Below are 72,089 nucleotides of genomic sequence, written 5' to 3' on the forward strand. Positions count from 1 at the left end.
CCTCAAGCTTTTTTTGTCCCATGCAGTTCTCATTCATTGAACTTGGTGGTCAGTGATGCAGCATCAGCTTCTAGTGAGGCTGCTGAATTTTTAAATGTAATTCAAAGCATCTATGTATTTTTCTCTGCATCAACTCATTGACGGCAAATTTTGAAGCAACATCTGGGAACAACCACTCTGACAGTGAAACCACTGAGTACCACATGATAGGAAAGTCGAGAGGAGGTGATAAAGCCTATCAAACACCAAATTGGGAAGATAGATAATGCCATAGTTGCCATTATGGAGAATAATGCTATGACAGGAACTGTTCATGGGAGAACAGTGGCAGAGGGAAATGGAATCACAAGAAACATACATAACTTCAAATTTCTATGTGGCTTAGTGTTGTGGCATGACATACTGTTTGAAATAAATGATGTAAGCAAGAGACTCCAAGAGACTTGATATATCTGGAACAATGGAACAAATGGACAAAGCAAAGTCATACTTACAGTGTTACTGGTCAGATGAGGGATTTCAAAACGTTCTGAAGAGTGCACAGAAGTTGGCAGAGGAACTTCACACTAAAGCTATTTTCCCACCCATTCAAAAATACAAGAGTCACTGAAGAAGAAGACATTTTGATTACGAGGCATGGGATAATCCCATAAGAGACCCCAAACAACAATTCAAAGTTGAATTCTTTAACCAGGTGCTAGATGGTGCAATACAGTCAGTTGAAGAACGTTTCATGCAGCGTAGGGAACACAGCAGTATATTTGGGATGTTGTATGATATTCCAAAACTCCTCTCTATACCTGAAGAAGACCTACACCAGCAATGCAGGGCCCTAGAGGCAGTGTTGACACATGATGACATGCGTGATATTGATGCGAGTGATTTAGGTGATGAACTGAAAGCCCTTTCAAGATACATTTCAGCAGGATCAACTCCAAAGGCTGTTCTGGAATATATGTACACAAATAAGATGGCCACCCTCTTTCCAAATGCTTTTGTTGCTCTGCGCATACTTCTAACACTTCCTGTAACAGTTGCCAGTGGAGAACGCAGCTTCTCCAAGCTGAAATTAATAAAAACACATCTACTCTCCACAATGACGCAGGAGAGGCTGGTCGGCCTTGCAACCATCTCAACAGAGCATGAGCTGGCCCAGACTGTGGACCTTCAGGAAGCAGTTCAAATCTTTGCAACCAAGGAGGCATGGAAAGCACCACTTTGATTATTCAAACAGATAAAAATGCCAGTGTTTACTATGCAGACAAGAAAAGTTTCAAAAATTTCCTTTTTTGGCCATGTGTGTTTTTTTTAAAACTAATTTTCTCTTTTATTTAACTCTTTCTAAATGCTCTTTTCTTAACCTACCCTTATATTTAATACACCTTTTATATTTATTTCAAATTTTTCTATTCTTTAATAACATACCATACTAGGCCTTTAAAATCATCTCTCCTTACTAAACCTCACCGAATAACCTTTCTTTCCCTTTTTTCCTCTAAACCTTACCCAAACTTTCTTTTTTATCTTTAGACTCTCTCACTCTATTCTTTCAACCTTTTGCGCTAAATGTATCAAAGCACAAGCACACAACACTCCCCCTATTCAAACATAACATTTTTTCAAAATGGCCGATGGCACCAAACTTTGGCGCCAATGGAAATGGGGATGGAGGGCAGGACATAAGCCCTAAATGGGGTGTGGAAACCTCTCAAAAATACATGGTGATGAATACTATCGATGTATATAGTACTACCACTATCAGTTCCTTCATTAGCTGAAGTGTCAGAGAACTGCAAGATGGAAGCTGGAAAGTGTGTAGTGAATAAGGCCGGGTATTGCAGGAAGAGAAAGAAGCAGGTCATGGTTAAGGTAATTAAATGCTGCCCTGAGGAACAGGATTCTATGCCTCCTTAGCCATAGAGCTACTGAGTGATTCTAGGAAAGTCATTTAAACCAAACTTTTCATCGTGGTCCCCAATTGTGTGTTCCTCATTTTCTGAGTGCCTAACTTGATAACCCAAGGTCCCATTTGCAGAAGCGCTGACACTCACCGCTGTAACTGAAGTCAATGGCAGCTGTGCTTTGAACATAGAACATATTATGTAATGCTAAGGACTTTGAAAAATCAAGTCCTAGGTGTCTCAAATTGGGCACCCAAAATTAGTGGATTCTTTTGACCTTAATCTCTCTGTTCCTCAGTTCCTCATCAAAGGGGTATTAGTTAAGTACTCCAAAACAATTGTGATAAGTGCCATAGAAAAGCCCAGGAGATAATTAATCATTCTGCCTTCAGAGCAGGGTTTGAAAGTGTGCAGTAAATAAGGCATGGGGCCCACACATTGAACAGTAAGGTTAAAATAAAGTTTTCAGTGAGCACCATCCATCCTGTACACTGAATAAGGCAGGGGTTCCTACAGAAAAATAGTATGTACTCAGGTAGTTAAAGACTGTATCATAACAAATATGGTCAAGTAGGCCAAATTCAGATGCACAATCTTAATTCAGGCAGCTCCTAACATTGGAGCATTTGACTTTTCAACCTCAAAAATGTTCTTTTGTTTGTGTGTGTGGTTTATATATATATATAAACTTTATATATATATATATATATATATAAAGATGGCCATTGAGAAAAGAATGGAAAACATGAAAGAGAAGAAGGCAGAAAAAATAGCAAGTTATAAAGAGACTCAAAGGAAGCTAGTTTTAGAGTAGCAGCCGTGTTAGTCTGTATTCACAAAAAGAAAAGGAGTACTTGTGGAACCTTAGAGACTAACAAATTTATTTGAGCATAAGCTTTCGTGAGCTACAGCTCACTTCATCGGGCGCATTCGGTGGAAAATACAGTGGGGAGATTTATATACATAGAGAACATGAAACAATGGGTGTTATCATACACACTGTAACGAGAGTGATCACTTAAGGTGAGCTATTACTAGCAGGAGAGCGGGGGAGGGAGGAACCTTTTGTAGTGATAATCAAGGTGGGCCATTTCCAGCAGTTGACAGGAACGTCTGAGGAACAGTGGGGGTGGGGGAGGGAAGAATAAACATGGGGAAATAGTTTTACTTTGTGTAATGACCCATCCACTCCCAGTCTCTATTCAAGCCTAAATTAATTGTATCCAGTTTGCAAATTAATTCCAATTTAGCAGTCTCTCATTGGAGTCTGTTTTTGAAGTTTTTTTGTTAAAGAATTGCAACTTTTAGGTCTGTAATCGAGTGACCAAACAGATTGAAATGTTCTCCAACTGGTTTTTGAATGTTATAATTCTTGATGTCTGATTTGTGTCCATTTATTCTTTTACGTAAAGACTGTCCAGTTTGACCAATGTACATGGCAGAGGAGCATTGCTGGCACATGGTGGCATATATCACATTGGTAGATGTGCAGGTGAACGAGCCTCTGATAGTGTGGCTGATGTGATTAGGAACCACTAACCCAGGAACCTATCCTTGCAACAAAGCCCGTTGCCAACTGTGTCCACATATCTATTCAGGGGACACCATCATAGGGCCTAATCACATCAGCCACACTATCACTGAATGCATCCGATGAAGTGAGCTGTAGCTCACAAAAGCTTATGCTCAAATAAATTTGTTAGTCTCTAAGGTGCCACAAGTACTCCTTCAAAGGAAGCAGTCACTTTAAAAAAAATCAATGAACGGTAAGCAAAGTAGATAGACTCAAGGTAAATATGAAATGGAAAAGAAAAGAATATTAGAATCTTCTTATTAACTCCATCCTTTGTTAGGATCTCTCCTCTCTGTAGAACAGTCACACAACACCTTCGACCACCAGTAAAATGTAACTTGTATTTTTTGTGAAAGAAGGAAGGAAAGAGAGGAGCAGCAACAGCTGCTCTATATCCCAGATGATATAATAAGTGAAGAAAAGGAAGTGTTGCTGACTTGGCTTCTGATCCTGGCAGAGTAGGTCTGTCTCACTGAGTTCAGCATAAGAGAGAAGTAGCTGCAGTCCTGTGGAGAATGGAAAAGTTAATGTGGTCAATGGCACTTGTGAATTCCTTCATCTTTTGCAATGGTGAGTAAATGCAAATATTTTCATATTCAGAGAAAGTTACTCTACAGGTGCAGAATATGCCTGTGTGTGTTAGTTGATTGTTTGTATAGGTATGTTGTTGATGGAAGAAAAAATATTAAAAATGCTGTGAAAACCAGAACCTTGGTTCTGCAGCTAATATACATTTACAGTCATTTTGCATCACATACAACTGGGAGATGTTTTTGAGAATGTAACAAACAGCCCGGTATTAAACAATTTGTCAGATGTAGTGTGCCCAGAGTTAGAACAAAATAAGATTGTTCAGGATACTGGGAGAATTTTTTCTCTGGCATTTTAGTTTCTGAAAAGTTCATTGTATGGTTGGAGTATGTTCATTCTTTTGGAACATAACAACTTTTCAGAATTCTACTGGTGGGTATAGTAATTACAGTGCTGGCTGTAGCTGTACCCATGGCTCACCTCCAGACAGACTCTGATCTACATAACTCTCTTATTCTAGGCTACACTCATGTAATTGAGATCAGAATCTGCTGCAGTTTCAAATGAAATGTGCTTGCATTTTACTAAAAGAAAAGGAGTACTTGTGGCACCTTAGAGACTAACAAATTTATTAGAGCATAAGCTTTCGTGAGCTACAGCTCACGAAAGCTTATGCTCTAATAAATTTGTTAGTCTCTAAGGTGCCACAAGTGCTCCTTTTCTTTTTGCGAATACAGACTAACACGGATGCTACTCTGAAACTTGCATTTTACTAGTAAATCTGCACTGCATTAGGAAGAACTTGGAAAACAGGATAAGGGGAAAATGTTGATACTGATTTGAAGGGTGTGTGTGGAAGCCCAGAATTACTCCCATGTTTTAGAAAAGAACGTCGGTTTGTTATACAAAAGTAGAAGAAGTTTAGATGTATGTTAACTCCTATTTCAGTTGCTTACTTGGAGTTCTGTTTTAAACTGAGTTAAAAGTAACAAGAGGCTTTCAGAAAAGGGGACCAGGGGGCGAAAAGTAAAAGCTGGACTTTGAGGAAAATTCTGAAGCCATTTGCTAATGAGATGCTGCAGTTCTCAGACTATTTATGAGGCTGAAATTTGGACGGCTATCTGATAAACTGGAAGAGTGAGCCTAGACTCACAGAACTTGGAGATGAGATAAGGATTGTGGCTCCAAATGCAAACCTGCCCATAGTTCTGATCCAGTGCTCTGGTTGGATTTCATCTTATAAAGATGGCCATGAACCAAGAAGAACAGATGCAGATCTGGACCATCCCAAAAAATTCTTGTCCCAGTTCACAGATTTACTGTATGAGACCAGAGATTCAGGGAGCAATTTTATGCCACTAGGAATGTGGGGGATTGAGAGAGAAGGAGGGGAGACGGTCTAAAAGAGATTGTCCCACTCTTATGGAATGGTCCAGAAAATGAAAAGGTTTGAAAATTTGTACTATTCTAGAAGGTTAGCTAACCCATTCCTCTGACCAATGGAGGAATGTTCTCTAAAATACATTCTCTGTGGTTTTGGCCAGTTTACTTTTAAATCCCTTTAATGATGGGAAAACCATAATTTCCCTTGGGAAGCTACAACCCAGTTAAACAGCTTTCACTGGTAGGAAATATTTCCTATTCGGAAATATTTCAGCATCAGTTTTCTTTGCTCTGTGTATCCCATTACACCTAGTTGTCTCTTCTTTGGGGTATAGTAATCGTATCGCTTTGCAAAATGCAGCAAGCTCTGGGCTGAAACACGGCAGCTGTTTAATGGCACGAAGCAATAATGCACACTCCAGGAAATATGGAATAAAGGTTTATAAGTTTCCAGTTAACTTTACCAGGAAGGGGATGGGGTGGGGCAAAGCATATAGGTTCCTTAAAATACAGCTAGGTAGGTAGGACAATGCAAGTTTTTTCATAAAAACATGTCCTTCTTTACCAAGAGCAAAAGACCAGGTTACTGTTCTGTAAATCCCCAATATAGACTCTACATTTCTTGGAGCTCTCCCAAATCTGACCCTATTCAACTCATACAAGCTGAGAAGATTACACGACCAGCTACTACTGAGCATACTGCAGGGCTGTTCCATTCAGCATATATGTTAGACTTCAGCTCTTCCGTTCCAACATGGTCATTTTCCTTCTGTCTTCCTTAAATCATATTTGTTTTTTTGCTAGCCTACTCCCCTAAAAGGCTCAGCCCCCTTTGAGCCCAGCTGTGTCATTTTTCATTTCTAAGATAACTTGCAAAAAGAAAAGGAGTACTTGTGGCACCTTAGAGACTAACAAATTTATTAGAGCATAAGCTTTCGTGAGCTACAGCTCACTTCATCGGATGCATTTGGTGGAAAAAACAGAGGAGAGATTTATATACACACACACAGAGAACATGAAACAATGGGTTTATCATACACACTGTAAGGAGAGTGATCACTTAAGATAAGCCATCACCAACAGCAGGGGGGGAAGGAGGAAAACCTTTCATGGTGACAAGCAGGTAGGCTAATTCTAGCAGTTAACAAGAATATCAGAGGAACAGTGGGGGGTGGGGTGGGAGGGAGAAATACCATGGGGAAATAGTTTTACTTTGTGTAATGACTCATCCATTCCCAGTCTCTATTCAAGCCTAAGTTAATTGTATCCAGTTTGCAAATTAATTCCAATTCAGCAGTCTCTCGTTGGAGTCTGTTTTTGAAGCTTTTTTGTTGAAGTATAAACACTCTTAGGTCTGTGATCGAGTGACCAGAGAGATTGAAGTGTTCTCCAACTGGTTTTTGAATGTTATAATTCTTGACGTCTGATTTGTGTCCATTCATTCTTTTATGTAGAGACTGTCCAGTTTGGCCAATGTACATGGCAGAGGGGCATTGCTGGCACATGATGGCATATATCACATTGGTAGATGCACAGGTGAACGAGCCTCTGATAGTGTGGCTGATGTGATTAGGCCCTATGATGGTATCTCCTGAATAGATATGTGGACAGAGTTGGCAACGGGCTTTGTTGCAAGGATAGGTTCCTGGGTTAGTGGTTCTGTTGTGTGGTGCCCATGGTATTTCTCCCTCCCACCCCACCCCCCACTGTTCCTCTGATATTCTTGTTAACTGCTGGAATTAGCCTACCTGCTTGTCACCATGAAAGGTTTTCCTCCTTCCCCCCCTGCTGTTGGTGATGGCTTATCTTAAGTGATCACTCTCCTTACAGTGTGTATGATAAACCCATTGTTTCATGTTCTCTGTGTGTGTGTATATAAATCTCTCCTCTGTTTTTTCCACCAAATGCATCCGATGAAGTGAGCTGTAGCTCACGAAAGCTTATGCTCTAATAAATTTGTTAGTCTCTAAGGTGCCACAAGTACTCCTTTTCTTTTTGCGAATACAGACTAACACGGCTGCTACTCTGAAACCTAAGATAACTTGGACTTTCAAAACATTTGGAATATATTATATATATTTCACTCTGCTCCAGTTCACAGTATAAATAAAAGAACAACCCCCAAAGCTGACTCTTAAGCTAAGCTCTTCCAGCTGGAAAAGGTTCCATTTAGAGCTACCGTGCTCACCACTTCCTGTTTTCAAGTTTTCTATTTGTATCCAGCTAGCTCCTGTGGTTCGTTTGCTTCTTGTCATTTTTTGGACAAAGTTTAGAGTATTTTCTTGTTGGTTTTTTCTTGTTGTTGCATTGTGTTCTGTTTAGGAGACTTTTCATAAAATTTCTGAAAATCAGTGTCAGTGATCTGGCCTTTGTATGACCAGATTTGTATTCCTCCTCCGCCCTCCCCCCCGACCCCATTCCAGGTCTCATTATTGCATTATTCAAAGTGAATCTTTTCTGAATCTGACACCAGGGCTTTCATTATGATTGAAGTAGACATAGTCCCCAAAGAATGCATCCCAGTCTTTACATCTGCCCAGGCACGTTATCTCAAATAATGTCGGCATGTCTGAGGTTTGTTATAAGTGGTAGAGGACCTATGTCCTGCAGCCCAAACTCCGTGAACACTCCCTCTCATGTCGGTTGATCTGGGACATCTGTGACTTGTAGGATGAGAGGGGAATTCACTATCTGTGAGTGTTCAACCTTGGCTTCTCTGGGGAGACTTCCAGCAAGCAGGCAAGAAGTACTAATTGGCATGGCAATGCTGGGGATGAGGTCACTTATGATAAGAAGTTGGCAGAGACCCCCCACCAACTTTCACATAATGCAGGCCAAAGAACTGTTTAGTACCAAGAGCTTGATAATGACTCTCAGTGACATTGCCCTGGTCTAAATTATAACCAAGACTCTCCCTTTTAATCTTGCTTCTGCTCATTGTTCTAGTTTTCCCAATAATTCTCCATAACTGATTCCTAGACATGGGTATTCACAGTCCTCTCCTGCATGTAATGTCTAGATGCCAGATCCTGAGCTATTGTTAATCAGTGTAGCTCCATTGAGCTCAGTAGAGTCATTTGTCTCAATAGGGCTACACAGATTTATACCAGCTGAGGATCTGCTGCATTGTATTTATTTAGTATTTTGTTTGCACAACACAGATGGCTTCTATGCCTTTAATGCCTTAGACACTGGACATTAGGATTTTAAAAGGCCAACACTGAGAGAATACAAAATACATTCATAGCTGTTGATAAGAATTTCACAATATTCAAGGAAAACTACTGCAAGACTCTGGACAATATTTGAGAAACAAATGCAAATGCTCCAATGGAAATTTTAAGAGCTGGGAAACTTTCCATCTCTGTTTTCCAAGTTCCAGATTGAATATTGAGACAAAAGGGCAGGTTCTCATCTCAGGTATACTGGTGTAAATGCAAAGTAAACCTATTACAGTCTGGATTTCCTTGGTGTAACTAAATGCAGAATTTGGCCCTAAATACATTAAAGGCATTAGAGCAGTGGGAATGACATTTTTTTCCTCCTTCCTCCCATATATGATGGACAGTTGTGCTTGAAGGGGTGGGAGGAGCAGTGGCTACTCATGTTGTGAAAGGAACCTGCATGGTAGAGTATTGGGGCACCATGTCCAAGCTAGGGTGACCAGATAGCAAGTGTGAAAAATCGGGATGGGGGTGGTGGGTAATAGGTGTCTATATAAGAAAAAGCCCCAAATATCAGGACTGTCCCTACAAAATTGGGACATCTGGTCACCCTAGTCCAAGCAGAAAACTAAGGAACTCCTTGGAGCTGAAAGATCCAAAACAACCAGTTGTACTTAGAGGTAATATGAATATGTAACCACAGTCCTAGGAAAAGGAGGTAATGGTGCTCCTTTCTGTGGACCTGTGGTCAGCACAGCCGGGATGTTTCATTCAGTTCTATTACATCTCAGCAGAAAGGTACTGAAAATGGGAGAGAGTTCAGAGAAGAGCAACAAAAATAAACAGGGAGCTGGAAGAAGCTGCAGCCAGTGGTCTGACTGACCGTCTTGGATTCAGATGGTAATAACAAACAGCACATATAAGATGGTTGTCGGGAGTGACTGTCTGTGTCTGTGGCTTGGTGAGCTCAGCCTGGTGGCGCATCCAGCATGGTTTGGTGTTGCTGATATTCTTTCCTCTTTTATTTCCATCCCTCCTTTCCTGCTTTCTGCAGCCATGTTGGAACTGACTGGCCACCACGACATTGAAGGGACATGGAAGAGTTCCATCACCTTATCATGTGTCTACGTGCCTTCCCAGGAATTTGTGCAGCAAACAGTCATTTGGACCCTGGACCGAGATCAAAGCCCTGCCACCATCTTTCGAAGGGATAGCTCTGGTGATCACATCATGTTGTCACGATACAGAAGTAGGCTCAGCATCCCAAAATACAGGCCAGGGGATGTCTCTCTTGAAATTGAGAAGCTTGAAATACCAGACAGTGGACACTACACTTGCAAAGTCACCTGGAAAGCCCAGAACAACAGCCTGCTAACAAGGGAGAGAACCACTACAGTTAAGGTTGTTAAAGGTAAATCCAGTAATAAACCCTTGCACCTATGTATCATTTGTCAGTCATAAAGCACTTGACTGAGCTGGCTACATATCTTTTGGGGATGGGGTTATGCAGATAGGCTTCCATACCACACTGACTCCCCACATCCACAGAGTTGGGGCCAGCATTTCCCATGGATTCTGGAGCTCCATACCTCTTCCTCACTGCACTGGCAGCTAGGGTGACCAGGTGTTCATCCCGAACAGCCGGTCGAAAAGGGATCCTGGCAGCTCTGGTCAGCACTGCTGACCAGGCCATTGACTGTTTGGTTGGCGGTACCGCAGAGCGGGGCTGGCAGGCTCCCTGCTAGCCTCTGCGCCGCCTGGCTCCCGGGAAGCAGCCAGCATGTCCCCGCTCTGGCTTCTATGTGTAGGGGCAGCCAGGGAACCACGGCTAATGGGAGCTGTGGGGGTGGCACCTGCGGACAGGGCAGTGTGCAGAGCTGCCTGGTTGTTCCTCCACATAGGAGCTGAAGGGGGGACATGCCACTGCTTCTGGGAGCTGCTTGAGGTAAGCACCACCCAGAATCTGCACCCCTGACTCTCTCTCAGGCCCCAAATCTCTGCCCCAGCCCCAGCCCTGATCCCCCCTCCCACCCTGCAAACCCCTCATCCCCACCCACACCCCAAAGACCGCATCCCCAGTTGGAGTCCTCACCCCCGCACCACACCCCAACCTCCTGCCCCAATCCTGATCCCCCTCCTGCCCGCTGAACCCCTCAGAGCACCCTCCTGCTCCCCAAACCCTCATCCCCTGCACCACCCCAGAGCCTGCACCCCCAGCTGGAGCCCTCACACACCCCCAACCCCCTCCCACACTCCAAACCCCCCCGCCCGGAGCCCCCTCCTGCACCCCAAATCCCTCATCCCTGACCCCATATCAGAGCCTTCACCCCCAGCCAGAGCCCACCCCCATGGACCCCAACCCCCTGCCCCAGCCTGGAGCTCCCTCCCATACCCTGAACCCCTCATTTCTGGCCACACCCCAGAATCTGACCCCCAGCCCAGAGCTCTTACCTTCTCCCACACCTCAACCCCCTGCTTCCCCAGGGAGCCTCTTCCCATACTCCAAACCCCTTGGCTCCAACCCCCTCCCAGCCTGGAGCCCCCTCTTGCACCCCAAAATCCCTCATCCCTGGCCCCCCACACTGGAGCCGGCAACCCCAGCTGGAGCCCTCACCCCCTCCCGCACCCCAGCCCCCTGAGGCAGCCCAGTGAAAATGAGCGAGTGAGTGAGAGCAGGGAGAGTGAGCAACAGAGTGAGTGGGGGCGGGGCCTCAGAGAAGGGGCGGGGCATGGGCAGGGCCTCAGAGGTGGGGCAGGGGCGGGGCAAGGGTGTTTGGTTTTGTGCGAGTAGAAAGTTGGCAACCCTAACTGGCACTAGCCCCATCCTAACGAGGGGGAAACAAGCCAGAGGATGGAATTCATGCCTGTGATGGGGCAGACCCCAGCTATACTCTCTGCCCACTCCAGATCATCCCCAGCAACAGCATCCCCAGGAAAACTCTAATTGGTGTAGCTATTCAGTACTATGGAACTCTAAGGTGTTAGTAGCCTGCCAGGTGGACTGCGATGCCAGGGCAAGTCCTGAAGGCACTTCAGCGGCTAGGCCTTTTAGGCACTTGCCCTGGTGGGTACACCGGTAACTGCTCAGACACATGGTATTTGATTAGGGCTGGCAAGGGTATTTGATTAGGGCTGGCAAGAAAGGGAAAGTTTGAAAATACTCTAGATACCAAGGCTTAAACAGTTCTAACTCAAAGTGAGGCAATAGCTGTTCTTATGGTTGTAGGAGGTTGGGGAGGGGAATCAAATCAAGGGTTAGGACTCTTCAGGTCTACTGCCTGAGTTGTTCTCTTCAGTCCAGCCTTCTGTTCAAAACAAATAGAAGTTTGCAGGTTTCCAGGCCATGATCAGTTGGTGGTGTGTGTGTCTCATTGAGGCCCCTCTGCACCAGCTTTCTGCCCAGCCTTTGTTGCTGTCCCACAAGTCCTGTCCTACACAGACCTGCTCAGCTGCAATGTCTAGCAGTTACACGCTGTTCCACATGTGGTCTTCCAGTTTCTGTGCAGCCTGCTCTGTACATAATTCCTGGGCATTTCCCTTGGCCTCAGGCTTCCCTGCTGCTACGGGCCTTGCCGCCACCCCTTCTGCAGAAGGGCCAGAGAACTTCCTTGGTCCGTTCTTTCAATAGAATTCCTGCCCCTTCCTCCTACCTGGCCTGTGGAAGATGACATGTGTTGGGGAGGTGGTTGATGGGAATGGGTAGTTTCCTGCTTAGCAGATTCATCACAACTCCTTCCATGGGTGGTGAGCAAATATGACAAGGCAGAGAGATAGCTCAGCATCTGCCAAAGAAAGCCGTCTGTGCTGGGGGTATTCCGGGCAGCCATATTGTACTAGCATAGCTGGTGCAAAGTAGTCACTGGGCAGCCATGAACTAAGCAGAACGTGAGCAGGCAATGAATTACTTCACTCTGGAGAAAGGCCTGAACCCTGCATCTGAACAGACATGAAATCCAGATCTGGCCCATATTGTCCCCTAAATGTATAATAAACTCCCAGATCAAATACTGCCCCAGTGTTGGGATAATTCAGACCAACATAGTTAAGAACTCTATAACATCTGTCACCATATAATTCTGACAGGTTTCCATGCCCCTCTTTTGGTTTACATTCTGCCCCAGTCTCCTGTTCGTACACTTTCACTTTTGGCACAGTTGGCAATTTTGAAAAAAAAACTTTTATGCGGAACCTTAGGGTTGTTTGTGTGTGAGTTTTTACATGTTAAGGTTAGAAGAAAATAGGTATTTTAGACACTTTTAAGGAAACATAATTTTATAAACTTTTTTAGATAATTTACAAAATATCATGGATATGGCAAAATGATAAAGAAAGGAAAAATTTCCAAAAAGAGAGAGTTTTAAAATGACAAAAAAAGAGAAAAGTCCCTTAAATATGTTGAAATCTTTTCAGAGAAAAAATATTTTTATGCATTTTTAGAAATAAAGGTATTAAATACTAGTTTTTAGGAAATATTTTGATGCATTTAGGTTACTTTGTAAAAAAAGTGTGAAAAATAATTGTATGTCTTTTGATATAAAGAATAGAGCATGTATATTAGAGAAGATAAACAAGACACAAAGTGAGAGAGAACAGCCAAAAAAAGCAAAAGCCTCTTAGCCTGTAAACATCTTCAGGTCTGTGAAATTAACTCAGAATGTCACAGCTAAACACAAGGTGGAATAGATTGTGTAGCATGAGTAGTTAACACATATTTCAAGGGACCAGATCTGTGTAGCTCAAAAGCTTGTCTCTCTCAGTAACAGAAGTCGATCCATTAAAAGATATTACCTCACCAGCTTGTCCCCCAGAATTGTTGGCATTTGTCTAGAGGTAGCTGCAGGGGTTAGGTGGTTTTCTCTTCTCTTTGCCATATGCTCAGGGACAGAGGCCTTCTTCATGCTTTACATCTTTCTCGCTCCCTTTATTTTTCCTTTTTCTGTAACAGGCTAAGATGCTTGTGCTTTTCTCAGCTGTTCTCTCTCACTTTGTGTCTTGTTTATTTTCTCTTAAAATGTATGCTCTATTCTTTATTTCAAAAGGCACACAATTCTTTTTCAGACTTTATGGCAAAATAATGTAAGTGCATAAACAAAATTTTCTTCTAAAATTGATATATTTAATACCTTTCATTCAAAAACTTCATAATTGTTTTCTCTAAAAAGACCTGTTAACAAATTTCTTTTTTGCAGTTTTAAAATTCTTGCTTTTCTAACATTTTTCCTTTCTTTATCACTTGGTGATAATCCGCTTAAAAATGCCTATAAAATTATTTTTCTCTAAGAATGTGTAAATAAACCCTATTTTCTTGTAACCTTCACATGTTAAAAAACACACACACACACAGCCCTAATGTTCCCCATAAATATATATATATATATTTTCAAAATGGCTGACTGCTCCAAAAACATACTGTGGTCCAAATGTAAGACTGGAGGTAGGACATAAATCAAAAAGGGGACATGGAACCCATTAAAATTGTGTGCTGATGAATGCTATGGAGTTCTTAACTACTGACCCAAATCCCTTTCCCTCTCTCTTTCAGTTGCAGTGACTAAACCTATCATCAGACCAGGCAATCTGGGATTCACTGTACCAAAAGGGGCTAGGACAAGCCTGACCTGCTCTGCCAATGGGTCCCCACCCATCATCTACCGATGGTTCAAGGGAGAGCCAGGAGGAAACGCAGTGCCTGTGAGCAATCATGCCGTACTCATGTTTGATTCTCTGCAAACGTCTGACACGGGGAAATATTACTGTGAAGCAGAAAATAGAGCAAGCTCACAAGTCATACAGCAGAGTGATGCAGTGCAGCTGACTGTGAGGGGTAAGTGCCCCAAACTAGTGCTTGGTGGTCTCTGAGACACTCCCAGCTGCAGGATGATAATGAGGCAAATGGCTTCAAGGCTTTTAAAAAGGATTAGACATTTATAGTGACACTCGTAGGTTAAAACAAGAATGGCTGTCAATCCACATGCTTTAGGATCACTCAGCTCACTGGCTGGGGTCATAGAAATGTCATGGACCCTCCAGTGGGATAGCATTGTACAGTAAAGTACATTATGGGAGGCTTCCAACTTCCCCCTAAAGATTTTGTATTTATCCAATTTGTAAATTGTAGTAGCAAAATCTGATGTGTGATCATTTCTCTCTCAGACCGCACAAAACCAGCAACCACAGTATCCCGCTCTGAGACCAAGGCGAACACCACGGCCACGCCTGTCCCAGGGAGAGGTGAGGCCTGCTCTGCACTGAATCGGAAGTAGCTTGGAGACTGGACGTGAAGTGATATTTTCATTGTGGTTGTATGTGAATGGTACAGAAGATGAGCTGATGATGTGACATGTCCTCTCATTTGCAGCCAGTTTTTAGCAGATGGTCTGTAGGCTGCTGAGGCACATGGCTTCCTGGAAATACCTCTGCTGCCCTAGGTGACTTCCAGCTCCTCTCTCCCTTGCTCCTTGGGAAACATATTCTCATGCTGCTGGACTACTTGGTTACAGCCTCCATGGGATGGCAGCTATTCTCACACTTCAGAGAACATGCCTAGGGGAGTTATGGATTTCCTTAGCTCCATTTGGTACAGCATAAGTTAATCAGAGGCATTAATGCTGCCCCTATCATTCCAGTGGTTTTGGGGGGCTCATTATGTTGCAGAAACATGCCAAACAATCACTCTGCAGAAGTTCAAAGGTATCACAGCAGGGCCTTTCATTTTCAATCCAGAAGGGACCATCACCCTGGCAGGTAAATCAGCACTGGCTCTAAAGGGTTTGTTTCACTGGCTTATTAGGCTAAACAGGGAAATGCCTCCAATCCTGCAGCTACTTCAGAGACCAGAATCAGATTTCTTTCTGATGCTGAATGACTTGTACACCATTATGATCACCTGAACCTTGCTTGATTTGCAGATCTGATCACAACAGCACTTGCAACTGGGAGTGACGTGCGAGTTCCAGTAAGGCAAGAAGTGACAATAGGTAAGGGGAGACCTTCCGAGCAGCAGGCAGGGAGGTCAAGCAGTCAAGCTGGAGGTTCTACACTGACACCTGCCAATAGATTTTGTTGCAGGGAAATGAACTGTTGGCATAAAAAAATCCAGAGTCTCACACTTTGCTTCTCTGTGTGTATAGATGGTCCATTCAATAGCACCTCCTTCCCAGCTTCCAGTCCATGTGGGTTTGTCCAAATCCTGATGTTTGCTTTGAGTTTCAGGATTCAAATGTACTGAAAATCTCAAAGTTAAAGTCATCTGGAACTGTCATGATTTACTTAGTTTTTTCAATGAAACAGTAGATATCGTGATTTTCTGAGAAAAAACCCAGCATGTCTCAAAATGTCTGTGAACCTTGGTGACTCTTTGGATGAGTTGGGCTGAAACTAGAGTTTTAATGAGGCCCCAAACTAGATGAGTTTCATATGGTTTGATGTTTGGTTGTGAACGTTTTGCACAGCTCTGCTCTGCACAGCTCCTACTTTCTCAGTCAGCAGGGGCTTCCTTTCATCTCTTAGTGGAGATTCTGACCTTGAACTACAATAAGCCCCAATGTCACAGCAAGAGGCAAGTGCAGGAACTCCAACTGTGAGACAACAGATTTGACTGAACCACTACCTCTGCTGTGAGCCCCTTTGGCCCAGCTGGCTGATTCAGCATGAGGACGGGACACAACCATAAACCACATAATAACCCAGGCCTCAGTCAGTACATTCAGCTCCCAAGGGAAAGCTTTATGGTTGTGGCTGTTGTTGTTAATTACAAAGCAGAACTGCTTCCTTGCTTGAAACCTCAGCTTCTGCTGTTTTGATCTAGGCCCCCGGAGGACCCGCTTGCCCCTCTATCTCATCAGCCTGATCGTTGTGCTCTGTGTGGCTGTGGTTATTGTTGTTGTCACTGTCGTTTTGTGCAGGAGAAAGACCAAGGAGGGTGAGTGGGGTGTTCTGGGTGATCAGGCTGATTCTACTGCTGAGGATTTCTGGGAGAGGGGGCCAATATTCTGCCAACAGTTAGCAGAGGTAGTTTTGAGATCTGCTTTAAAAACCTTAAGATGTTTGCTCAAGGTGTTTGAGAGAAATGTGGTCTGAGCTCATGGGAGTGATGTGTGTGTGCAAGTAGAGATGGGATGGGGAGTGGTCTCTTGAATGCGTGTGATTTTTCTCCTGAGGATTAGGTGTAACTCATTGCAGACAGATAGGATCTTCCCAGCAGGCCAGTAGTCACATTGCACTCCCACAGGCTACTCACTGGCCTAGCTTACATACATGGAAATTCAGTAAGAAGAAATAATATTCTAAGCAGCTTTCCTCCATCCAGCATATAGACTGGAAGGAATGAGCTATACCCAAATTAGAATACTGATGCAATACAAAGGAAAATGAATCACTTCTCATATTTGAACACAAGGGGGCAGGCATGGTCTATCAAGGAAGGGAATGGACAAGGTAATCAGAATCACAGTGCCTGCCTTCCTAGATTTCCTATGAGCACTGAACTGAGGGTACTCTGCCTATCCATTGCAGGACTGGGATTCAACATCTTGCAAGTGTGTGCTCCAGAGATGGTTGCTAGGAAATCAGAATGGTTCCAGGTTTCAGAGTAGCAGCCGTGTTAGTCTGTATTCGCAAAAAAGAAAAGGAGTACTTGTGGCACCTTAGAGACTAACAAATTTATTTGAGCATAAGCTTTCGTGAGCTACAGCTCCAATGAAGTGAGCTGTAGCTCATGAAAGCTTATGCTCAAATAAATTTGTTAGAATGGTTCCATTCTCTAAAAGCAGCTTCCAATTGACACCAATCCTCAGCACATATCCTACTGACTGTAGAACTTGAATAGTTGACTCCTAGCTGAGACTAGCTCAGCATGGATCCTACTCGTGAATCAGGGGGTAACTGCTTCCTCTTGCCTCACCTGTTGGAGCCATTGCCTGCATACAAGAGACGAAGAGAGATCATGTGCAGGACACAGAGAATCTGGGCCCCAGATAACCAGTCACCAGAGGCTAAATCCACTTTAGTGTCTGCTCCTTAGCTGGGCAGGCACAATACATCCAGTCCCAATAGTAAGAGCTTTCTAGTGTTCATTTCAGAAATGGGAATTTCAAAACTGGATAGTTATGAATATATAATTGTTGTACAGAAATATCAGCTGGGGAGGGGCAGCGAGATGTAATGGGCTGAACACAAGGCTGGGAGGTGAGAACTCCTGGTTTCTAATCCCAGGTCAGCTGTGACTTTCAGCTGGTCATTTAACCACTCTGTACCTCCATTTTCCTATCTGTAAAATGGGAACAAAAAACTTACTTAGCAGGGTGCTTGAGTGGATTTATTAATGTCTGTATAGTACTATGAAAACTTTATTCAGTGCTATGTAAGTTCCATTTATCATTATTAAATCTTTTTTCAAAGAGCACATTTTTTAAATAAAACTGATTTTCTCTGTGGGGTAATAAACATGCAAAATTTTCACATTTGTGTTTTATTCTTTTTTTCAGATAATCCGTACGAAGTAACATAGTGAGTAAGATTCATCACTTGTCATGCTGAGAGAACTTCTGGTGTTGTAATATTGATTTCTGTGGCAGGAAAACTATTTGCCAAGTGAAGAATGAATGTCCTCTTTGGTTATACAAGAGGAGAGGTTTGAATATCTTAATGGTGTATGTGATTGACAGCATGAAGGTTTAGTTATTCACATAGGGAACAGCAACAGAAATGTTCTTGAATGATATCTTAGAATCACACCAAAATTAGAGTTGGAAAAGACCTATTGGCTCCTCTGTTCGTTCACCAAAGAGACCAGTGCATGATTGTTCTCTGTAGTGAATTTCCAGTGTTTTGTCCAGAATCTAAAGAACAGGAATTTCTGGTTCTTCCCCTGGGATAGTATCCCAGTTGAATGGATCTCCCAGTTGAGAACCATTTCCTGATGTTCATCCAAAACTGTCCTTTGCTGAACCTCTTTCCATTACTCCCTGGCATTTCTTCCTGGACCATCCTAATCCTAAATTTGAGTCCCTGTGTCCTTCTCTTCCATTCACTAACAAACATATACAAGTCAAGCTGTCAATTTAAAGGCCCGACAATAATAACAACGCGTAACATGGGAGCTGCTTATCCAGATGCCAATGAAAGTGATCATAAGAGTGTATGTTGCAGTGTGGTATTCTGCCAGTGACATTTGTTCAGGTGCTATTCTGTCAGTGAAGTTTGTACAGCAGTATGTTAAAATAAGGTCTAACTCTGACTAATATTGTGCACTACATGCTGGGACTTCTCTTTGTTGGTTGTACCTTCACTGTAAAGATGTGACCAGTCATAGGTCATCTTGGGGAACTCTATCAGCTGCATTTGGTCCATGGGTTGCAATTTGTCCAGTATTTGTTCTATTGTTTATTCTCCAACAGCCAAATTCCCCACGGGTGTAGTCCCATTGAGGTCAGTGTGGTAATGTCAGCTAACTTGAGGGCCAAATTCTCTGCTGATTGTTCTTGGTTGCCTCTTTTTTTGTATGTGACTCTCTCATTATTTTTGTGTGTCTCTTTAAGACAACTTGCACAGCCTCCCATAATGTCCCTGGATTAGTATCAAGAGTCTTGTTATTCCACAGCTAATATTCCTCTGTCATTTAAAAGCAGAGGACCAGAGCCTGATCTCAAATACCCCATTGCAAATCCAGAGTCACTCCAGTGAAGTTAGTGGAATGACTCTGGATTTACTCTATTCTGGTGTAAGTGAGATCAGAATCTGAAGATGTTGAGTTTCCCTGGCTCCTTCCTCCCATTAATTAATGTTGGACTTTTGTTTCAGTCAAAACAAGAGGAATGATGAGAGAAGACAGACTTGTTCAGGAGTCAATGGCAAATGCAAGGAGGAAAAACCCACGGTCAAAAATTACTACATGCCAGAGCCTATGAAAGAGAATGACTATGAAACAATAAGCATAAAGGAAAACATTGAATACAAGATCCTTGTGAATGCAATGGAATCTGAATATGAAGTGGGCGATGTTCAGTAGGGAACCAGCATTTTTATGCAAGCAGGAGTCAGAAAATAGAGCTGGAGGGCTTGAACAGTGACCGTTCACTGAGGGAAACCCTCTTTCCCATCTGTCTTTTCCTCTGATAAATATTCTAAACTCATTCCTTTATTTGTTCTAGGGGAACTGTGTCACCTTCTGCTTCTTCAGCAAATTGAGCTCTGTCCTTTGTTAGCTAACTGATTTATACAGTGATTAATTTGTGAGCATCCTGGAGGCCGTGGGGGTCAGAGTTAAAGGGGCTCCACAAAAGTCTTGAAGCTGGAGATCAAGGTAACATACCTAACAAAAAGAAAAGGAGTACTTGTGGCACCTTAGAGACTAACAAATTTATTAGAGCATAAGCTTTCGTGAGCTACAGCTCACTTCATCGGATGCATCCGATGAAGTGAGCTGTAGCTCACGAAAGCTTATGCTCTAATAAATTTGTTAGTCTCTAAGGTGCCACAAGTACTCCTTTTCTTTTTGCGAATACAGACTAACACGCTGCTACTCTGATACCTAACAAATGATAATGAAAACAATAAAAAGATCTATAATGGTAAGTGTACATTCCCTGGCTAGAAAGTTGCTGAATGCTTAGGCCTGGGAACTTTGTTAAAAGGAGGAAAGTTCTCTGGTTTCTTCCATTACAATTAAATCACTGGTTTCAGAGTAGCAGCCGTGTTAGTCTTTATTCACAAAAAGAAATGGAGTACTTGTGGCACCTTAGAGACTAACAAATTTATTTGAGCATAAGCTTTCATGAGCTACAGCTCACTTCTTCGGATGAAGTGAGCTGTAGCTCATGAAAGCTTATGCTCAAATAAATTTGTTAGTCTCTAAGGTGCCACAAGTACTCCTTTTCTTTTTAATTAAACCACTGATTTTACATCTTATTTGCACTCAGGTCTTCTCCCCAAGATTTGGAGTGGTGTGGTAAAAGGACTGTAAAGGTTTGGTTGATGTTCAGGGTGTGTCAGATTGGAGCTGATTGTTTGCTAGAAGAAGGAATGGCATCTTTCTTTCCTGCCTCTCTTCTGGAAAATCAGAGTTGGTGTTGGGGAAAACATTACAGCTTGACTTTAGGGTGGGGGGAATAGGAACACAATATAATAGAAATGTTGCAGAACTTTGCCATCCTGAGTCAGAGCTTAGAGGGGAAAGAAAGGGGTAGTCTAGTAATATGAGCAAGGATTTGGGAACCAGAAGTGGGAACCTGAGTTTTAATACAGGCTCTGACACCGGCTCAGCGTGTGGCCTTTGGTACGTGTCTCAATCTGACTGCTTCAGTTATTTATCTGTGTAATGGAGATATTAGTACTGACCTATCTCACAGGGATGTTATGAGGCTTTCATGTTTGTAAAGTGCCTTGAACATAGCAAGTGCTTGATAAGTGCTGAGTATTTTAATATTCTCCTATGGTAATTGCAAGGGGTCTCAAGGAGTCTATTGAATATTGACTCTGACCACTTTAGTCTTTCATCATCCAATGCATGCTCATTCTGTTTCCTGCAATGTATTCCCCTTGCTCTCTTGTCTGATGTAACTCTGCAGAGTGATTTGGGCTACAGTGTGCCCTACTCAAAATAAAGTTAGATGGTGTTTTCACAGTCACTGGTACAGTCTCTTCGCACAAGTTTTCACAGACATGCAGCTTGCCTGCCATTGTACTGACAGCACAAGAGGATATGTGAGTTTGGGTCCTAAAGGTTAGCTCACAGCTACTTACTCTAATGACACAAATAAGGTTTTATTTTGTGCTGCTGTCAGATCTGCTGAGCCAGGATCAGATCTGCTCTTAGTTATACCATTGTAACTTGGATGATTTAATTGGGGGTTGGTCCTGCTTTGAGTAGCCTGTTGGACTAGATGACCACCTTCCCTTCCAACCCTGATATTCTCTGATTCTATGAACTCCACTGAGAATGCATAGCAGCTGTGCACACAGAAATGGTACTGTGCAAAGATAGGGCAACACTGGCTGCCTCACACCACTGCTGACCAGGAGCAGCTGCTGCACAAAAGGGAGGATGATTTTTCTCTTGACCTGTAGAGCAAAACCAGCCAACCACCAATCCAGTAACCATCATTTAGTAGCCCCAGTGGAATAGGTTAAAAAAAACAAGAATATTTCATTCACACACACACACACACACACACACATTACAATGAATTAATGTTTTGCTTCAGCTGAAATTTTTAGTGGAGATATATTGTTTTCTTAATGAAAAATTTTGCAAACATTTTTAATTTTAAAACAAATTTCAAAAGATTTTATTTCATTTTGTGGGGAAAACCTACTTTCTCTCACTTTATTACTTTTCCTACTGATAAAAGAAGGGAAAAGTTAATGAAAAGAGGCCACTGGAAAAACTGAGGAAAAAGTAAAATAAAATGGATTTTTTTTTCTATTTTTTTTCTCATTCCCCATCCACACTCCTCCCACTTTCCACTGGAAAAAAGTCAGAAAGTGAGAGAAAATGACTATTACCCTTCAAAACAAAACTTTTTTTTAAAAAAGAAAAAATTTAAATATTTTATTTCTAATTTTTTCATTAGAAAACAAAAACCTGCAACCTTAATGAAAAAATAATGCAAATATTTTGTTTCCCCTGAGAAAAACTTAGATGGAAAATTTTCAACTAGCTGAGAAGTCCAAGGCTTATCTCCAGTAACATCTTCCCCCTTACTTCCCTTCCACTTTCCTTTCCAAATCAATTATTTCTCACCCATTCTGAATGGACTTCCTTTCATAAGACAAATGGAGGATGTTCTACATGTCAATGGAGGTCGTCTCTCTTATTTTAGTAACCCCTGATTTGAATCCTACCTGGTGCTGCTCTCTGGGTCCTGGTTTACACCAGTCAGATAGATAGAACCTGGGTGGATTCTCAGAGTGCGAGAGGAGAGAGAGGGAGGAAAAGTGCGGATAGATGGGACTGGGAAGAGTCTTTATCTTATTTCTCCCTGAAGTACCTTTTGTTGTCCAGGCCACTAGGAGTCCCTGTTTCGCCACACAACTAATCTTGACCTGGAAGTCTGAACAATTGCCTCCTTCATCACCCTTATAAAAATGATGTTAAAGGAGCAAGAGTGATGCAGGGAATTGGCAGTGCAAGTAAAGAGCTTTTCACTTCAAGGACACTGGTTTAAATCCAGGCGGACATCACAAAATTCAGCAACGCAACTGACAATCTCAAAAACAATGGATGAAGGGGCGAACAGAGGGAAAATACATTGGAAAGTGTTACATCAACTTAACTAAATTATAAAAAGAAAAGGAGTACTTGTGACACCTTAGAGACTAACAAATTTATTAGAGCATAAGCTTTCGTGAGCTACAGCTCACTTCATCGGATGCATCCGATGAAGTGAGCTGTAGCTCACGAAAGCTTATGCTCTAATAAATTTGTTAGTCTCTAAGGTGCCACAAGTACTCCTTTTCTTTTTGCGAATACAGACTAACCGGCTGCTACTCTGAAACTTAACTAAATTATTTGAATTATGCCCAGATACTATGTTGATCAGTGCCTTAGAAATGAATATGGTAAATAAATGAATTTATAGTGTCAGCAGAAAGGCCCAAGAGTGATAGAACATTACCTATTCATCCCTAAAGAGGGTAGGAGGCTCTGCAGGGGGAAGCTTATAATGACAGTGCCTGAGGTGTACCGAGTCTTCAGATCAGCAGGGACCTTCATCAAGCCCAAATGTAGCTGTCTAATTTGGGCAGTCATACCATCCTCTGTTTCTCAGCCAGAACTCCCAATGGGCATTGTATTGGCAGACAGAAGTGCGACTACTGCCAAAGGACAAGGCCTGTTCATGTTGCTTTTATTATTCAAAACCTAAGTATGTTAAATAATCACAGCAGACTACTACCAAATACATGTCAAAGTGTCCGAGTGGGATGGAGTCTTTCTCTGCTAGGGCAGTAGCTCAAATATACATTTATGTGGCTAGAATAAAGTCTCCACTTTATTTGCTTGACTTCTTTCAACTTCAGTCAATGTACAATGTGCTCCTCATTCAGTCCCAAGGCCTCTTTACACTCCAAAGACTCTGTGAGTGAGAGGAGCCCTCTAAAAATGTGCTAGGATCCAATTGCCCTGTGTGTGCAATTACTATGCTTGAACCTTAGATGTTGTAACCAAACTGTGCCAGCAGGTGATGATTCTGCAAAGCTGCTCCTTATGTTTGATTTGCTGTATCCCAGTATTACCAAACTGAAGCATTCAATAATTATGTCAGGCCCCAAAAATCAGACCATCTTAAAAACATGAGTTTTTTTAAAATAATATATTTTGAGTTCCTTTTATGTGTTGTCTGCCTTTTGAACCTTTAGGGTTCAAGTGTTCAAGGTTTCTTTGTAACCATGAGGACTAGAAACTTACTCTTTTTTAAAAAATGAAAGCTGAGATTCCCATGCAATCACTTGACTCCAGAAGCTGGAGCTTTTAGAAAGACACCAATGAGAGTCATGAGAGTTGGTAACATTGTATACCCAAGAGGCTCACCTATTTACTATATCTGCTTCCAGCTCCTCTGGGTCATCCCTATGATGCCTTACTGCTTCTTGCAACAAACAGGCCCTATTGGTCTGCCTGCTTTCATGGGTCAATTAGCTGCAAGGTCACTTGTGGGGGATACAGGGAGGAAACAAGCTATGGATGGCACTGGTGAGTTACTAGACTGCATCACTACCTAGCAAAGCTTCTGTACCAAAGCAATATCTTTCCCTCTTGGGCTGCTGTTCTCCCTACTGCATAACTATCAGAAACGTCTCCCCACTAATTCCCCAGCCTGACCACAGAAATGTGGAAACAATTAGCTCTCAGTACAGATGGACTAGAACACCAAATCCAACCTGCCCACCCCAACTTTTGTCACAAATTTATGGACAATTCAGGTCCTTTGTGACCCAAGCCCATCCCTACAGCTGGCCAACTCAGAACCCCAGTTCTGCACACCCCAGAGCACACTGGGGAATCTTCCACTTCTGATTGGACTGTGGATCTGGTCTGCACAACTTGGCTTATCTGTCATTCATGGGCTATGTACCCAGGAAATGGGTAATTTTCTAAGGGTTAATAAAGAGACCTGGATCATCAGTCAGTCTGTGTTACCCCCACCTCCCCTTTCTGCCTCATCTACTCAGGCAGGGAAGGGGTTAAATGCTGCAGTAGGGTTGTGCTGCAATCAACTTCAGCTGGGCTTGGTGGGGTGAGGCCATAAAAGATGAGGCAAGGCAGAGGGTAGGTTTTGCAGGACAGATTGAGTAAGAGGAGGTTTTCGGAGAAAGGAGTAGAGTCATTTGCTAGCCTGTGATAGGAAAAGAAGAGGAAGCTCAGAGAGGGAAATGAGATCCAATGCTGCTTCCTGCATTATGCTCTTGACTCAGTCACTTTGTCTCTGTGTCTCTTCTGCTTGCTTACTCGGCTTTACACGCTGAGCTGCTCACCAGCAATCTGCCTGAGCACATGAAGGTGCTTCAGACTCTGCCCCCTTCCATCCTGCCTCCCACACTAGCCTGTGGCTTGACATTACTTATGTGCTACTCTTAATGTGAAACAAGTGCCTTAGATGCTTTTATAGCTAACAATAGCATCTGCGGTGGTGATAGCAAGTGCAACGTTTCTGGGGTTGTCAGTCCTCATGTGTCAGGGCATTAACTGATCAACAGGCAGGGATAGGAAGAAATATCTTTTCTCCCACTTTCCCTGGAACAGTACAGTGGGTGCTAACACCGCCTCTAAAGTTTCTGGCCACCATCAGAGACAGAGTAATGGACTAAACAGCTCACGGTTCTGTTCCAGTAGGGCAGTTTGCACATCCCTTATGAGGGTTGAAGCAATTGGAAGGGTATGATTCCATTTAAACAGTATTGCAGCTAAGGGGGACAATCTCTGCTTGCTGTGCCAGGGTGTAGTTCTGTGCCACTCACAAAGAAATAAACCTCTTATTAATAGCTCTTGGGGCCTGCCCGTGCTTCTTTGGTAACCATGCAGCCCACAGTTTTGATTCCTCCCCAGTAAAAAGCATCAGCTCTGTGCTGCCTCTGCAGAAGCCATGGTGCAAAGGATGGGGCGGGAGCAGAGTGGAGGAAGAAGCTGAAGCGGGGCTGAGACAGGCCCAGAGCAGGCATGGCTGAAGTGGATCTGTGCTCTGATTATCCCTGACTGCCACATGTTCCAGCAGTCCCAGGGGTGCCCTTAGCCGACGCTTTGGTCCCCAAAAGCACCAAGCAGCTTCCTTTCTGGCCTTACACTGTTGCTTCCCTCTATGCAGTGGGCATGTGATTTCTGGGAGGGAGAAGCCAGCCAGAACAGGACATTTTCCCTTGCAAGTCAGAAGGGTTTGCAGAGGGGAAGTGACTGGGCGGGGAGGGGTGTATCTCCAGATAATGGGGGAACTTCTCCTTTCTTTGCACTGATCACTCACCTGATGATCTGATTCATACAGTCAATTCCAGAATCTGAGCCAAAGTGGAGAGAAAAACCGCAGCTTCCTCTGTGAAACTGCACTGTGTACAAGACACACAATACTTGGCAGCAGCGGTTAGAGTGTCATGAACCAAATTCTGCCTTTGGTTGCATCTGGGCAACACCATTGACTCGATATCAGTGCCATTGCAAGGGTGGTATTCAGGGCAGACTATATTCATGGGTCTGTCAGAGAACTATGAGGCAAAATGGGATTGTGATGTGCAGACATTTTAAGCCAGTATTTTCAGAGGGGTTTACTAATTTGGGTGCATTGGCTTTTTTGTGTCTGTCCTGATCCTGATTTTCAGAGGTGGTGAGAAGCTGCAGATCTTGATGGGAATTGAAAGGAAAGATGCCCCAGAAACAGCAGGATTTGTTCCACCAAAATGAGGGGTTAATTCTCTTCCTTCAGAGTTTGTCAAAGATGGAGAGATTAACCTTGCTTCCTCCCTGGGCCTGGAAGAAATTGAAGGATCTGCTCCTAGACATTTCAGAAGAAGCGGGGAGAGAAAAGTAGTAAGAATAAAGACTGAGGTAAACTATTAGAAAAAGAGGATGTGCGAGATTTAAAATGGACCCTGAGATGTGCCTTCAGCTGGCTTCAAAAAATGTAGCTCCATTGACATGGCTGGAGCAGGCCCATTTAAAAGAGCTGAGGATCTGACCCAATTGCTTCTGACAAGGGACAGAAAGGGTTTAGGGATAATGTATGCCTCAGTTATACTATGGATTATCAGAGATGGAAAGTCAGACAGAACAATGGACTTGTACTCTTTTAAAACTGAATGCACAGATAAAAACAATTATTAAGATGAGAAGACTATGTCTTTAGACTATGTCTAGAGATGTCTAGACTATGAATCAACTTTAGGGCCTGGAAAGAGAATGCAGGAGGGACAGTTTGAGTCAGAATGACTACAGCCATGTTTGCTCATAGAGGTGCACACTGCAGATCTATTATGTAGATGATCAGAAGCATGTTATTCACTTAGAAAGGCAATACCATTTATTTACAGATAGCATTCTTCATACAAAGCCCAGCATCTCCAGAACATTTTACAATAAGTGGTTGTAATCTAAAGAAAAAAGGAGAGTTAAGGATGAAATCTATATTTTATATATATATATATATATATATATATATATATATATATATACAAAACTTAATTGCACAATTGGCTTTTGATACTGCTCCAGTAACAGTGAGAAGGGTTTTCTGACAAGCCCTTTACACTAGCAAAGTAACAGTGGCCTGAATTTTCAAAAGGGATTTTGGGTTCTGGCTCAGTTTTTGAGTGTCCAACTGGAGACGCCATAAAGGGACCTGATTTTTCTAAATATGTGGAGCCTCAACCTCTGAAAATCAGACCTCTTTATGAGTCTCACCCAAAATCACAAGTTTCAGAGTGGTAGCCGTGTTAGTCTGTATCAGCAAAAAATACGAGGAGTATTTGTGGCACCTTAGAGACTAACAACTTTATTTGGGCATAAGCTTTCATGGGCTAAATCACAAAATCACAGGTCACTTTTGAAAATGTAGGCCAATAAATAGGTCTTCTTCATCTGAGCTGGCTTAGTATAGCTTCAATACAACAGCAGAGGTACAGCAAATATAATCAGTAACACTGCTTGGAGATCTTACTGGGAGTAACTGGCTGAAGAGAAGGAGGCTTCTCCTAAACATGAGATTTATTTTATTAGGACTTCCAAGCAAAGTGATTAAAGCTCCTTCGCTTAAGTCATTTAAAATTGGACTAATCAAACCACAGGAGAATTCGCTGCAGGGAATAATCTTATATTGGCTGGTGGAGAAGAGGGGAAATGAAATAACGGCCCTATAAGTCTATTTCTTCTCCATCTTCTATGATTATACAAAAATATTTCAACACATCTGATGAAGAAATTCTCTGTTATTGGCAATGCTGTTGTAAGTTGGATCACAACTGCCTTAACCTTTAGCTTAGTTGAATATACTAAACCACTGTCATGCAACAATTCAATTTATCACCAACTAGTTGCCACCATTACTTCAGTTACTAGCATTGTCTTTGGCTACAGACTGAAGAAATAAGTAATTCTGGGAAAAATTATCTGCTTGTGTAACTCAGTGGAAGTGTGCCAGCAAAAATTTGGCCCTATTTCTGTAGAAACTCACCATTCAAATGCATGTTCAAACAGATGCTTCTGAATTTGGGGCACTTTCCTGCTAGCACAGGAAGCAAAGCATAGTATGCAGTTATTAGATAGCACTTTGTATATTCAGTGGAGAGAAAATATTAAACAAAAGACTCCCGTCCCAGTCAGATGCAATAATCAATCTTCTCTGGTGCTGATGTGTGTTGCTAAGCAAATGCCTCACTTGGGGTATTTGACAAACTGACACTCTGCCACATTGAGTGTCAAACTCAGCTTGTCAAATACACGGAGCGCAGCACTGCAGGACCTGGGAAACGTTCAGTGACGTGGTGTCCTAGATGGGAAGAAAAAGAAAGGTTGAGTTTCTGTCAGTGACAGGTAGGAAAATCCCTCCCTTTAATTGGTGGGGAGGAGAGCCAAATAAGCAAGTATTGATTTCTGCTGAGTTCACATCAGCTATATTGATCTGTGAACCGAAGCTGGATATGAGGAGCTGTGATCTATGCCCAGAGATAGAAGCTAATCTGAATGCCCTACTAGCCCACAGGGCTTGAAATATTTACTGCATTGCCCACACAAGAACCGTCCACACACATAGACGTGGAGTTTGGATGCATGGTCAGGAAGGCTGATGTCTTTCTGCATACACAAGGGCCTTTTTAAAAAGTACTTGTCTAGACAAAGGCCTGGAGCATATACCCTAGGGAGCATTTCTGCACCGGATGGGGTCACAGGCAAGATGATCTAATAGAGCGTTTGCATTTTTCATTTCTGTAATTATACATTTAGATAAGCAGGCCAGGATTTTCAAATGTAGGTTCCTTTATTAGAACCCCTATTGTAATTTGCATTTGCATTCCAATGATCAATGACCCAAATCTGCAAGGTACTTAGGAACTTGCCCAGCTTCAAGCATATAAGTCATCCCATTGCAGCCAATGCTTCACATTCTTAAGTATGTTGCTGAATTGGGGTCTCTGGCCCAGGTCCATAATGAAAGTTAGCAGCCTAAAGTCCTTTGTGCATCTGGGCCTATGTGACTAAAACAGGTGTTAGGGATGAAATGACAAAATTCCCATTGACATCAGTGGAACCAGGATTTCACCCTTGATGTTTAAATGCTGAGATCAATGAGCACCCAGATTTGGAACTGGCCACCTGAATTTGAAAAATGGGACCTGCAGGCCTATCTGAGATGAAGGGTATGATTCTGGTCCCTTTGAAATCAATGGGAGGTTTGCCATTGACTCCACTATTAGCAGGATCCGATCCTAAAACTGGCTCAAAGTCCAGTGTCAAATGTGTTCACTGTCGTAAAAAAACAAAAAACAAAAAAACAAAACAACCTCCCCCAAAACCCCCCCTCCACCAAACCAAAACCGCTAAAACAAAAGGGAGTTCAGCACATTCCGTTCTTGCCTTCACTCCAGTAATGGTCCCAAGCCGTCACCTTCCTATATTGGACTGCCCTGTTTGGCAATAATGTTGTAAGGGTTCTAATTCTCTATTGCTGTACAGCCAGGGGATCTCAGAAAGAAATAATGAATTTCTTCACGAATGACCTTAGGAACGTTCTCTTCCATTGTCAAAATTAACCCTTTTGTTCCCTTCCCCTCCCCGATCCCCATGAACAAACATAGCTTTCTACCCACATATGCCAGCACAACTCACCCCCCATAATCTTCTGTAACTCCCCACTGAAACCCTGTCCCCTTTGTCCCCCCGCTTTGTCGTCCCCCCCGCTCCCCTGCACACAAGCATGCAGATGCAGTTCCCTTGCCTTAACCCTTTTAGAATCAGAATAGTTTGCTTTGAAAAATTCCAGCGCACCAAGTCTGTAGGAGGAAAGGCATTGCTCAACTTTACTAACAGAAGCATGCTTAAAGGAAGATGGCAGCTCAGAATGTGGGTTGCTGCTTGAAATTATGATGCAGGGGAAATCTCTCACAACTCCTGGGAAAAACCCATCCCGTGTCATACCATCTCAGTGCTGTTCACATGCTCTGTGGTTGAGGCCCCAGCAAAGCCTATTTTTAAAAATGAAAAAGTTTTGCTACTGTCAGAGTCCTCTTCTTTTCATTTCACATGACCAGTGGCACCAAGGTTCTGAGAAAGCAAGCAGGCTATTTTTGATACCACAGTGAGAAACTCAACTGAAACCCTTTAAAGGAGATGAAAGCAGGATTAAACCGTTACACTGGCAGTGAAATGGAGTGGGTGATCTAATAGGTCTAAATTCTAATTTCTAACTTCTGGGATGTGGGCCTACGATGATATCTTAGTATCCCATCTGTTATTACAAACACACACACAAACCCCGGGGTGTATTTTTTCTACATGTAAAATACAAAAATTCTAGTCAGTGTTGATCCCCTCCCCCCCTTACCCTCAACCCCCACCCCCATGCACAGTAAGCATAAGATCTATGCAACTCTCAAATTCCACGTAAACACTCAAGTTAGGGTTTAAATGGGACTTTAATGATGCATAATCCTTGTGCTTGTCCTCTGCATAAGGGAATATTTCACCCTAAATAGCTGCATGAACGACATTGTTGGCATAGGGTTTTGTCGATAGTAAACTTGCACCAGTGTAACTGAACCAATTTAAAACCAATCCAGTAAATTACGGCCTTAAGCTACATTGGTTTAGGCGGAATTTAAACGAATCGAGGTGGTCTACCTGTGGGGTTTGCTGCGTCATACTATACTGATTTTAAAATGTCTTAGTCACAGCCGTGCAAGTGTTATAGTACTGTATAGCCAAGGCCACAGATTAACTCTTGCAAAGTTGATGTGCCCTAGTGGTTATAGCAGGGGACTGGGCAGCAGGTGCTTGGCTCTTCTTCCCAGATCTGTCATTGGGCTCTCCTTGCAAATTATTTATGATCACTAATTAGACATTGTGCAGTCCTTGGCACCATTCTCTCTATATACAAGTGGGGAAAGAAGAATGAGCTCATCATTAAACTAACTGGGAAGTGGTTCAAATGCCTCAAGTTTGCTCTAAGAACTCTCTTTCCAGTAAAGTTTTTGATGTGGAGGCTGCATCAAAAGTGTAAATCAGCAGAGCTCTATTGACATCAGTGTAGTGACACTGACTTACCCCAGATGAGGATTTGACACTGAAGTTCAAGAAGGCTCTTTTTTTAAAAAATGAGCACCGCTGCTTCTGCTATTCTAGCTTAAAGTCGTTGTGGCTTTCAGAGGGGAAAAACAGAGCTGCTCATAATGCTGCTGTCAGCAACAGATAAAGGGAGCGGGGGGGGGGTCACAAAGTGAAGATCATTCTTTCAGTACATAGGAGAGGAACTCACTCCGCACCCTGTATTGATGGTATGTTGTTTGGGTGGACCTCATTATTGACAGTGGTTCTGGTTTTCAGTTGGAACGGGTATTTCCAAGGAAAAGCCTGGTGTTAAAAAGCAGACTTAACTATCAGTATTACTGTAGGCAGAAAAACAGAAACAGAAGCATTCTCCATGCAGCCCCTTGTGAATAGCATAAAAGGCCAATGCTTTAGAAATCCTGCTGTGAGCTGATCTCTCTTCAGAGTTTTACAGGACTCTCTTCCTATTCGCTGTGCAATCGGTGATGGAAGGAAAATAACAAAGCAGGATGGATTTGACCCCAAACTTAGACAAGTGCCTGTATTTTGGCTGTGTGTTTCTTTGAATTTTCGGTCGAACCGAGCCCAAGCTCTGAAGTTCAGCTCTCAATTTGGATACACACCTTTCTCAGGTTCAATGCACTCAGAACCTGGGTTTGGATGCAGACCCATCTCTAATTGCCATACTCACTCAAACACACATCTCAAATCAAAATGAAGAGAGCGAGAATCCACATGAACCTGGGTGGAGCTGGGTTTGTAAAACCCCCTACCAACTGTAAGCTCTAGACTTGAGTCTCCTCTCCCTTACACATGTGTAAATTAGGAGTAACTCCATTGAAATCAACAGACTTACACTGGTTTAAAACTGGAGTGAGGTCAGAATCAGGCTTCCTGAGTGTCCCCCCAAGCTCTAGCTGGAAATTGAAAACCCTAATATCACTGAGCCAAATCCTGAAGCCCTTACTTAATTGAACCTCCTATTGAATCCTATTCTATTCCATTGAAGATCTGCACCCATCACTATGGTTGATGCCAATGGGAGATTTACCTGAATAAAGAGCACAGGATTTGATTCAAAGTATTCAATTACAAGTATCAGGCATGCTCCAGAAAAGATCAGAGCTGGAGATAAAAGAGTTTACTCTGAAGCAGCCTTGCCAGGTTGTACCCACATCCATTTTTGCTATAGCACATCTGTGGATTTGGATTAGACAGTTAATAAGTTTCAGACAGAGCAACCACCTAAGTATTGTGCCCAGTACATTAATAACGCCTGCTCTCTGGCTGACAAGTGTCATTGCTGCTTCTTAGATCATGCAGGACAGCAAATGCTCTGCTCCCTGTTAATGAGGGCTGATCATGTTATGAACTGCCTTCCAAGGATGCTGAATCCAAATAGAAGAGAGTTTGTTCAGCACTAAATAAAGCATTCGATTCCTTATAAGAGCTGAGCAACAGCAGCACAGGGCTTGCCAAAAGCCACATGACGGCTTTCGTTGTGCACTTGCCCTTGGCCTTTTTACAGCAGTGAGGTTCCTGGTTGCACATGGGGCCCTGCTGCAGATGAAATCATCTCCCCCAGTGCTAGAATTAATGGGAACTCTCCTGTTTACTTGTGAAGGGCAGCATAGTGGCTTTAACCCACGATACACTATAGGGGACAGAGTGGAGCTGCAGCAGAGAGTTCCTGGAAGAATACTGGCTTCAGGAGGTTGAGGCAGCCACCTGGAAGCAGGTGCAGGGTACACACTGCAGCTCTGTTGGCTGGTACAGAGGAAGCAGGGTGAGGTTATGGTCTTCTCTCACCCTCACCCTCTCTGAGGAATCCAGCCCTGCCAACAGCACTAAACCAAAGCGGTTCTTGCGTTCAGAGAAAAAGCATCCAATCCAAAGCCCATCCAGCTCATTGGAAATATTCCCATTGACTTCAGGGGACTTTGGGTCAGGCACAAAGATTGTGCCCAGCCTCGGCATAGAGGTGAATGTGGAGAGAGGCTTCTCGCACCAATTCCCTCCGTACAGGGGCCAGGCACAATGGAGCTCTACGTGTTCCAGTTAGAGATGGGCTCAAGCTGGGACATCCAGCTCCAGAACCAGATTGGCGACCCCCCAAAGTTCAAGGGTGCTGGGTCCAGGGCACTGGCTCAGCTTATTGCCAGGGCTGGCGAGCAGCCTCACATGTGCCCTCTGACCTCCCAGGGAGCTGGGCTCAGGCTGCTTTCTTGATTTTGAGACTGTTCTCAATCCAAATGTTCCTACAGGGAAACGTATAAAACAGTGAAATGTTTCCCCAAGCACCTTCTCCCCATGTCTTGTCATCCCAATGATCCCCTCTCTCCCCTCCCCCCCATCAGGGTGATTTTGTCCTTACTTATGCCAGCTGTATAGAGTAGAGACATAGGCCCTAGGTCATTGTCTTTATTCTCTGCCAGAAATGCCACTCTTCCTCACTCAGCCCAAACTACTCATCTGAATATCCCTTCTCTTTCCTTGCCCTACACCTGCCTCTGGCCCTTCTTTCACATGCTTCCCTCCCCCTGCAAACCCACCTGGACCCCTTCCTCCACCTTCTTCTCAAACCCCACTTCTCCACAGAGGCTTACAAACCAGAGTCCCATAAACAATAATTCTACCCTCTAAAGTACATGCATTAGTCTCCTCAGCAACTATACAAGCGTATGCCCTTCCTTTTCCCCTCTCCCTCCCTGCGTTGACATCTTCTCCTGTTGTTTGCACCTTAGCTTAGATGGTAAGCCTCTTTGCAGCAGGGTTGTGTTCATTTGTCTTTGTACAGCCCTGTGCACATCTGTGGTGCCATGTAATAGATGAGTACAATGCACTGTTCACATTGCTGTTTTAAATAAAATAAAAGGCCCAAATTCTGATATCTATTCTCAACTTGAGGAGCACTTACTCCACAGGTGGTCTCATTGACTTCAGTGGGACTATTCGTGGAGCAATGTTCTATTCCGTGTGAAGTACATGGTATTAAAGCTTTCTTCTCTCACTCCACAGAGTTATAAAAATAAAAAATCCTGTAGAGCATTTATCTGGATAATTGGACTGGGAGCCAATTTACAATGCAGACAGTTAAACTCAACTTCAGGGATGGGGGCTTGAACCAATAATCCAGGTACAGACACCCCTGAACTTTGGGATATTCAAAAATTGAATCCAGAGTTTACTGCTGGGCCCCATCTCACTGTGGCTGACATAAAAAACACATGGTATCCCCAGCATTCTTATTTGCAACACAATTCAGAGATCCAGAAAGGATAAAGCTATAAGCAAAGGAGAACTTTTTGATAGCTGATCAATACATGAATAATCTCACAGTCTGACACATCAGGGGATCGATTAGAGCTGCGGAAATGGCTTAAGAGCCTGAAAATCAGAAGAGTGGCAATTTACACATGATAATTTATGCTTCTAGACAAAGCAATGCAGAGGTGCTTGATACAATACTAATTATTGCTAGCATTGCATATCTCTGAATCCTCCTGCAAATCCCGCCTTGAAACTCACCTTCTAGCGCCGGCCTCCACCCCACCTCTTCTGTGCTCCAGCTGGACTCTGCTCTCTCAAACTGTTTGCTTCACTGACTTTTAAGAAGGGAGAAAAGAAAAAGGGAGGGAAAACGCTAATATCTAAAATTCACATACACAGAATTTGAGAAAAGGACCCAGCCAGTGGGGCATGCGCACTAACTTATTGCATGATCTTTCACTGGCGGAAACCTCCTTCCTCCCAGATCACCTCCCCCTGCTCATTGCTAGTTATAGCCCTGGCTTTTCTATGTCTCATTTGGATTGAAATCTCCCCAAAGCCAACAACATGTTTTTTTATTTCTCTGTAAAGCACCAGACATGCATTAGGAACTGTACACATAGTCATTAATAATAAATAATCATCATAATCATCATAATAAATTAATTATGGTTCCAAGTGCAGAGCTCCCAGGCAAAATCAGCTGCATTTTCTTCCCTGGCGGGATGTATGGGGAGAAAAGACAAATGAAGAAGCTGACCCCTCTATCCGTATACTTAAAATATATTGTCCAGCTGCATGGTTTTTCTCCATGCAGGAGAGACCCGGCAAACCCCCTCAATAAAAATATCTGCCCCAGGGAGGATTGAATATTGGATTTGATTCTGTATCTTGGGGAAAGGGATTCTGGAAGCTGAGGTAAGAAATGATCTAGCCCAAATTGTAAACATAGGGGACAGACATCAAGGAAGGTGGGGATGGAGTGTCCAGCATAGGTCTGGCAGAAATTGGGGGTGTGCCTCGGGACCTCACCTCAAAGTCTCCCAAAGAGACCCCCCCAAAACAACTTTAGACAGGAGACTGGCTAGAAGTGGTTTGTTGCTGCCTGTTCTCCCTAGCTGTACCCATCTCAAAGGAGAGGTAGCAGGCCCTTTGGAGGCGTGAGACAAGTGTCCCATTTGAAACTCCATCCCTTCTCCCCCGCCACCCATTTTAACAGCATACAAGAGAGTAAAGCCAAGCAGACGTGCCAGCGGGTACAAACCATACCTGTAGCAGCACTGTCACAGGGCAAGAAGTGGAGTGGTGCTAGTCAGGCATGCGAGGCCTGCTGGGGGCACCCAGGGAGCAAAGCAGAAGCAGAACAGTGGGGCTCAGCCCAGGAAGGCGGCTTGTTTTTGAAGGGGCCTCTCCTCCTTCAAGAGGAAGCTGAAAATGGGGAAGATAAGGCTGAGGTTAGATAACAGGAAATGTCTGGATGTGAGTGACAACATGTCAAAGTTGTGAAATGCAGCAGCAGCAGCTCTTGGCTTTGTCTCTCTCACAGGGTGCAAAGCTCACAAACTGCTGCTAAAGCAAAGCTGGACAGGGTCCGTGCAAACTCTCCAGATGCACTTTCAGACTGAATTCCTTGCAGATTAGAATAGGCCCCAAGGCATCAGCAGAACTGGTAACCAGGCCACATTTCTTGTATTTGAGCTAATGACACCTTGTGGAAGGCTGTTCACTGCTGGCTCATAAAGGAACTCCAGGGGCTCACCTGATAGCCTCTTGCTTTTAGAAGGGGAAATTTACTTTAACTGTTTAAATGGCCAGATTGGCTTAGGTTGCCTGTAAACCCACTTAAAAGAAAAGGAGTACTTGTGGCACCTTAGAGACTAACAAATTTATTTGAGCATAACCTTTCGTGAGCTACAGCTCACTTCATCAGATGCATTCGGTGGAAAATACAGTGGGGAGATTTATATACACACACAGAGAACATGAAACAATGGGTTTATCATACACACTGTAAGGAGAATGATCACTTAAGATGAACTATTACCAGCAGGAAGGAGGGGGGAAAGAGGAAATCACCTTTGTGGTGATAATCAAGGTGGGCCATTTCCAACAGTTAACAAGAACGTCTGAGGAACAGTGGGGGGTGGGGTGGGGGGGAGAAATAACATGGGGAAATAGTTTTACTTTATGTAATAACTCATCAACTCCCAGTCTCTATTCAAGCCTAAGTTAATTGTATCCAGTTTGCAAATTAATTCCAATTCAGCAGTCTCTCGTTGGAGTCTGTTTTTGAAGTTTTTTTGTTGAAGGATAGCCACTCTCAGGTCTGTAATCGTGTGACCAGAGAGACAGAAGTGTTCTCCGACTGGTTTTTGAATGTTATAATTCTTGACATCTGATTTGTGTCCATTTATTCTTTTATGTAGAGACTGTCCAGTTTGACCAATGTACATGGCAGAGGGGCATTGCTGGCACATGATGGCATATATCACATTGGTAGATGCGCAGGTGAAGGAGCCTCTGATAGTGTGGCTGATGTGATTAGGCCCTATGATGGTGTCCCCTGAATAGATATGTGGACAGTGTTGGCAACGGGCTTTGTTGCAAGGATAGGTACCTGGGTTCGTGGTTCTGTTGTGTGGTGTGTGGTTGCTGGTGAGTATTTGCTTCAGGTTGGGGGGCTGTCTGTAAGCAAGGACTGGCCTGTCTCCCAAGATCTGTGAGAGTGATGGGTCGTCCTTCAGGATAGGTTGTAGATCCTTGATGATGCGTTGGAGAGGTTTTAGTTGGGGGCTGAAGGTGATGGCTAGTGGCGTTCTGTTATTTCTTTGTTGGGCCTGTCCTGTAGTAGGTGACTTCTGGGAACTCTTCTGGCTCTGTCAATCTGTTTCTTCACTTCAGCAGGTGGGTATTGTAGTTGTAAGAATGCATGACAGAGATCTTATAGGTGTTTGTCTCTGTCTGAGGGGTTGGAGCAAATGCGGTTATATCGTAGAGCTTGGCTGTAGACAATGGATCATGTGGTGTAATCTGGATGAAAGCTAGAGGCATGTAGGTAGGAATCGCGGTCAGTAGGTTTACGATATAGGGTGGTGTTTATGTGACCATCGCTTATTAGCGCCGTAGTGTCCAGGAAGTGGATCTCTTGTGTGGACTGGTCCAGGCTGAGGTTGATGGTGGGATGGAAATTGTTGAAATCATGCTGGAAATCCTCAAGGGCTTCTTTTCCATGGGTCCAGATGATGAAGATACCATCAATGTAGCGCAAGTAGAGTAGGGGCATTAGGGGATGAGAGCTGAGGAAGCGTTGTTCTAAGTCAGCCATAAAAATGTTGGCATACTGTGGTGCCATGCGGGTACCCATCGCAGTGCCACTGATTTGAAGGTATACATTGTCCCCAAATGTGAAATAGTTATGGGTGAGGACAAAGTCACAAAGTTCAGCCACCAGGTTTGCCGTGACATTATCGGGGATACTGTTCCTGACGGCTTGTAGTCCATCTTGTGTGGACTGTTGGTGTAGAGGGCTTCTACATCCATAGTGGCCAGGATGGTGTTTTTAGGAAGATCACCGATGGATTGTAGTTTCCTCAGGAAGTCAGTGGTGTCTCGAAGATAGCTGGGAGTGCTGGTAGCATAGGGCCTGAGGAGGGAGTCTACTAAGCCCACTTAGTTAATCAGGATGCTGCCCGTGGCTACACTGTGATAAAGCTGGCAATGTGGATTCAGGGTGCAGAACGTGAGCGGAGCTATGGGGAATGCACTTGGGAAAGGAAATAGATGAAAGAGACATAGACTGGCAGAGAGCTATAGTTCAGCCTAAGAGAGAGGATAGGTCCCAAGATCAGCTGTTCCTGAGAGATTTTTAACACCTTTGGTCGCTTATGGACCCAATTAAAAAAAAGCCAGAACCAAAAGAGATGGGCTGGTTTGGGACCAAGGAACTGAATCTCATCCCCAAACCGATCAGATGGCTTCGGACTTGAAATTGTAGTTTGGACACATCTCTCTTGCAAATGAAATACCTTCCCATAAATATCCTGGTTAACATTTGTTTCTAAAAGTCACTGCATATAGCACGGACTGCACTGCTAGTTCTATCTGTCCATCTGTATACCCATCTGCCTATTCACCCATCATATTTCGAAGACCTCTATCTCCAGAGTATCTAAGCATTCTACACACACCAGCACAGAAAACATCAATGGTTTGTTTACCATTAGCTTGTTCTGCACTGGAGAACTTTCACAAACTATTCTCACCATTGTGAACACCACATCGGTTCCATGGGTGTTAGCAACATGGGGAGCCCTAGTGGAGCCAGCTTGCCAGCTCCAGCTGTCACTCTCATCTAATCAATGCAGTGTTGAACACAACTGCCAGAAAGCCCCTACGCTAAGCTCCACAACACAGCTAGGACTATGGAACCTGAATTTGTGTTACCAACGCCAGGAATTTTTTGGAAAACTCTTAGTAAGGACAGCATTGTGTGCGGCATCTTCCTATGGAGTGAGTGCTCTTTTGAAAGATGTCACTGCATGTTTAGTTAGCTCCTGGCTTGTGTCTCATTAGTTACCAGGGATCGGTTCTCCCTTTGTTGCCACTCAGAAGCTGCCTTTCTTTCCTATTTTGTTATGTTGGATTATATTAAAGAAGTTCTGTATTAAAATCACAAATGAGTTTGATTCCCCATAGTTTAAATTCCAGGGTATTACTAATTAAGAGGTCTCTTGGTTTTTGGTCTCTTATTTTTACTGTTTCTCTCCCTCTCTGTGTGAAATTTGCAAGCTGCTAATTGTGTTAGTATATCCTAAGACAGAGTCTGTTCTCAAAGCAATACTTTGTAACAACAACTACTCACACAGAAAGAGACTCAAAGCGATACTTTGTACAACAGAAACAGCACACAGAGACTCCCGGCCCTTTTGTTGTATTAATCTCGCTTTGTTACAATTGTGATTAAAATAGAGATAAAAAGAAAGGAGTACTTGTGGCACCTTAGAGACTAAAAAATTTATTAGAGCATAAGCTTTCGTGAGCTACAGCTCACTTCATCGGATGCATTTGGTGGAAAAAAACAGAGGAGAGATTTATATACACACACAGAGAACATGAAACATGGGTTTATCAACACACTGTAAGGAGAGTAAAAAGAAAAGGGATACTGGTGGCACCTAGAGACGAACAAATTTATTAGACAGAAGCTTCGTGAGCTACAGCTCACTTCATCTATGCATCCGATGAGTGAGCTGTAGCTCACGAAAGCTTATGCGCTAATAATTTGTTAGTCTCTAAGGTGCCACAAGTACTCCTTTTCTTTTGCGAATACAGACTAACACGGCTGCTACTCTGAACCTGTAAGGAGAGTGATCACTTAAATAAGCCATCACCAGCGCGGGGGGGGGGGGGGGGGGGGGGAGGGGGGAGGAGGAAACCTTTCATGGTGACAAGCAATGTAGGCTAATTCCAGCAGTTAACAAGAATATCAGAATGAAGCTTATGCTCTAGATAAATTGTTAGTCTCTAAGGTGCCACAAGTACTCCTTTTCTTTTTGCGAATACAGACTAACACGGCTGCTACTCTGAAACCTGAAGAATATCAGAGGAACAGTGGGGGGTGGGGTGGGGGGGAGAAATATCATGGGGAAATAGTTTTACTTTGTGTAATGACTCATCCATTCCCAGTCTCTATTCAAGCCTAAGTTAATTGTGTCCAGTTTGCAAATTAATTCCAATTCAGCAGTCTCTCGTTGGAGTCTGTTTTTGAAGCTTTTTTTGTTGAAGGATAGCCACTCTTAGGTCTGTAAGCGAGTGACCAGAGAGATTGAAGTGTTCTCCAACTGGTTTTTGAATGTTATAATTCTTGACATCTGATTTGTGTCCATTCATTCTTTTACGTAGAGACTGTCCAGTTTGGCCAATGTACATGGCAGAGGGGCATTGCTGGCACATGATGGCATATATCACATTGGTAGATGCGCAGGTGAAGGAGCCTCTGATAGTGTGGCTGATGTGATTAGGCCCTATGATGGTATCCCCTGAATAGATATGTGGACAGAGTTGGCAACGGGCTTTGTTGCAAGGATAGGTTCCTGGGTTAGTGGTTCTGTTGTGTGGTGTGTGGTTGCTGGTGAGTATTTGCTTCAGATTAGGGGGCTGTCTGTAAGCAAGGACTGGCCTGTCTCCCAAGATCTGTGAGAGTGATGGGTCGTCCTTCAGGATAGGTTGTAGATCCTTGATGATGCGTTGGAGAGGTTTTAGTTGGGGGCTGAAGGTGATGGCTAGTGGCGTTCTGTTATTTTCTTTGTTGGGCCTGTCCTGTAGTAGGTGACTTCTGGGAACTCTTCTGGCTCTGTCAATCTGTTTCTTCACTTCAGCAGGTGGGTATTGTAGTTGTAAGAATGCATGACAGAGATCTTATAGGTGTTTGTCTCTGTCTGAGGGGTTGGAGCAAATGCGGTTATATCGTAGAGCTTGGCTGTAGACAATGGATCATGTGGTGTAATCTGGATGAAAGCTAGAGGCATGTAGGTAGGAATCGCGGTCAGTAGGTTTACGATATAGGGTGGTGTTTATGTGACCATCGCTTATTAGCGCCGTAGTGTCCAGGAAGTGGATCTCTTGTGTGGACTGGTCCAGGCTGAGGTTGATGGTGGGATGGAAATTGTTGAAATCATGCTGGAAATCCTCAAGGGCTTCTTTTCCATGGGTCCAGATGATGAAGATACCATCAATGTAGCGCAAGTAGAGTAGGGGCATTAGGGGATGAGAGCTGAGGAAGCGTTGTTCTAAGTCAGCCATAAAAATGTTGGCATACTGTGGTGCCATGCGGGTACCCATCGCAGTGCCACTGATTTGAAGGTATACATTGTCCCCAAATGTGAAATAGTTATGGGTGAGGACAAAGTCACAAAGTTCAGCCACCAGGTTTGCCGTGACATTATCGGGGATACTGTTCCTGACGGCTTGTAGTCCATCTTTGTGTGGACTGTTGGTGTAGAGGGCTTCTACATCCATAGTGGCCAGGATGGTGTTTTAGGAAGATCACCGATGGATTGTAGTTTCCTCAGGAAGTCAGTGGTGTCTCGAAGATAGCTGGGAGTGCTGGTAGCATAGGGCCTGAGGAGGGAGTCTACTAAGCCCACTTAGTTAATCAGGATGCTGCCCGTGGCTACACTGTGATAAAGCTGGCTATGTGGATTCAGGGTGCAGAACGTGAGCGGAGCTATGGGGAATGCACTTGGGAAAGGAAATAGATGAAAGAGACATAGACTGGCAGAGAGCTATAGTTCAGCCTAAGAGAGAGGATAGGTCCCAAGATCAGCTGTTCCTGAGAGATTTTTAACACCTTTGGTCGCTTATGGACCCAATTAAAAAAAAGCCAGAACCAAAAGAGATGGGGCTGGTTTGGGACCAAGGAACTGAATCTCATCCCCAAACCGATCAGATGGCTTCGGACTTGAAATTGTAGTTTGGACACATCTCTCTTGCAAATGAAATACCTTCCCATAAATATCCTGGTTAACATTTGTTTCTAAAAGTCACTGCATATAGCACGGACTGCACTGCTAGTTCTATCTGTCCATCTGTATACCCATCTGCCTATTCACCCATCATATTTCGAAGACCTCTATCTCCAGAGTATCTAAGCATTCTACACACACCAGCACAGAAAACATCAATGGTTTGTTTACCATTAGCTTGTTCTGCACTGGAGAACTTTCACAAACTATTCTCACCATTGTGAACACCACATCGGTTCCATGGGTGTTAGCAACATGGGGAGCCCTAGTGGAGCCAGCTTGCCAGCTCCAGCTGTCACTCTCATCTAATCAATGCAGTGTTGAACACAACTGCCAGAAAGCCCCTACGCTAAGCTCCACAACACAGCTAGGACTATGGAACCTGAATTTGTGTTACCAACGCCAGGAATTTTTTGGAAAACTCTTAGTAAGGACAGCATTGTGTGCGGCATCTTCCTATGGAGTGAGTGCTCTTTTGAAAGATGTCACTGCATGTTTAGTTAGCTCCTGGCTTGTGTCTCATTAGTTACCAGGGATCGGTTCTCCCTTTGTTGCCACTCAGAAGCTGCCTTTCTTTCCTATTTTGTTATGTTGGATTATATTAAAGAAGTTCTGTATTAAAATCACAAATGAGTTTGATTCCCCATAGTTTAAATTCCAGGGTATTACTAATTAAGAGGTCTCTTGGTTTTTGGTCTCTTATTTTTACTGTTTCTCTCCCTCTCTGTGTGAAATTTGCAAGCTGCTAATTGTGTTAGTATATCCTAAGACAGAGTCTGTTCTCAAAGCAATACTTTGTAACAACAACTACTCACACAGAAAGAGACTCAAAGCGATACTTTGTAACAACAGAAACAGCACACAGAGACTCCCGGCCCTTTTGTTGTATTAATCTCGCTTTGTTAACAATTGTGATTAAAATAGAGATAAAAAGAAAAGGAGTACTTGTGGCACCTTAGAGACTAAAAATTTATTAGAGCATAAGCTTTCGTGAGCTACAGCTCACTTCATCGGATGCATTTGGTGGAAAAAACAGAGGAGAGATTTATATACACACACAGAGAACATGAAACAATGGGTTTATCAAACACACTGTAAGGAGAGTAAAAAGAAAAGGAGTACTTGTGGCACCTTAGAGACTAACAAATTTATTAGAGCATAAGCTTTCGTGAGCTACAGCTCACTTCATCTAATGCATCCGATGAAGTGAGCTGTAGCTCACGAAAGCTTATGCTCTAATAAATTTGTTAGTCTCTAAGGTGCCACAAGTACTCCTTTTCTTTTTGCGAATACAGACTAACACGGCTGCTACTCTGAAACCTGTAAGGAGAGTGATCACTTAAGATAAGCCATCACCAGCAGCGGGGGGGGGGAGGGGGGAAGGAGGAAAACCTTTCATGGTGACAAGCAAGGTAGGCTAATTCCAGCAGTTAACAAGAATATCAGAATGAAAGCTTATGCTCTAATAAATTTGTTAGTCTCTAAGGTGCCACAAGTACTCCTTTTCTTTTTGCGAATACAGACTAACACGGCTGCTACTCTGAAACCTGAGAATATCAGAGGAACAGTGGGGGTGGGTGGGGGGGGAGAAATATCATGGGGAAATAGTTTTACTTTGTGTAATGACTCATCCATTCCCAGTCTCTATTCAAGCCTAAGTTAATTGTGTCCAGTTTGCAAATTAATTCCAATTCAGCAGTCTCTCGTTGGAGTCTGTTTTTGAAGCTTTTTTTGTTGAAGGATAGCCACTCTTAGGTCTGTAAGCGAGTGACCAGAGAGATTGAAGTGTTCTCCAACTGGTTTTTGAATGTTATAATTCTTGACATCTGATTTGTGTCCATTCATTCTTTACATAGAGACTGTCCAGTTGGCCAATGTACATGGCAGAGGGGCATTGCTGGCACATGATGGCATATATCACATTGGTAGATGCGCAGGTGAAGGAGCCTCTGATAGTGTGGCTGATGTGATTAGGCCCTATGATGGTATCCCCTGAATAGATATGTGGACAGAGTTGGCAACGGGCTTTGTTGCAAGGATAGGTTCCTGGGTTAGTGGTTCTGTTGTGTGGTGTGTGGTTGCTGGTGAGTATTTGCTTCAGATTAGGGGGCTGTCTGTAAGCAAGGACTGGCCTGTCTCCCAAGATCTGTGAGAGTGATGGGTCGTCCTTCAGGATAGGTTGTAGATCCTTGATGATGCGTTGGAGAGGTTTTAGTTGGGGGCTGAAGGTGATGGCTAGTGGCGTTCTGTTATTTTCTTTGTTGGGCCTGTCCTGTAGTAGGTGACTTCTGGGAACTCTTCTGGCTCTGTCAATCTGTTTCTTCACTTCAGCAGGTGGGTATTGTAGTTGTAAGAATGCATGACAGAGATCTTATAGGTGTTTGTCTCTGTCTGAGGGGTTGGAGCAAATGCGGTTATATCGTAGAGCTGGCTGTAGACAATGGATCATGTGGTGTAATCTGGATGAAGCTAGAGGCATGTAGGTAGGAATCGCGGTCAGTAGGTTTACGATATAGGGTGGTGTTTATGTGACCATCGCTTATTAGCGCCGTAGTGTCCAGGAAGTGGATCTCTTGTGTGGACTGGTCCAGGCTGAGGTTGATGGTGGGATGGAAATTGTTGAAATCATGCTGGAAATCCTCAAGGGCTTCTTTTCCATGGGTCCAGATGATGAAGATACCATCAATGTAGCGCAAGTAGAGTAGGGGCATTAGGGGATGAGAGCTGAGGAAGCGTTGTTCTAAGTCAGCCATAAAAATGTTGGCATACTGTGGGGCCATGCGGGTACCCATCGCAGTGCCACTGATTTGAAGGTATACATTGTCCCCAAATGTGAAATAGTTATGGGTGAGGACAAAGTCACAAAGTTCAGCCACCAGGTTTGCCGTGACATTATCGGGGATACTGTTCCTGACGGCTTGTAGTCCATCTTTGTGTGGACTGTTGGTGTAGAGGGCTTCTACATCCATAGTGGCCAGGATGGTGTTTTTAGGAAGATCACCGATGGATTGTAGTTTCCTCAGGAAGTCAGTGGTGTCTCGAAGATAGCTGGGAGTGCTGGTAGCATAGGGCCTGAGGAGGGAGTCTACTAAGCCCACTTAGTTAATCAGGATGCTGCCCGTGGCTACACTGTGATAAAGCTGGCTATGTGGATTCAGGGTGCAGAACGTGAGCGGAGCTATGGGGAATGCACTTGGGAAAGGAAATAGATGAAAGAGACATAGACTGGCAGAGAGCTATAGTTCAGCCTAAGAGAGAGGATAGGTCCCAAGATCAGCTGTTCCTGAGAGATTTTTAACACCTTTGGTCGCTTATGGACCCAATTAAAAAAAAGCCAGAACCAAAAGAGATGGGGCTGGTTTGGGACCAAGGAACTGAATCTCATCCCCAAACCGATCAGATGGCTTCGGACTTGAAATTGTAGTTTGGACACATCTCTCTTGCAAATGAAATACCTTCCCATAAATATCCTGGTTAACATTTGTTTCTAAAAGTCACTGCATATAGCACGGACTGCACTGCTAGTTCTATCTGTCCATCTGTATACCCATCTGCCTATTCACCCATCATATTTCGAAGACCTCTATCTCCAGAGTATCTAAGCATTCTACACACACCAGCACAGAAAACATCAATGGTTTGTTTACCATTAGCTTGTTCTGCACTGGAGAACTTTCACAAACTATTCTCACCATTGTGAACACCACATCGGTTCCATGGGTGTTAGCAACATGGGGAGCCCTAGTGGAGCCAGCTTGCCAGCTCCAGCTGTCACTCTCATCTAATCAATGCAGTGTTGAACACAACTGCCAGAAAGCCCCTACGCTAAGCTCCACAACACAGCTAGGACTATGGAACCTGAATTTGTGTTACCAACGCCAGGAATTTTTTTGGAAAACTCTTAGTAAGGACAGCATTGTGTGCGGCATCTTCCTATGGAGTGAGTGCTCTTTTGAAAGATGTCACTGCATGTTTAGTTAGCTCCTGGCTTGTGTCTCATTAGTTACCAGGGATCGGTTCTCCCTTTGTTGCCACTCAGAAGCTGCCTTTCTTTCCTATTTTGTTATGTTGGATTATATTAAAGAAGTTCTGTATTAAAATCACAAATGAGTTTGATTCCCCATAGTTTAAATTCCAGGGTATTACTAATTAAGAGGTCTCTTGGTTTTTGGTCTCTTATTTTTACTGTTTCTCTCCCTCTCTGTGTGAAATTTGCAAGCTGCTAATTGTGTTAGTATATCCTAAGACAGAGTCTGTTCTCAAAGCAATACTTTGTAACAACAACTACTCACACAGAAAGAGACTCAAAGCGATACTTTGTAACAACAGAAACAGCACACAGAGACTCCCGGCCCTTTTGTTGTATTAATCTCGCTTTGTTAACAATTGTGATTAAAATAGAGATAAAAAGAAAAGGAGTACTTGTGGCACCTTAGAGACTAAAAAATTTATTAGAGCATAAGCTTTCGTGAGCTACAGCTCACTTCATCGGATGCATTTGGTGGAAAAAACAGAGGAGAGATTTATATACACACACAGAGAACATGAAACAATGGGTTTATCAAACACACTGTAAGGAGAGTAAAAAGAAAAGGAGTACTTGTGGCACCTTAGAGACTAACAAATTTATTAGAGCATAAGCTTTCGTGAGCTACAGCTCACTTCATCTAATGCATCCGATGAAGTGAGCTGTAGCTCACGAAAGCTTATGCTCTAATAAATTTGTTAGTCTCTAAGGTGCCACAAGTACTCCTTTTCTTTTTGCGAATACAGACTAACACGGCTGCTACTCTGAAACCTGTAAGGAGAGTGATCACTTAAGATAAGCCATCACCAGCAGCGGGGGGGGGGGAGGGGGGGAAGGAGGAAAACCTTTCATGGTGACAAGCAAGGTAGGCTAATTCCAGCAGTTAACAAGAATATCAGAATGAAAGCTTATGCTCTAATAAATTTGTTAGTCTCTAAGGTGCCACAAGTACTCCTTTTCTTTTTGCGAATACAGACTAACACGGCTGCTACTCTGAAACCTGAAGAATATCAGAGGAACAGTGGGGGGTGGGGTGGGGGGGAGAAATATCATGGGGAAATAGTTTTACTTTGTGTAATGACTCATCCATTCCCAGTCTCTATTCAAGCCTAAGTTAATTGTGTCCAGTTTGCAAATTAATTCCAATTCAGCAGTCTCTCGTTGGAGTCTGTTTTTGAAGCTTTTTTGTTGAAGGATAGCCACTCTTAGGTCTGTAAGCGAGTGACCAGAGAGATTGAAGTGTTCTCCAACTGGTTTTTGAATGTTATAATTCTTGACATCTGATTTGTGTCCATTCATTCTTTTACGTAGAGACTGTCCAGTTTGGCCAATGTACATGGCAGAGGGGCATTGCTGGCACATGATGGCATATATCACATTGGTAGATGCGCAGGTGAAGGAGCCTCTGATAGTGTGGCTGATGTGATTAGGCCCTATGATGGTATCCCCTGAATAGATATGTGGACAGAGTTGGCAACGGGCTTTGTTGCAAGGATAGGTTCCTGGGTTAGTGGTTCTGTTGTGTGGTGTGTGGTTGCTGGTGAGTATTTGCTTCAGATTAGGGGGCTGTCTGTAAGCAAGGACTGGCCTGTCTCCCAAGATCTGTGAGAGTGATGGGTCGTCCTTCAGGATAGGTTGTAGATCCTTGACGATGCGTTGGAGAGGTTTTAGTTGGGGGCTGAAGGTGATGGCTAGTGGCGTTCTGTTATTTTCTTTGTTGGGCCTGTCCTGTAGTAGGTGACTTCTGGGTACTCTTCTGTCTCTGTCAATCTGTTTCTTCACTTTAGCAGGTGGGTATTGTAGTTGTAGGAATGCATGATAGAGATCTTGTAGGTGTTTGTCTCTGTCTGAGGGGTTGGAGCAAATGCGGTTATATCGTAGAGCTTGGCTGTAGACAATGGATCGAGTGGTATGATCTGGATGAAAGCTAGAGGCATGTAGGTAGGAATAGCGGTCAGTAGGTTTCCGCCAAGCTCTACGATATAACCGCATTTGCTCCAATACCATCATAGGGCCTAATCACATCAGCCACACTATCAGAGGCTCCTTCACCTGCGCATCTACCAATGTGATATATGCCATCATGTGCCAGCAATGCCCCTCTGCCATGTACATTGGCCAAACTGGACAGTCTCTACGTAAAAGAATGAATGGACACAAATCAGACGTCAAGAATTATAACATTCAAAAACCAGTTGGAGAACACTTCAATCTCTCTGGTCACTCGATTACAGACCTGAGAGTGGCTATCCTTCAACAAAAAAGCTTCAAAAACAGATTCCAAGGAGAGACTGCTGAATTGGAATTAATTTGCAAACTGGATACAATTAACTTAGGCTTGAATAGAGACTGGGAATGGATGAGTCATTACACAAAGTAAAACTATTTCCCCATGGTATTTCTCCCCCCCACCCCACCCCCCACTGTTACTCTGATATTCTTAAAAAGAAAAGGAGTACTTGTGGCACCTTAGAGACTAACAAATTTATTAGAGCATAAGCTTTCGTGAGCTAAACCTCTGATATTCTTGTTAACTGCTGGAATTAGCCTACCTTGCTTGTCACCATGAAAGGTTTTCCTCCTCCCCCCCTCCCCCGCTGCTGCTGATGTCTTATCTAAAGTGATCACTCTCCTTACAGTGTGTATGATAAACCCATTGTTTCATGTTCTCTGTGTGTGTATATAAATCTCTCCTCTGTTTTTTCCACCAAATGCATCCGATGAAGTGAGCTGTAGCTCATGAAAGCTTATGCTCTAATAAATTTGTTAGTCTCTAAGGTTCCACAAGTACTCCTTTTCTTTTTGCGAATACAGACTAACACGGCTGCTACTCTGAAACCTAAAATAGAGATAGAGGATGTATGTGGATGGATGCTTGGTGTGGATAATAAATGAATGATCAGGGAGGTGCCAGCCTAAGAATCAAGTGTCCATAGGCTGAAGAAGGTGTCAAGTGGAAACAACCAGAGGACCCCTGCAAGTGCAGACTGGAATCCACCCAACAGCCTCAAGGATGGGAGAACTGAAGAACAAGATAACATCTGGCAGCATGGAGCTGTCAGGAATGTGCCATCTGCTGACTGATTCAGCAACAGCATGATGAAGCAATTCCCACAGACTGGCACAGGAATAAATTCCTATAAAAATGGACTCTAGAAACTGAGAACTTTGGGGTCTGATTCTGCAAACCAACTTCCAGGAGCATCAGATGAGAATCTGGCCAGTGGTTTGGCACGAGCAACTCTAAGGCTGGTAACTATGATTACAAACTTGCAGAACCTGTGTGTGTGTGTGTATGGATGAATGTGTGAATAAATATGAAATTGAATGGAATGTTATAGCTATAAGTAACTGCATATGATGATTCTTTCTGTATTCACAATAAATGTAGCATTTTGCCTTATTCCCCTTAATAAGATCCTGCTGGTTTTTATTTTATTGGTATAACAATTTTACCCATCTAGCCTTCCCTTTTCCAACTTCCCATTGCTGTCTCAGTACCTCTAGCCAAACCACATGGAGAGGTCTGCAGTCTTTGTGTGCTGGGACTTAACTAAGCCAGCAGCTTTCAGTTGCTTTATCAACACAGAGAGGGAGGCAGCCACTGGTTTCACCATATTGTTACTGTGCTGTCCAAGGCCCTGATTCTGCAAACACTTATGCACATGAGTAGCCGCGCACACTTTGAACTCAGTGGGGTTATTTGTACATGTAAAGTCACTCACGTGCTTGCAGGATCTGGGCTCAAGCCCTCAGCTAAGAACAAGCCCTGACCCTTGTGTCTGACAGGGAGTATTAGAAAATGAGGGATATAACTAGCATGCTGAGTTCCTCTTTCATAGCCGGCATTTTAAAATATATAACAATAAAGAGGAATGGAAAGATTTGGGTGGTTTTTTTTAAAAAAAAGTTGGAGGGAGTGGAATCTGAGATATAGTTTGTACAATTTGTTCTGAATCCTTTTTTTCTCTCTCTCTTTACCATGAAAACATCAAGAAGCCCTTGAAATCAATGGAAACTTCCATAAATTCCTTGAACTTCCAGGTCAAATTATTGACTTTTCATAGGTAAGGGAGGACATATTTTATTTGTATCCCTTTCTGGGCATGAAATACAAGGAGCAGTGCAGTATAACACAGAGTTTGATACACGCACTAAATCATGTTCTTATTGTGACAACAACCAGTACAGGGTTGAAAAACCTAGGGACAGCCTGAGCCAGAACTCCAAATCTGAACACCCTTAAACCTGCTAGAAATCAAGCCCCAATCCACAGTCCAGGTCCACGTCTTCAGAATTAGCATCTCAATTTGGAGCAATGTCATCATGCTTCTCTCTTCAAATGAATGCAATGGCAGATCTGATATGTGCTCACTAGTTTCCTATGCTGTTTGTGTCACGTATTGCAATGTTGTAGATAAAACATGATGGGCCTGACTCTGACCTGATTTACATCACTTTTTCACCTGTGTGACTCCATTACTTCAGTGGAGTCCGTGCTGATTCAGACCTGTGTGGGAGAGAGAGCAGAATCAGGTCTTGAATAACCAAAAACTCAACCCAGAGCTTGATAAAAGGCATGAAAGCTGTAAACATGCTCAAATATTTTCATCAAGAAATCACAATCTCATGTCCATACATTGCTCCACAAATTAAACTGCTATAAATAAATGTATGCAGGGTAGTTGTAGTGGGTAACGTTCAGAGCAGCATTTGATCTCACTCACACAGCAAACAACCTTGGACTGTGCTAAAGATGAAGGCCAATGTTCTATGGCTGTGTTATGCAGATTGGCTGATCAAAATGGTCTTTTCCGGTCTTTAAATCTAACATGAATCTGTGAACATTTTCAAATCTGGGTGCCTAAAGTTGGGCTCTTAAATCCGCAAGTAGGCACCTAAGTAAAGCAAGCTGATGGCTAAGAGTGCTAAGCATCTACAGCTCCCATTCTCTTTGACGGAAGTGGTGAATACTCAGGCCAGATCCTCAAAGGTTTCTATGCTTCTAACTTCCAATGGAAATTAGAAAATTTCAAAATCAGGAGACTTATGTTTTAGTGCCTATGAATGGATTTAAATCCTAGGCTTGAAAATTTTGGCTAAAATATCTTTGTTCCTTCAGCCTGTAGTTGTAAGAGAACTTTTTGCCTAAGTCATTTTTGAAAATGAGATACTCACTTAGGAGCTTGAGACTATGTTACCCTTTATGCAGAAGCAAACACATTTGAAAACTATTCACCAGTCTTTTATGATGTTTGAAACTGATGTTTGATACTGACAGGGCAACTATATTTCATGCTCCCCTTGTGTCACAGTCTACAATACTGACTTTCCCTGCCCTAAAGAAAGTTAATAGTTAATATGGATAAAAAGCATTAAACTACTTGTGTGTGAAACATAAGGGGGCAGGCTCTACATTGTAATTCAGCCTGTTTTCACCAAGCTGGTGGCACAAAGGGGCTGGACAGCACCCAGACCTGCTCTCGGAGGATTCCTCCCATAGAGGCATTTGAAGCTGGCAAAGAGCAGGCAGAGCCATTCCTACACCACACACCAGCTGTGGCCACCGCGGTAGGGGGCATGGCTGGAGTATGATAGTGCTCTGACAATCCTCATCTACCATACAGCCCCTTAGAGTTATGGTTTGTCTACAGTGCAATAAAACATCTGCAGCTGGCCAGTCTCAGCTGATTTGGGCTTACAGGGCTTGGGCTGCAGAACTTGGTTCTGGGACCTCGCTCCCCCTGCAGGGTCCCAGAGCCTCGGTTCCAGCCTGTCCCCGAACATAGATTCATAGATTCATAGATACTAAGGTCAGAAGGGACCATTCTGATCATCTAGTCCGACCTCCTGCACAGCGCAGGCCACAGAATCTCACCCACCCACTCCTATGAAAAACCTCACCCATGTCTGAGCTATTGAAGTCCTTAAATCATGGTTCAAAGACTTCAAGGAGCAGAGAAGCCTCCCTCAAGTCTCCCATGCCCCATGCTACAGAGGACGGCGAAAAACCTCCAGGGCCTCTCCAATCTGCCCTGGAGGAAAATTCCTTCCCGACCCCAAATATGGCAATCAGCTAAACCCTGAGCATATGGGCAAGATTCACCAGCCAGATACCCAGGAAAGAATTTTCTATAGTAACTCAGATCCCATCCATCTAATATCCCATCTCAGGGGATTTGGCCTATTTACCCTGAATATTTAAAGATCAATTACTTACCAAAATCCCATTATCCCATCATACCATTTCCTCCATAAACTTATCATAAACATCTACACTACAATTTTATAGCTCCACAGCCTGAGCACTGCGAACCCAAGTCAGCTGACACAAGCCAACCACTGGTGTTTTATTGCAGTATAGACATACCCTTGGTGGCCTCAACAAGCTAGCAATGGATCTGAGTCGCCAGACAGTGAGAGACCCTAAATCTCTCTCCAGTCCAGACACCCTGCTCTAGAGCACACCCCACTGGCTCAGAGCTCCTAGGCCAGCTTTAGCAAAAGCAGGTGGGGATTTCACAGTGAAGCTGATTTCCCCTTCAGCTTGTCAGGTGTCACCACACTACCCCAATGCATGCAATAGCTTTGAAATTGCACTCAGCATTTCCTAACCAAGTCAGCCTTTCCAGAACATGTTTGCAGCATACTGCTCTGCAGCCTCCCCTAGGGGATATTAAGGACATACTCAGGCTAGCTCTGGTAGAGCTAGCATGCTAAAAATAGAAGTGTAGCTGGGGCTGCCTCTGCCATGGAAGTGCCTAGCTGCCCTGAGTACAATCCAATCCGAGTCCCTAGGCACACACTAGGGCAGCTAGCCCCTCCCGCCACTCGCACTGCCACAGCTAAATGTCTACTTTTAGTGTGCAAGCTTGTTCAGGTGCAGACATGTCTCCTCAAGCTGGAAAGTTCAGTTTCAGCGCAGACATACCCTATGTGTCTCAGAGAGGTTATCAGTTATAGCCTTCAGCCTGCCAACTCCCCAAAGCACAAACTGTGCAGTAAAAGTGGGTGACAAAGCACCTTTGAATGAGGTAGCCCGCACATGGAATGGGATGGGAGATTCATTTCACCACATCTTCACTCATTTCAGTTTCAAGATCCTGCACTTCCATTGTCAATATATGTAGGAGTAAGCAGTGAGAAAGCAGCAGGAATTGGTTTGCTTTCATTTAGGGATGAGCTAACTCATGAAATCCATGTGGCCATAATTTGCTCTCATTGACCCCACCCTGATGTCAGGGGCTTGGACACGTGCAGGTTAAAGCAGAATTTGGTTGCTGGGCTAGATCCAGATTCAGTATAAGGGCAGTGGTGTTGCACTAGGATGCTCATTGAATATAAAGTGCTGAGAGATGTCTTGAAAGGCAAAACTCCACAAGTACACAAGCAAATTAGAGTGTTGTGCTGCCAGTTTAGGACCTGATCCAAACCATTAGTGAGAATGAATGGGCTTTTCCTTGACTTCTGAGGGCTTTGGATCAGGCCCTTACTGCAGTTCCAACCAGTCCTGTAACCCAGCTGGAGCACAGATGCTGCCTATTTTTAAGTCCTGCTAACGCAGGATGAAAATCCCAGTGTGGACAGGAATTGTAATTTACACATCACACTGTAATAGCCCAGCGCTCTCTCTCAGGCTTCTCCTCTCACCTGAAGACTCCTACTTGGTTCTTGCTTGACAAACTGCTATAATGATAATGTTCAAATGTTCTTGCTCTTTTCCTTCCCACTTGTGGCATCTCCCCCCAGTCCCTGTTTTTTCCCCTGGATCCTGGAGAGGTTTCTGATTAAAAGCTCACAAAAGCTAGTTGCTACTGGAGCTTCTCCCAAAATGGCTGCAGCTTCTGACTTCACCACAGTCTAGGTGTGGTTGGAGCAGGGCCGTCTTTAGGATTTATTGGGCCCTACTCAGTATTATTAAACTGGTGCCCCTATGCCCGACAGCAGCCCGGGAGAGGGGCAGGGGAACGAGGCAGCAAAGGATAGCGAGATGCCCAGCCCACCTCACGGTGGCAGAAAGTCACATCCCCGCAGAGACCCCCATACCCTCTCCCTCACGCAGAATGGACATGCAGAAGGTACCTAATTAAAAGCACTAAACTTGGGAATAAAAAATGTCAGTCACAGGTTTTTTGATATTCCCTGAAGTTTGTCAGAGATTTATTTGCAAGAACTTTGTAGTAAGGGCCAGTCAGCTGTCTTGCTGAATACAAACGTTAAATATTATGGAATACATGATGCAGCTCTTCTCTGTTTTACATTTTCTTAATCAGTATTTGTAAACTGATTTTATATTTTATATCTTAAGCCTTCATAAAGTAATCGTTCCACATTACTCACTAAAACAAAGACATTATTTTAAATTAATCAGTCACAGAGGTTTAGTGTGTTCATAACAATATTCATTGTTTTTAGAAAAAGGGAACACTAATTTACATTGTGTGATCTCCATAACAATAGACATGTTTATGAAATTTCACCAACGTTAAAAAATATGTTTCCAAAGATTTTAGGCATAACAAAGGATTTTATATCTTACTAAGGTACTGATTTTGCTGGAGGGTTCTCTTAAAACTAGTTCCTCAAATAGTCAGAAGTAAAGAAAGGAAAACTCTTTGTCCAGTTATCTGGAAGGAAAGGAGTGTTGTCCCTTAAAGGGCTCTCTTCAACAGGGAAGGGGGGGTCATGAAGGGAGAAAGAGATGGACAGAAAGGACAGGAAGACTTTGGAAGCAAGTTTTTTGTACTGTAGTAATTAAAATTAAAATGTGTTTTTTAGACAAGGGTGATCTTTTGAAGGATTTATTTCAAAACTATATGTCTGAAGATCCAAGCATTTAAAGCTAAAGATGATTGTGCATCTAAAAATCTATGCAAGGATTTTTTAGAGATGTGATTTTATAATCATCACCAACTCACTAATGAAATATTTTTAAAGCCAATTTTAAACTAAGGTCCTGCAGACTAACATATTATGAGTAAATATTACAGTAATGCACAACTGTTTTTGTCCATAAATTCAGAAACTGACAGTATATACCGGAGGGTTGGCAAATGCCTGTTAAATGGCTTCATTACCACTTGAATGGCTCTTTAACAGTTTCAGTGTTGTGCTAATAGGTCTGGCAGGCTGGAAAGCTTTTTCATTTTTAAGTTACTAGATCCCCTCTGAAGTAAGAGTCACCAGGCTGCAGCAGCCAGCTATGGGAGCCTGCAGAAACGGTCAGAACAGGGATAGGAAGAGATGGAAAGGTAGACACTAAGACCCAGGGGTGTCCCAAATTTTCAGGTGCCTTACACAGCTGTGTATTCTTTGTATGCCTAAGGAGGGACCTGGGTTGGAGCTCTGTGGAGGACAGCAGCAGGTTCTCAGGTGCAGACACACCCAACAGGAGCACATCTTGAAACCATGGCACCTGGTGTTTTTGTACAGCGGTCTTCATTAGAACATTGGTAATTTCCACAGTATTACAGTATTACTATCAATACTAGGCCCCATACTAAGGGCAATATATGCCTGACCCTGGGGTAGGTGCACAAGAGACAGAGATGGTGCAAGAAGTCCCCCTCCCTTGTGTCTCTGTGCAGGGGCTGGGCACAATCAGTCTTTGCACACTTGAATGTGGAGCCACTGGCAGTGCTGGACTCCCAGGAATGGGGAGAGCAGTCAGTGGACAACAAGCCCTAATGTGGGCTGTTGCTTAATGGCACAACAGAGCTCTAAGCATTTAAGACTCCACAGATGATGCAGAAAAATAACAGCTGAATCTTTAGTAGAAGTTAAGTGAACCATGCATGATGGAGAGCCTCTTCTATGAGATGCCACATCATGCCAGTCTCTAACCTCAGCAGCAAGACATTGAGACATTCAACCACTGGACACTGGATTAGAAGCATTGCATCTTCACCACTAGTCTGATTGGTCAATTACACTCTGAGGGCATGAAGCTGTTTCTGGCACCTTCAGCAAAAAGCACTTTCAAAATGAACTCTTTACTGGCTGATGTGTATGTAGCTCGCTAACCTGGGGTGGCTGGAGTTTGATCTCATGAACACCTTGTTGCTGCTCACATGTGCTTATACTTCACAGAAAAGAAAACCATCACCAGTGCCTCATAATGTTGTTTTAAATAGTGTGTTTGGGCTTTTATAGTTTGTCTGTCCTATTTTCAGCAGCCAGTGTTGGAGGCTGGGCTATAGCAAATGGAGGATGTTGCTGCTCATGGGCGATTATGTGTTTGTCACATTTATTTTAAACTTCTGTCTTTAGGGAAAAAAAAACCAACACACAAGAAACTGCAAGGCTCAAGCTGTTTTTCAGATGGCCTGTGTCAGATAAGAAAACCCCACTAACTGTCACCGCCCTTGCACGGAGTTCCAAGTTCAGTCTAAAAGAGCTCTTCAGTGACCCATAAGCATCCTGTACAATATACAGTCTAATTTATTATTAATAATATTCATATACACTTGGTGTTTATGAAAGGAATAGAAAAATAGCACCCACCAATGAGCAATGGGACTGGGCTTATTTCATCTGAACTGGTTCATTCAGATCTATTTTAAAATGGGGGAAGAAATGGATCTTCCTTCTCTTTCCCCAAACCTGTCAGCCTTGTTACAGTACAGCATGGTTCTCTGTCCGTATTCTCTCACTACAGGGATGTTACTTTCCCTAGAAGTTCTGAAAGCAAACTTATGCTGCAGCTTTGTCCTAAGCCATGTCTGTCTATCTATCTATCTATCTAGTACTCGTATAGCCCTCATCCCTGTACTTTATAGGGTTATATTCTACCTTACTCATATACAGAACAGAACTGCTACTCCTTGGTAGTCCCATTATGTAGCTATGTAACGAGTAAGGTACTCCTCTATATTTTGCAAGGCAAGCAAAACTAGCTCTTAGCAATTAATATAATCAGGGGCCATGCGGCTGTGTTTTAGTCTCAGTTATGTCAATGGAGTTATTTTGGATTTACACCAGTGTAACCCAGGGCAGAATCTGGTCCCGGAAGACTACAAAAACAGCTGTGGGTTGGAACCCATTCTTCAAATGGAGGGTGAGGCATCAGAACATGTTAGAATATATTTTGAATGAGATAAATACTTCTAAAACAATATTGTGCTGATTTCCTACTGATTAGTAAGGCAGAATTTTATTGGGTATCTGATGCTAATCGGTTTCTTTTTCTGAACACACTAAAGATGCCTTTCTATGCCTAATAGCCTTTAATCACCACATACGAACCATGTTTCACCACTGTGAGTCCCTAGAGAGGTTATCAAATTAACATCCTGAGTATGAAGGCTCATTGATTAGTACTGAGTGTAGCAAGCAAAAAGGTTTAGGCCTACCCCATACTCCCTTCTTTATGTATGGTCTGTGAAACACAATGGTCACATTCCCACCATTGTCTCAGTAGGTGTGTTCAGTAGTAGAGCTGGTTTTAGAGCTCAGGGAATGGTGCCTCTTATTTTTGGTGTAGCTTTGGTTGGCTTGTTACATGAATTTGCACTGTATGGGTTTGAGTCCCTTTTTCCATATGCTTTCTGTGAACATTCAGGAAATTGAGTTTTACTGGCACAAATGTTTGCAGGAAGTGAATTTCAATGCACTGTGCACTGGTGGAAACTTGAGGAAAGTTGCACACTCAGGTATTAACAACAGAAGCGTTTGCATGCTTGTCCAGTCAGGGAATAGAATCAATACTAGATGATATATCTGACCAACCACCACTAGGTAACACAGCTTGAATTTCATATGTTCTTGATCAATCCACAGAGGCCAAAACTGAAACAGACTTCAAATGACAAACACATTTGTGAAAATCACGACCTATTAGTGAAGACTCCATGAACAGAAACGCTGGCTAAATTAGCCATGTAGCTTATTTGTTGTGAATTATTCACTCATCTGCCATCGGTTTTGACTACTACTGAGTTATTTTTTCCTTTTAAAGTTTCTGTATGGATTTTGTGCTGTTGAGAAAGCACTGAATTGACTGCCCCAGAGACAGTTTTCCCCAGAACAATTGACCTAGAAGAACATCATCCAGGATTGGGAGCATAGATCAGTCTTTGTGGCTTATTCAGTCCTGTCTGTGATTCCCACATTTTGTCACGGGTCAGCCTGGTTCCTTTCACTTGCACATTCAAAATACAGAAACTCGTCTAGGCCATTTAGATCCATATTTTGAAAAGTATTCTGTAATTTTTCGATGCCAAACTTCGGACACACCCAATACTGAACACCCCTCACTTCCCCTCACATTTGAAGCCAATGGAAGCTGTAAATGCCCAGCACCTATGAATATCAGGGATAAGTGTCTAAAGTTGAAGACCCAAAATGGAGCTAAGCAGGATTCCACCTTCCCTCAGGTGGAAATCGCTTCCTAAAGAGATTCCAAGGTGAGACTCATTTGTATTTTAAAATTTAAGTAGAAAATTGTCTTGTTCTACAAAATGCTGCTAACTTCCTGTTGCGTTTGAGTTTTCTTTAGCTTGTGGGGCACCCGGCTCTCTGTTAGTGGTGCTATTTACATTAATAAATAATACCAACGGCTAGGGAAAGCAAATCCCAACAACAAGCTCATGGCTTTGTAAATCACATGACTAGGATCCCCAAAGCACTGTCATGCATCCTCAAAGCACTGTTATGCAGATTGGCTGATCAAAATGGTCTCTTCCGGTCTTTAAATCTAACATGAATCTGTCAACATTTTCAAACCTGGGTGCCTAAAGTTGGGCTCTTAAATCCGCAAGTAGGCACCTAAGTAAAGCAAAATCATATCATAAAATCATGACTGGTGTGGAGAAAGTAAATAAGGAAGTGTTATTTACTCCTCATAACACCAAATGAAATTAATAGGCAGCAGATTTAAAACAAACAAAAGGAAGTATTTTTTCACCCAACACACAGTCAACCTATGGAACTCTTTGCCAGAGGATGAAGTGAAGGCCAAGACTATAACAGGGTTCAAAAAAGAACTAGATAAGTTCATAGAGGATAGGTCCATCAATGGCTTTTAGCCAGGATAGACAGGGATGGTGTCCCTAGCCTCTGTTTGCCAGAAGCTGGGAATGGGCTATGGGATGGATCACTTGATGATTACCTGCTCTGTTCATTCCCTCTGGGCACCTGGCATTGCCACCTTCGGAAGACAGGATACTGGACAAGATGGACCTTTGGTCTGACCCAGTATGGCCGTTCTTATGTTCTTATGAGTGCCATAGTAGACGAGACCCAATGTCCACCTAGTCCCATATCCCATCTCTGGCTATGGCCAGTATCAGAAGCTTCAGAGGAAGGTGTAAGAACTCAGCGATAGGCAGATATGGGACTATCTGCCTCCCAGCCTTTCCTTCCCCCTTGGGTCTCACCCTGATCTCTAAGGTCTCATCCTGACCTTTAATTGCCAAGAACTTCTTGTCTATAATGCAGCACTGCCACCTTTGATTCCTGGCGTTATCCAAGTTCTATCCTTTCATAAACATCTCACGTCCATTTGTGCTGCTCTCCCAAAATAGACTTTACTGGGAAAGGCTGGGGTTTTTGTTTGATTCGTCTTTTTAAGAGGGAGACAGGGGGTCTTTGTAACTTGTGAAAAACACTTTAAAGGAATCTATACCAGAGGCCTGATCTTCCAAAGTGCTGTGTATTCACAACTCCAGCTAAAATAATGGGTTTTCAACTCAGCACCTCCAAAAGTCAGACGTCATATCCACAACTATATCAGCCAATTAAAGAGCTGTTTATTCTCTTTTCATATAGATCCAGGCTTCCCTGTTACTCCAGGGCTTCCAAGTTTGGATCAATAACTATTTTTGTAACACTAAATAGGCAGCAGTTCTATGGATTTACAAAATAGTGGAAATAACAGCTGTACAGATGCTAACTATTAGAGCATGTACATAATATTGCTGCAACTGAAATGGATTATACTCCACAGTTTACATACATAACACAAGCCAGAGAGATATTATAGATGGTGCACATCTAATGATCTTTAAATCATATATAGGAAAGATCTATTGTTTCAGTCAAAATAGTGCTACGTTGTATTGTCATTATAGTGTAGGTCTTGAGCTCACATCTCGGTTAAGAGGATGCTTTACAGGGAGGTCCAATAGGTAAGGAATGAGCCTTTCACTTGGGTTCAAATCCTGGATTCAAATCCCATCATCAATTATAAATGAAAATCACTTCGGTGGGATCGATACTAGTTCCCAAGTTCTGCACATCCTGGCAGAATTTGACATTTAAAAACCCTCTGCTCAGGAGAAGCCCCAAACTGGAAAATCAGAGTGCTACCAGTCACCATGCAGGTGACTTGGCTGAGCTCACGGAGACTGTCAGACTAAGACAGTGAGGTCAGGACTGAGGTGTATCAGCAGAGTTTTGTCAAGGAAGCTTGGCCAGCACTAGCCTGCACTTTGGTTGGCTCTGACCAGGCCTGTTAACCCTGCAATTTCATCAGCACAGAATCCTTTCCATGCATCTTTAGATGGGAAAAAAAGTGCTTTGCAGAATGGTGAGATGCCCAGAGTAAAAGCTTGCCACTGATGGCAATGCTTGAGGTTTAATGTCAGCAGAAACAACAGAAGGGCCTGTGATACCAAGAATCCCGTTAGATACAAAATTGTCTGTTTATCAATCCTGCAGTTCCACAGGCTGGGAAGCAGCCACCACAACATAGCCACGATACTGGTGTTTGCCTCTCTTGACCTGTGCACTGTGGGCTTTTGGGAGAAGGCAGGCATGCTGCTTATCTGGTATCACTCGTCTAGCACAAAGAGGGCATTTCAACACTGCGGCCTCTGCTTGCAGAGTCATTGTCACAGGGAAGTATGTGACCACCAGGCCCCAGCTCCTGCCCTGAGTTGCTCAAGAGTGACAGTTGGGTTTACATCAGCCATCATCCTCTTTGGCAACGAAGTGCTTCCCCAACAGCACAAGACGTCCTTCAGCTGCAACAATAGCACAGACAGCATGGATTTTTATGGCTGTCTCTCAGTCCAGGGTGTGTCACATTTTGAGGCCTCCTGAGGAATTGATTCCATTGCTTTAAATGTGGCGTCTGAATTTTTAGTTTTGAAGAGCCAAATGCTGGGTCCCAAGACTGCACACTAAGTATTTCCATGGGGAAGCGGGGGATCCTTTTGGCTATCATCCTTCCAGGGCCACTCTATAATTGCCCTGTTCTGTTTCTTTCCCTTGAAGCATCTGGCCCTGACCACTGTTGGAAGACAGGATACTGGGCTAGATGGACCATTGGTCTGACCCAGTACGGCTGTTCCTATGTTTTTATGCTCTATACCCACTCTGGCAGTTGTAAGGCAGCAGCCCTTGTGACTGATGTGCCCCCGCCCCCTTCATGGAGGAAGAGTGCCAAATAGATCCAAAATTAATTACCCTGTGGCTCTGGCCCTGTCCTACCCCTAACACCTGTGCACACTGCTACACAGGGAGCCTGCAAAGAATGGTGGGATACAGACCCCCCTGCAGGTCATCTCCAAATCTTGCTTTTCTGCAACAGAACCACCCTGTTCTGCTGGGTCAGGACCTTCCACAGATGTGCAGACGGCTTTGGCCCCGAAAAATTGTGCTGGTGAAATTGACAGCATCTTTCAAAGGCTGAAGTCCCCTCATTGCCAACTAGATGCAAGGTTACGCTGCTCTGACAATTCACCATGCTCCTGCCCAGTTCCCAGGGCCCATTCAGTCCTCAGCAGCTCTACTAAGACTGCCCACAAAGGGAGCAGTCTCTGGGTTATTTGTGACATTTTTGTAAGTAGGAACTGAGCTGGGACCCAGCAAACAAACCAACTCATCTCACATCATTGGCCCCTGGATGGTGTGTTCTAAGTTTCCCCCTTTGTATGACAGAGCTTTTAAAACACAACAGGCCAATTTCAGCCCTGGCGACACTCCACTGAAAGGCTGGGAGCAAACTATAATGATCCTTGCTAATGCTCTTTATGAAATGGCCAGTGCTGAGGTACAGGTAGCAAGCCAGTGCTTAGACATGGGGGTATCATTCTTCTGCCCCAGAACAGTGACATATTTAAGCCACAAGACTGATAAGCTAATTTTGTTGTACTGTTATTATTTGTATTTTGATCTCAACTAAGAGTCCCAGTAATGGACTAGGGCCCCACTGTGCAAGGTGCTGTACAGACCAAACAAAAAGACAGTCCCTGCTCAAAGAGCTTCCAATCTAAGTATAAAATAATTTGTATAGTAATTAAACTTGCTGAGTTGCTTAACCTGAGTTACGCAACTCAGGGATGGAGGAAAGACTACTTCAGAAAGGAAGATGGAGTAATACAGGAGGAAGGAGACAGAGTTTCTCCATTGACAAAGGTATTTAGAACACTGCAAGTTCTACTAAAAATTGATCAATGTATCCTTTTCACTGTCCCATAATGTGGGAACCAGCAAGCATTTGAAATTCAAGATTAATGCAGTCGCAATATATAAACAAGGTGACACTTCGTCCTACAGCAGACACTACATGAACCCATTGAGTGTAGAATTAAGAACAGGCTGGATAACTTTGAGTAGTTATAATATTTATAGGGTGATAAACTAAGGCACAACACAGCACACTTTCTGTGTGCATACAGTACTACTGGACAAAGACAGAGATGCTAATGCTACATTGTGGAAACCCAAGCATGGATTTGGGAGCTGAATGCATTGGGGGCCAGGACACATTTGTAAATAGCTTGAAAACTGGCCTATTGTGTAGTGTAATTTCTGTATTTTATCCCATTTGTTTAGCTTATGGATTTGCAAAATGTCTGTGAAACATAAACTAGATCTCTGGGTACTGAAATCAGGCAGATGGGCAGATTGTTTCTGATGAATGCAGGGAACATACTTGCACATATAAAATATCGACTGGGGAAGCAAAGCCACTGCTCCATACTAGCGTTGCTACATGCACTAGTCCCTCTTAAGCTATTTTTACTCTAATTTTTTCCACCTATAATTTCTGCAGTCTAGATCAGGGTTTCTCAACCTGTGGGTTGGAACCCAAAATTGGGTCACCAGAATGTTTCAAAGGGTGATGTGGCAGTTCCTGTGGCTCCTTGCTCTAGTCACCGCAACTCTGGGATCCTAGCACCACTCACGTCTGGCCCAGCCATCGGGATGACAGCAGTCCAGGTAGGCCAAATTTGAGTGAGTGGCACTGCAACCCCATGAGCCAGGTCACAACTCCACTCACACAAATTTGGTCCAGTCAGGGGGATAGGGCAAAATCTGAGCAGAGCTGCAACCCCAGAGGTTGAAAAGCCCGGAATGCAGAGCCAAGCCCAGCCAGCCCCACAGCACAGGAGCTGCCAGTGTGCAGTGAGTGCTGGGCAGGACCCAACATCCGCCCCCCACTTCAGCCCTGGGGGGGGGGGGAGCAGGACCCACCTAAAACCACCCCAGGGCCTCCACACCCAGAGTATTTACTGTGTTGCAACAGACCATAAATATTTACAACCAGATCTTGAGCCCAAAGAGACTGAGAACTAATGGTCTAGATAACACAGTGGGTAAAATGCCAACAACCACCAATGCCCTGGCTTGCTCTGCTTGATGGAGCTGGACCAGTGGAAATACCAGGGGGAGACTTTATGGGCTAAAATCTTGTTTAAACAAGGTCGGAGGGGATGGGGAGCTGGCCTGGCATAGACAGAGCGCATGATGCACCTGCTGGCAGAGATGTCGCTGCAGTGGGTGCTTTCTTTGGAAGCCTGAGGAGGAATCTGAATCAGCATGAATTCTTCCTGGAGCATCTGCTACCATGTCCAGCTGCAGGCAGGGCTCTGAGTTGAGACAGTGTTGTCCTTGATGTGTGCAGGTTATGCTGCTAGGTGAGACTAAGTACAGAGTTGAGGTGTGCAGGCTGACCAGCTGGAGTCACCATTATCAATTTCTTTCCTCTCTTCTACTCCCCACCTCCTCCCCACACCCAAAGAACCCCATTAAATGCTTAAAGCATTTAGTCAAAATTGTCAAACTTGGGGGCCCAATGGTAGACTACTCAAGTGGCTGGTTTTCAGAAGTGCTGAGTCCCACTGACGTCAGTGAGACCTGTGCATGCTCAATCCCTGTGAAAACCAGGCCGCCTATTTAGGATTAGGGTTACCAGGCATCTGTTCTTTGACCAGAATGCCCAGTCAAAAAGGGACCCTGGTCACTGGCTCCAGTCGGCACTGCTGACCGGGCTGTTAAAAGTCTGGTTGACGGTGCAATAGGGGCCCAGGGTTAAGGCAGGCTCCATGCCTGCCTGAGCTCCTGGAAGCGACTGCCAGGTCCTTGCAGCCCCTAGATACATGGGTTACCAGGAAGGCTCCATGTGCTGCCCCTGCGCCAAGGACCGGCTCCGCAGCTCCGATTGGCTGGGAACCGTCACCAATGGGAGCTGCAGGGGTGGTGCCTGTGGGTGCAAGGGCAGCGCATGGAGCCTTCCTGGCAGCTCATGCATCTAGGGCTTCAGGGAGCTGGGGATCACTTCCCGGGACCACCCCAACACCCTTCCCATGGCCCACTCCTGCACCCCAAACCTCTCATCACCAGCCCCACCCCAGAGCCCACACTGCAGCTGGAGCCCTCACCCCCCCACACACATGCCAACCCCAAACCCCTCATCCCTGGCCCCACCCCAGAGTCTTCAGCCCCAGCCAGAGCCCGCACCCCAATCCTCTGCTCCAGCCCAGTGAAAGTGAGTGAGGGTGGAGGAGAGCGAGCGACAGAGGGAGGGGGGATAGAGCGAGCAGGGTGGGGCCTCAGAGAAAGGGCGGGGCCTCAGGGAAGGGGCAGGGCCACAGGGAAGGGGTGTTCGGTTTTGTACGATTAAAAAGTTGGCAACCCTATTTAGGATCCTCACTTTAGGCACCCTAAATTTGATGATATTGGCCTTAAATCTAAAAGGCAAAGACACACAGTCAGAAGCAGCATAGCGCTTGATTGCTTTACTCCTATATTCTCCTTCAAAGAACAAGTGGGGCGGGGGGGAGTGGACGTTCACTTATTTAGCTAATCCAGGATCCCTTCCTGTGGGCTCCTGTTCATTCTTTACCCCATTCTCCCTTATGACAATGGAAGAATGTTCCACTGCTGACAATAAGTGCCAGCCACATACTGCTGAACTGATGCCAAATATAGCCAACGACAAACCGAGCAGCTGTTTCAAAAGGAGAGAGGCCTTTAGTGGTTGGCTCAGTGTTTTCTCCGCACATGTGCTTCCATTTGCTCAACACAAGATGGTGCTGCAGCTTCCAACAGAAAGAAAAATTGGAAATGGGAGTGAAAGTGGATTCGATGAGGCAGCAAAGGCACATCAGGAACGGGCACACACAGATTGGTTACCAGAGCCGCAGCCGTGTTAGTCTGTATTTGCAAGAAGAAAAGGAGGACTTGTGGCTAGAGGAGCTACGCTCACAAAAGCTTATGCTCCAATAAATGTGTTAGTCTCTAAGGTGCCACAAGTCCTCCTTTTCTTCTTACAGATCATACGCATGGCAGTGTAGTCCAGTGTAAGCGCAGGTAAACCCACTTCTCGTCCGGAGATTATGGAGTTCAATTTAGTTTAGTTTTGTTTACCCGCTTATTTTATTACCACTACACCACTGCAGACACACACTAATACACATGCTGACCTACACTGACATGCACGCGCATCCACAGCCATGCACGCACACACACACAGATGTACCTGTATTTTCACACATCTATTCGAATGAACTCACACAGAAAAATGATAAAAGACAAAAACTCTCTATCACTTGCAGGTGAACATTTTTCACAAAGTGATCACTCTACATCTGGCCTCTCAGTCCTTGTCCTCAAAGGAAACCTGCACAAGACTTTCAAAAGACGAGCCTGGGAGCTTAAATTCATTACTTTGTTAGACAGCCAAAATTATGGACGGAACAGAAACTCTGGATTTATGGTTTATTATAACAATCTGTAACCCACTAACCCCCTCTTTTTGTCCTACGACAGATGAAGTGTTAATGGGCCACTCGACCTTGAATGGTCCCTGTAGTGATGTGGTGTGGTTCCCCGCTGCCCTGTAGAGAGGCAAGTCCCGCCGGACACCAAAGTGGGCGGAGCCAGGGAGCTCTGAGCCCGCCCCCCAGAGCGTCAGGCGTTGCCCCGGAAGTATAAAGGGCCAACCTCCGAGCTCACTGGGAGAGCAGCCACCGGGGAAGCCAGATGCCTCTGGCCTAGCTTGTGATTGGGAAACCCCAGCGGCCTGCGGTAAACCCGAGGGCTGGCCCGACCTGCCCCATGGCAGTGACCCGGAGGAGCTGCTGAGCCTGTCCTGAGCCAGCTACCAGGGGGAGTTGCTAAGTCTACCCCTCGCCAGCTGTCCCGAGGAACCCCTGGGGCTGGACCTCCCTGAGGACACCACCCCGACCCAGGAACCTCAAGAGGGGGAGTCTGGAAGTAGCCCTAGTCTGGCGGTAGCACTGCCAGAACCCATGTCAGTGTGTTGCGGCCAGGATCCCCACTGACGCAGCAGCGGGTCTTCTGCTGCTGCTAGGGCCCCGGGCTGGGACGCAGTGGAGTGGGAGGGCCTGCGTCCCCCCCGCCACCCAACTCGCGGGTGGCCGCCCCCCCCCACTTCCAGGCCCTTTGGAACCTAGGGCCTGGGCCTACTGTTATTATAGCCTGTTACTGCTCAGCCCCGAGCGCCTCACTCACCACTGCCCGCCCTGACCCAGGGCCTGGGCTTACTGTGTTTATTTATCCCTTCACAAAGGCTGCAGAGGAAGACTCCCATGGCTGGACTAATACCTGCAAGAACTATTCCTGAGCCCCGGAAAACCTCTCAACAGTCCCTTACGATATGTGTTAACTACTTATGCTAAACAATCTATCGGGTTTTGCTGTGATGGAGGGAGTTCCTGTCTCAGACCTGAAGAAGAGCGCTGTGTGGCTTGAAAGTTTCTCTCTCTCACGCACAGAAGTTGTTCCAGTAAAAGATATTTCCTTGTATCACACGTATACACAGATGAGCTCACATGTACTGACTATATAGATACACATATGCAGACACATGGTGTCAGATCCTGACCTCCATCAAGTCTGCTTTATGACATTCTGTGACGCAAACCTCCATAATGTGCTCCATGGAGATCCTCTGGCACAGAGCCAGTGTAGCAGGTAGAGCTGGTCCAAAAGTGGAAAAGGAATGTCATGAAAAAATGTAGAAGTAGTTTCCATTTTGAGGTTTATTTGTTTTTTTTTCCAGATTTTTCTTTTTAATTTCCAATTTTCACAAATCCAGTTTTGTTTTCTCCCCCCTTTTTTCCCCTTTTCTCCTATTTTATCTATAATTGTCATGTTTGAGGGGTTTTGTTTTGCTCTTTTGCTACTCCATAACTTTTCAAAACTTTCTCAACTCTGGAAAAGTTCCAGAGTGGCTGATTTCAAGTTTAATTTTTCTTCTGCCATTCTGGAACTTTTCCAAAGTTGAGGAAGTTTGAAAAAGTTACAAAGTGGTAAAAGAACAAATGGAAAAAGGACCTCAATTCCTAGACATCATTCGTGCTATTGCATTCAGCAACCAAAAGAAATCAAGGAAAAAAGGCAGGAGGGGGACCCAAAATTGAAAATTCAAACTGTGGAAAACTTTTGATGAAAAACTGGAAAATTTTGCAAAAGCAGAAAGCTTTGTGTGAAAGCTTTCATCAAAGAAAGGTTTTGGGGAAAGAATTCTGCCAGCTTTAGCAGCCAGTCCTCACCATGCCCCTCCTTGCCTCAACATGGAGTGTGTGCGCTTGTTAGGTTGGAGGGGGAGAATGGACTGGGGAAAAGACGGTGTGCCAGAGTGAAGCTGTCTCTGGGTGCTGGATGGTCTCCTGGGAAGCCATTGTGCCGTTTAGCGCAGCTCTGAGGCGACTCTAACCTGTGCTAATGGCTGAACTTCCTTTGTTCCCCACTCTAGCTGCACGGCACACTGCTGTGACACAGCTGAACATCTAGCCCACAGACACACATGGACACACACACACACAGTAAGCCTAATGCTCACTTCACTCACATCTTATCAAGCTGCTGAACTCAAGCAGCAGGAGGTTTGGCGGAGACGCTTCCTTCTCCTCAAAATCACTTGGTTGTAAACTGCACTGAATGTCAAGATGCCAAATGCCCTTGGTGCATGTTTCCATGCATGTTCTCCCCCCTTCCCCCCCACCACAAGTGAATTTTTTGCTGGAGAGAGACACTATCTGACCAGCTCCATCAGTGACAGCTTCCTCCACGTGCTGCTTCCTGCCCTGGAGGGGGCATCAATGAGCAGAGAGGGGAAGTCAGGGCCAGAGCAATGGGAATGGACCAATATTTGTTGGAGGAAGGTGTGAGGCTTTGTCTTTCCCCTCCCTCTGGCTCCATGGACGTCACTGCATGTGACCTTCATGTATCTGTGGCTCTGCACTTCAGGGAGGGACAAGTGGAGGAGCAGGGAGAGGGATGGGAGATGAGCTGCCTTATGGGAAGAAGTCATCCCCTTCCAAGTCCACAGAGCATTAGTCGGGAATTGCTGACTGTGTTGCACTAGACCATACAATAAAGTTATGTACTTCCTGCTGCCTCTGACATTAAGGGGCATTTTGTTATTAATTTTAATTGGAGAAAGATGGAGCTCAATCAATTTAATATCTGCAATGAGCTTGGAGGCTGGTCCTGAGTCTCTGCCCTTGTCTTACTGTATCTGGCACTAGCACATGCCCTGCTGCACACTCCTGCCTGTACCAACATAAACCTTTGGAAGTAACAGCACATAAGCAAAGCCTCCATGCTTCTCTAATCTCACCCCATCCAGAGACTGGTTTCCTAGTTCAGTGCAGCCTGCTGACTGACCCCCCCTAGAGCTCTGAAGTTTGGAGCAGGGGGTGGATATTGATCTAGTCTGGTGGAGGATTAGTTGCCTGCTCTGCACCTCTGCTGGTTGCCAGAGACTCTATATGCATGATGGGTGGTTTTGTGTAAAGGACATGGGAACATTCTTTGCAATCCTGGGCTTGCGCTGTCCCCAGGGAAAGAGCTGTTGGGCAGACATTTTATTTCTAATGGTGTTTTTAAAGAACAAGCAAAAATATTGCAAATAAAAGTTTGTCTCTGTGTGTGGAATCCAGAACACAGAGCTCGGGGGGGGGGAGGGGCAGTGAAGAGAGAGAGAGAGACACACACACACACCAAAACAAACAACTCTGAGAGAAAATCAGCATTACCAAATCACTTACTCTGGGGACCATCTTCCCACCAGCAAAAATGTGACTTTCAGCATCATTATGTTGGTGGCAATGCTCTACAAGGACCCAGGATAAACCCCAGCCCAGCATTAAAGAAACCTCATGGGTCTGACTGTGTCAACCTCAAAGCCAAACAATGAACACTTGCACCAGAACTATTACGGTCAATCATATGCACCAAATGAGCATCCTGTCATCGTTCAAGTTACTCCCTACATCATGATCTGTTTGCAGAGGCCAGCAGTGATGATCTGCCTCATTAAGATATGAGAATAGAGAAATTGGCAGTGTCCTGAGCATGGACCTTCCTGGGGTCATTCGGTGCATTAAGATCCTGAACAGGATTGTCTGTTTATTTGAGATGTTAACCCTTTGTGGGCAGGGACCCTGTCTTCCCCTGTATTGTGCAGAGCTGGGCACACAGAGAGCTCATTGCGTCGTGCTAACTATACATATTCATTAGCTTGGTTTATTAGCTTCTTGCATGACCGTCTCAGTTCCCTCCTCTGTGCTGCCTCTTGTGGCACAGGGTCAGTGTGTAGATCCTGCAGGCATCTAGAGGAAGTAGGCTACAGCAAGACATGGACACAGAGTTTAGGGCTGCTGTGAGTCAGAGCCTGAGTCTGGTTTCACCTGTCATGTTGACGGAATTGGTAAGGGAAAGCATTTCCCTGAAACAGGTGATTCCCTGCTTCCTCGAGAGTGCACCATCCCTTACACTTGGAATGCTCTCCCTGACTAGAATTGTAGGGCCACTACCTTCTCCTTCAAATCCCTGCTCATGCCATGGTGCTTCATAGGAACGAGTCTGTTCCAATGAATGATGGCTCAGCCTAGCAGCAGATGAGGAGAGATGATACTTACTTTATCTGTTTATAATCTGTTTTTAAAATAAAAATGTATATATGTTTATAAAACTTGCACATATTGCATATATTTTCTCTCTCCCCCTTACCCTTCATAATTCACCTGTCTTCGTAGATGGTAAGCACTTCAGGGCAAGGGCTATATTTATTAATTACTATTTGTATTTGTACTTCAGTAGTGCCTAGTGCCCCAGCTGTGATCAGGGCTCCATTGTGCTAGGCACCTTACAAGCACATTGGGAGAGGCTGTCCCTGGCCAGAAGAGCTCACTGGATACATAAAGAAGACAGAAACAGTCACAGAGAGATTAAGTAACAGGCCCAAGGTCACAACTGTTTGTACAGTCCCTGACATCGGCTGGAGTCCCTGGCTGCTGTTGCAGTGTAATAGTTAATAATTTGAGGATTGGTTTTCAAACACTCATTTTGTAAATACTTCATTTAGGTGTTTGGTGTGGTACTTTCAAAGTGCCTAAAATGCCCAAATCCTATATGGTTTCTTAACTCTTAGATTCCTTTGAAAATACCAGCCTAGATACTTCCAGCCAAATGTATCCTTCATCCAACTCCAATCACTTCCAGACATGGATTTGATTCCCTGTTGTTAACTTGGCAGAGCAAGATTCATCTGTGTTTTTTTCTGTGTACCCAGAGCTAAACATTCAGTCTGGATGACTTTTATTCAGGAAAGCAACAGAGAATGAAAGACTAAACATAAAGTCTCTGCGAGAGGCAACATAATGTGTGAGACTGACTTTAAAACAGCAGCTAGCTTGAACTGACTCACAGCACTGCTGCAGCACACACAATAGGGAGACTGTTTACCCTTAAAAGGGCAGTGCACAGGAGCCAGAATCATAGCACCTTTCCCACGTTTACAGAGTTACATACTCCACCACTGTCCAGATCAAACAAATGCTGCAGCTTACAGGGCTGACACTGTGGTGTTTCAGATGACGACTGTAGACTGCAGTGGTATCGTTATGTGTGTGTGTCTACGAAGGTTATAAATTACTACTTACCCCCCAAGAAAGGGAAAACCTGGGGGGAAACTGAGGTGCATGAACAAAATGCTAGTCATTCTGCATGCACATAGTGGGTGGAACAGGTGTCATCCACTGAGTCACCCTGTGGCATGCCCAGCAGGAAATGATTTATCTGCAGTGCCACAACTGAGAGGATGTGAAATGAGGTGAGGGACTGAGCTAGCCTGAGAATTTCTAGCTTCCTGAGGGAGGGGCGATGATAGTGAGCAGAGATGGGGGAGTGTTTAGCCAGAATTTTTCACTATAAATAAATGAAAGCACTGAGGGTTTGAAGCCACTGCAGATCATGATGGCAGCAGGAGTTGGGCTCTCCTGGGGGTACTGGGAGCAAGGGGCATTGTTAATATGCAAGGAGACCTTTGAGGTGGGAGGATGCAGTTGGGTCACAGGAATATCAGCACTTCACATGACAACTTCTTTTAAAAACCTTTTTTGAGTGCATTAGTGCTTGTGCAAGTCAGAGGAGTGGGGGTCATTGGCTAGTTGGACAGAATCAGGCAGGCTGGAGGCATGTATTATGTAAGCTGCACAGCTCTGCTAATGCACTTCACACTTGTAGCAGCTCCTGATAGTCTTCTCCCCACACAACTCAATTGATACAACTTACTCCTGACTTGTGGTGCCCAGCTGCTATTCCAATCCTGTGGCCTCCCACTCCCCGCTCGCCCCAGGTCTGCTGAGGCAAAAGTCATATTTTCCCAGTGAAAATTTTTGAATAAAACATTTTATTTAAGAAATGCCAATTAAAATCTTCAAATTTTTGGATGGAAAAATTTTAAATGAAAGAAACACATTTGTTTCATTCAAAAT

General features: G+C 44.0%; 1 protein-coding gene and 1 long non-coding RNA gene across 4 annotated transcripts; one reads left to right on the plus strand and one right to left on the minus strand.

The window, feature by feature from the left end:
- The first annotated feature begins 3,805 nt into the window (after positions 1-3,805).
- VSIG4 (V-set and immunoglobulin domain containing 4) lies at positions 3,806-19,868 on the plus strand. 2 transcript variants are annotated; one of them, XM_038416422.2, is made up of 8 exons: positions 3,806-4,044; positions 9,607-9,963; positions 14,095-14,376; positions 14,706-14,783; positions 15,461-15,529; positions 16,360-16,473; positions 18,038-18,059; positions 19,353-19,868. In XM_038416422.2, the coding sequence occupies exons 1-8, from the start codon at positions 3,990-3,992 to the stop codon at positions 19,558-19,560; spliced, it is 1,185 nt and encodes a 394-aa protein (XP_038272350.1). In that variant the 5' UTR covers positions 3,806-3,989; the 3' UTR covers positions 19,561-19,868. The 2 variants fall into 2 exon arrangements, with proteins under 2 accessions (XP_038272350.1, XP_043348120.1); XM_043492185.1 differs by having other exon boundaries at positions 9,607-9,801; positions 19,353-19,851.
- Positions 19,869-27,037: 7,169 nt separating this feature from the next.
- Positions 27,038-35,984, minus strand: LOC119861820. 2 transcript variants are annotated; one of them, XR_006274172.1, is made up of 3 exons: positions 35,833-35,984; positions 34,822-34,894; positions 27,038-28,519 (listed from the first exon to the last, which is right to left on the minus strand). It is a non-coding gene; the product is annotated as an uncharacterized LOC119861820 (long non-coding RNA). The 2 variants fall into 2 exon arrangements; XR_005295040.2 differs by having other exon boundaries at positions 34,822-34,898; positions 35,833-35,979.
- Between the last annotated feature and the right edge of the window lie 36,105 nt (positions 35,985-72,089).

Source organism: Dermochelys coriacea, chromosome 9, assembly GCF_009764565.3.
Source record: "Dermochelys coriacea isolate rDerCor1 chromosome 9, rDerCor1.pri.v4, whole genome shotgun sequence".
NCBI lineage: Eukaryota > Metazoa > Chordata > Testudines > Dermochelyidae > Dermochelys > Dermochelys coriacea.

Bases quoted from the DNA above. Each gene is read 5' to 3' on its own strand.
- VSIG4 (XM_038416422.2), top strand. From the start codon at position 3,990: ATGGAAAAGTTAATGTGGTCAATGGCACTTGTGAATTCCTTCATCTTT. The intron at 14,377-14,705 runs GTAAGTGCCCCA...TTTCTCTCTCAG, and splicing joins AGTGCAGCTGACTGTGAGGG to ACCGCACAAAACCAGCAACC. The intron at 18,060-19,352 runs GTGAGTAAGATT...CTTTTGTTTCAG, and splicing joins AATCCGTACGAAGTAACATA to TCAAAACAAGAGGAATGATG.